The sequence below is a fragment of the Mus caroli genome, unplaced genomic scaffold (assembly GCF_978045245.1).
Source record: "Mus caroli unplaced genomic scaffold, Mus_caroli_1 scaffold_3, whole genome shotgun sequence".
NCBI lineage: Eukaryota > Metazoa > Chordata > Mammalia > Rodentia > Muridae > Mus > Mus caroli.
In genome coordinates, this window is record NW_028227258.1 from 125994466 (window position 1) to 126060609 (window position 66144).

Here is a 66144-nt window from a genome sequence, read left to right on the forward strand (position 1 = left end):
AATTTATTTATGTGTATGGGTGTTTTGTCTGCATGTATGTCTGTTCACAACATGCATGTCTGTTGTTCAGGCCAAATTAAGACATTGTTAGATCTCAGAAACCTTGGAGAAACAGCTAACTGAGGTGCCTAAAGCAGATACTGGTGGGCCTCCCAGCATCCCTCAGTACCTGTGGTTCCTCCCAGCTCTCCTCACTCTCCACTGCTATAAACCTCTCCCTCCCAGGGGCTGGGCTGCTGCTTCCCCTCCCCAAGATGGATCCCTGTATAACAGCCATTTTGACTATTCCAGTCTCTTGGCCTTTAGCCCTCAGGGTCACCTCACTTGATCAGCTGTTCCACTCTTGTTCTCTCTCCCACTCTCTCCTCTTATAGTCCTGTTCAGTCTGCCAACCATCTTCAGCCTGGACTTTTCCTCCTGCCTGATTCTTCCCATATATCTATAATAAAAATCTCCATACATTAGAATAATCATGTCTTCCTCTTGGAATTGGAATGGGAATTGTTAGCACCATATGGTTACTGGTAATGGAATCTAAATCCTCTGTTAGAGCAGGCAGTGCTTTTAACAACTGACCCATCTCTCCAACCCTTTGTATTAGTGTCTCTTGTTTGCCATTTTTAAGAGTTTAAGAATGTCTGGAATTAATTATTTAAGTATTTTATAGAAATCATTAGTAGAAACCTCAGATTCTGGGTTTTTCTTTAGTGGGAGATTATCGTTATTATTGTTGTTGTTATTAAATCATACTTGTTACTGATTAATTACTTTCTATACATGACTCATGTGGTAGGGCAAAGTTTCTTCCATCTTGTCTCTGCTAGAGCAATCTTTGGCTTGACTGGAAAAGACCTTCTCACCCCCATTTTCTACCCTGCCATGAAAAGTCCCATGGGAAAGTATGCAATCCTGTTCTAGAAATTCAGGGTCAGAATGCCTTAGCTAACTGCATATTGCTTTTGGCTTCTATTGAACTGTGTGCACGCTTAATTTCCCCCTGCAACTGCCAACCAGGATGTAATAGTCTTTCTGTGATTTTTGCCTTTAAAAGCTCCCTGTAAAATAATCAAGGCTGCTCCATGAAAAGTGTTTTACTCTAGGAAGTGGCTGCAGATTAATACAGACTCTCAAATTTATTTAGGTTATTCTGAGTGGTCTTTCTTTGGGTCTGTACACCACAATATTTGGACATTCCACCAAAATACTTTCAAAGTCCTCACCAGTTTGACCAACCCTACAATCTCCATGCAGGCCATGGACTTTGGCAGGGGCACTTCTTCCTAGGGGGTGTACAACCTGTGATATTCCAGGGCTCTAAGAAAGAAAGTGTCAACACTTGCAGCTATCCAGGCCCCTCTGTCACCCCTATCTAAATTTCCCTCAGTGAGAATTGCCTCATCTGTCACCTCTGGTTGTGGGCTATGGCATTGCCCTGTGACATACCTGTTCAAGTGGCCCACCTCTCTAAGAGCTGTGGTGGCTGCCACTATTGTAGTGAAAGAAGCAGACAAGTTAACTCTAGATCAAGATCTTATACTCAGAGCACCCCATGCAGTTGAGGCTCTCCTCTGAGGAACACCAGACCTCACTGGCTAACTAATACCCGTAAGGCTAAGTGCCAGGTCCTATTCCTGGACCACCTTCAAGTCCAGTTTTAGAAACTCAGCACCATCAATACTGCTACCATCTTACCAGATAATGACTCACAAGTGCTCATGCATGACTGTCCCAAGGAGATCATGGTGGTCCAGGAGACCCAGTGCTCTACACAGATGGGAGCAGCTTCATTAAAGATGGAACAAGGAATGAAGGGGCTGCAGTTTACTTAACTGGAAATATTTAGACCCAAGCCTTAGGGCGAGGAACCTCAGCCAAGACAGCAAAACTGATTGCTCTGACCCAGGCTCTGGGATGGAGAAAAGGAAACATTTTATATACATACATACATACATACATACATACATACATACATACACACATATACATATATGTGTATATGTATAATACACACACACACATAGATGAATGAAAAGTCACTATGCCTTTGCTACTGTACACATCTAGGGACAGTAGGGTCTAAGAGGAAATGGGCTTCTTACCACTTAAGGAAGGACATTATGAACAAAGAGGAAATGTTGGCTCTTCTAGAGGTGCTTTGGCTTCCCCTACAAGTTTCTATCCTCCAGTGCCAAGGACATTAAGAAGATGACTCTTCTGAGGGAAGAGGTAACTAGGCCACTGACCTGGCTGCCTGACAAGCTACACAACAGTGGAGACCTACTGATACTCTGATGACATACCCAGACCCTTTGTTTCTTGAGACTCCAATGGCACAACCAAGAGGAATTAGAGCAAGAAGAAGAAAAGAAAGACAGCACAAGCCCACACTTCATTGGAGGGAAATATAATCCTCCCAGAAACAACTGGCAGGACTCTGGTAGCACAGATCCTCACCAGGCTACTCATCTGGCCTCCACAAACTTTCTGAGTTTCTCAGACCAAGGGATGTTATACCTAAACTGGACAGCCTGGTATGAAATGTTTCGGCCAGATGCCAGGTTTCTACTTAAGTAAATTCAAAACAGACAGCCTTTACCCAGGAAGGAATTCAAATGACTGAAGGACAACACCCCAGCAAACTCTGAGAAACTGACTTCACTGAGATCTAGCATACCAGAGGAGGATACAAGTATTCAGTTGGAGACTCTGGCTCACTGCCTTGCATGGTCTGGTAAACTCCATTCCTCCCCTTTTCTCCTGTCCCACCCACTCAGAAAGCCTCTGAACAAAGAAAAGGAGACAAAAGCCTGTTCCACATTTCTGACAACTGTTACAACCTTCTCCCCTGATGTCACCAGCCACCCAAATCCCATCTAAGTGACCATACTTAGGTACAAGCCCAATTTGTGGCTAACACATCATTTTCCTTCGCCTACGATGGATAAAAAGTTTCTTGCCATAGCCTGGACATGACTTCTCTGGCCTCATCCTCTGAGACTGGTGAACTCACCTGGGAGTTGTTCCCAAATAAACTGGCTTTTATACTTTTAATTTGGCTCAAACTGGCTTATTACATTGGCAGTGAAATCTATTATCTTAGTGCCAAAACCCAGGAGGTGAGGAACCCTCAGCCCAGTGGGAACTGCACCTTTCCCCCTCTCTATCTTTTTCTCTACCTGATGAGGTCAACTTTTAACTGGAGGCAAGCCGCCCTTCCCATTTGCAGCCTAAGAAGTATTGGGTACTTCTTCCAGGTCCAGAACCTATCATGCTCCCTGCCAAGAGCTGTGCCTATGCCAGGGCAAGCATGCTCTGGAGACTGTCTCTGTTTGGGGAGCCCGATGGAATTGAGAGACATCTCCTCTCTCTCAAGGCTACCCTGGCACCCCCCCCACCCACACACACACTGTACAACCCCAGGCTATTGTGTGGGATGCTGCGTTCTAGTCTCTGGTCCTCAACGCAGCTGAAAAAATGGGCACCACCAAGTCTAAACCTGATCCTCAGATACCTGTGGGGTACCTGATTCAAAATTTATCCAAACTGATACTGTCTCACACCTTGGGCCCAAAATGCCTGATTTGTCTTTGTGCTTGTGTCCTGTGTCAGTACTCTCTAGATAATCAATCTAAATGGCCACCAGAGGGCACTCTAGACTTTAACATTCTTCCTTGATCTTGATATTTTCTGCCAACATGCAGACAAGTGGCCTGTACGACCTTATGCCCAGGTTTTTTTGTGCACACACCCTGTCTTAGTTATGGTTTTACTGCTATGAACAGACACCACAAACAACACAACTCTTAAAAGGACAATATTTAATTGGGGCTAGCTTACAGGTTCAGAGGTTTAGTCCATTATCATCAAGGTGGGAACATGGCAGCATCCAGACAGGCATGGTGCAGGAGGAGCTGAGAGTTCTACATCTTCATCTAAAGGCTGCTAGCAGAAAACTGACTTCCAGGCAGCTATGACTAGGATATAAAAAGCCCTTGCCCACAGGGACACACCTACTCCAACAAGCCCACACCAGTAGTGCCACTCCCTGGGCCAAGCATATACAAACCATCACATTCCACTCCCTGGCCCCCATCCACTTGCCCAAACATATGCGTCTATGGGGGGCATACCTAAACTTAGCATAATACAAAATATATTTAGTCCAACTTCAAAAGTCTCTATAGTCTATAGCAGTCTTCAGATCTTCAACTCCCTTTTCATCTTTGTTGACTACAACAAACTTCTTTCTCCTGGGCTGGTTCCACTCACTCTTAGCAACTTTCCTCAGCAGATACCCCACAGCTCTAGCACCTCAAACATCTGGGATCTCCAAGGCAACCTCAATGTTATAACTTCTTGTTTCAGTGTCTGGGATTCACACATGATCTTCTGGGCTCCTCCCAAGAGCTGGTGTCTCTTCTCCAGCTCTGCACTCGGTAGCACTTTAAGCTCAGGTTGATCCATTCCACTGCCATTGCTATTCCTGATGATCATTCCATGGTACTGGCATCTCCAATACACTGGGGACTTCTTCAACCAGGCTTCATCAATAGCCTACCATAGGTTCTCTTCATGGTGCCAAGCCTCAAATTCTTTGCATGACCCTTTCAGTTCTGGGCCATCAACTGCACCTGAGGCTGTACCTTCACCAATGGCCTTCTATGGCCTCTCACAGTGCCAAACTTCAGTTGCTCTTCATGACCCCTTCATGTCTTCAAAATCAGTACCACCTGGGTGACTCTTACATTACCAAGTACAGCTACAGCATGAGGTACATTGGCTATCTCTGGAACACAGTTTTTCTTTCTGCTCTCAGGAAACACTTCCCAGATTTCACCTTAATGATGCTAGTCTTTTTTTGATCACTGTTAATTTTTTTAGCTCCAGCTAGCCAGCATCAATTATCCCAGTAGTCTCCTTCTCCTCTTGACTCTAAAGTCAGAACCATGTGTCCATAGCTGCTGGGTTCTGCTGCTTGTAAAAGCTGCAACATGGCCTGCTTGTTCTATTACATTATCACTAGGTTCCTCTTTTCCAACTCCTTCACTGCCTAAGGTTGGTTGTCCTGGATCTTGCTCTGTAGATTGACCTTGAACTTAGAGATCTGTTTGGCTTTATCTCCAGGAAATAGAAGTGTGTATCACCATGCCTGGATCTAAATTTTGCTGGGTAGGATATTGCCCCCAAGTCCTACCCCCTTAATCTGCTTTCTTCTAGAACATAGGATTCAACTCCATTATACTTCCTGGTGCCCCTTTAATATTTAAACCACCTATATTATATTTTTCCTTTCTAAGCTTGCTACACTTGTTCAAAATGCTCTTCATGAGACTTAAGCAGAGAGCAAAGTCTCCACTAGGCGTTTCTGACACTTCCTTTGTCAAGGCAATTAATCTGAATCTCTTCACCTTCACCTCAGGCAGACTCTTCAGACAAGGGCAAAACATAGCCACATTCATCACCAAAATACCACAAAAATGGTCTCTAGGCCACATATTGAAATTCTCCACTGAAACCTCTTGGGATAGGTCCATACAATTCTCTTCTTTTCTTTTCTTTTTTTTTTCTTTTCTTTTCTTTTCTTTTCTTTTCTTTTCTTTTCTTTTCCTTCCTTTTCTTTTCTTTCTTCCTTTTTTCTCCTCCTCCTCCTCCTCCTCCTCCTCCTCCTCCTCCTCCTCCTTCTTCTTCTTCTTCTTCTTCTTCTTCTTCTTCTTCTTCTTCTTTTGTAGAAACATTGTTTTATTGGGGAAATATATGTAATTTACTTTCAGTTTTTAAGAAGACCTAACAAGCATCCAAAAAGAAAGCACACATAATTTCAAAGGATCGAGGACAGACACATATGTTGGTGGCCTCCTCAGGGACACTGCCACAAAAAGTAAGTAAAGTAGGTATCATAAATAAGACTTTCAGAGCGCCATCTTGGTTCCGGGACTCCTCCGAACTTAGGAACTTAGTCTGCACAGGTGAGAGTGTACACCACAGAGGCAGACAGCTTCTGGGACAGGCGGGAGCCACAGAGCCGCTGAGGCAGCACCCTTTTGGGGCCGCAGACATCCAGCCACCCTCCCAGCCAGAGGACAGTGGTCCGCCCTGCACGGGAGCCCTCTGCCTCAGGAGCAGGGAGCACCATCTTGGATCTGGGACTCCACCGAACTTAGGAACTTAGACTGCACAGGTGAGAGTGTGCACCACAGAAGCTGACAGCTTCTGTGACCTGCCAAAGCAACACAGCATCTGGGAAAGGTCCTGTTTTGGGCCTTCTTCTTCGGCCAGGAGGAGGTCCAAACACCAGATATTTGTGCACCTTCCCTGTAAGAGGAGAGCTTGCCAGCAGAGAGTGCTCTAACCACTGAAACTCAGAGGAGAGAGCCTGTCTCCCAGGTCTGCTGATAGATGTTAATCAGAATCACCAGAAGAACAATCTCTAAACAGAGACAACTATAACAACTAACTCCAGAGATTACCAGATGGCGAAAGGTAAACGTAAGAATCTTACTAACAGAAACCAAGACCACTCACCACCATCAGAACCCAGCACTCCCACTTCGCCCACTCCAGGGCACCCCAGGACACCTGAAAAGCTAGACCTGGATTTAAAAGCATATCTCATGATGATGGTAGAGGACATCAAGAAGGACTTTAATAACTCACTTAAAGAAATACAGGAGAACACTGCTAAACAAGTAGAAGACATTAAAGAGGAAGCACAAAAATCCCTTAAAGAACTGCAGGAAAACACAACCAAATAGGTGATGGAATTGAATAAAACCATCCAAGACCTAAAAAGGGAAGTAGACACAATAAAGAAAACCCAAAGTGAGGCAACGCTGGAGATAGAAACCCTAGGAAAGAAATCTGGAACCATAGATGCGAGCATCAACAACAGAATACAAGAGATGGAAGAGAGAATCTCAGGTGCAGAAGATTCCATAGAGAACATCGGCACAACAATCAAAGAAAATGGAAAATGCAAAAAGATCCTAACTCAAAACATCCAGGAAATCCAGGACACAATGAGAAGACCAAACCTACGGATAATAGGAGTGGATGAGAATGAAGATTTTCAACTCAAAGGACCAGCAAACATCTTCAACAAAATTATAGAAGAAAACTTCCCAAATCTAAAGAAAGAGATGCCCATGAACATACAAGAAGCCTACAGAACTCCAAATAGACTGAACCAGAAAAGAAATACCTCCTGACACATAATAATCAGAACAACAAATGCACTAAATAAAGATAGAATACTAAAAGCAGTAAGAGAAAAAGGCCAAGTAACATATAAAGGCAAGCCTATCAGAATTACACCAGATTTTTCACCAGAGACTATGAAAGCCAGAAGATCCTGGACAGATGTTATACAGACACTAAAAGAACACAAACTCCAGCCCAGGCTACTATACCCAGCCAAACTCTCAATTAACATAGATGGAGAAACCAAAGTATTCCACGACAAAACCAAATTCACACATTATCTTTCCACGAATCCAGCCCTTCAAAGGATAATAACAGAAAAAAAAAAAAAAAACAACAATACAAGGATGGGAACCACGCCCTAGAAAAAACAAGAAGGTAATCCCTCAAAAAACCCAAAAGAAGACAGCCACAAAAACAGAATGCCAACTTTAACAACAAAAATAACAGGAAGCAACAACTACTTTTCCTTAATATCTCTTAATATAAATGGACTCAACTCCCCTATAAAAAGACATAGACTAACAAACTGGGTACACAAACAAGACCCAACACTTTGCTGCTTAGAGGAAACTCATCTCAGAGAAAAAGATAGACACTACCTCAGAATGAAAGGCTGGAAAACAATTTTCCAAGCAAATGGTATGAAGAAACAAGCTGCAGTAGCCATTCTAATATCTGATAAGATTGACTTCCAACCCAAAGTCATCAAAAAAACAGGGAGGGGCACTTCATACTCATCAAAGGTAAAATCCTCCAAGAGGAACTATCAATTCTGAATATCTATGCTCCAAATACAAAGGCAGCCACATTCATTAAAGAAACTTTAGTAAATCTCAAAGCACACATTGCACCTCACACAATAATACTGGGAGACTTCAACACACCACTTTCACCAATGGACAGATCATAGAAACAGAAACTAAACAGGGACACAGTGAAACGAACAGAAGTTATGAATCAAATGGATCTGGCAGATATCTACAGAACATTCTATCCTAAAACAAAAGGATATACCTTCTTCTCAGCACCTCATGGTACCTTCTCCAAAATTGACCACATAATTGGTCACAAAACAGGCCTCAACAGATACAAAAATATTGAAATTGTCCCATGCATCCTATCAGATCACCATGAACTAAGGCTGATCTTCAATAACAAAATAAATAATAGAAAGCCAACATTCACGTAGAAACTGAACAACACTCTTCTCAATGATACCTTGGTCAAGGAAGGAATAAAGAAAGAAATTAAGGACTTTTTAGAGTTCAATGAAAATGAAGCCACAACATACCCAAACTTATGGGACGCAATGAAAGCATTTCTAGGAGGAAAACTCATAGCTCTGAGTGCCTCCAAAAAGAAACTAGAGAGAGCACACATTAGCAGCTTGACAACACACCTAAAAGCACTAGAACAAAAGGAATCAAATTCACCCAAGAGGAGTAGATTGCAGGAAATAATCAAACTCAGGGCGAAATCAACCAAGTGGAAACAAGAAGAACTATTCAAAGAATCAACCAATCAAGGAGCTGGTTCTTTGAGAAAATCAACAAGGTAGATAAACCCTTAGCGAGAATCACTAGAGGGCACAGGAAAAGCATTCTAATTAACACAATAAGAAATGAAAAAGGAGACATAACAACAGATCCTGAAGAAATCCAAAACACCATCAGATCCTTCTACAAAAGGCTATACTCAACAAAACTGGAGAACCTGGATGAAATGGAGATGTTTCTAGACAGATACCAGGTACCAAAGTTGAATCAAGATCAGGTTAATGATCTAAACAGCCCTATATCCCCCAAAGAAATAGAAGCAGTCATTAATAGTTTCCCAACCAGAAAAAGCCCAGGACCAGATGGGTTTAGTGCAGAGTTCTATCAGACCTTCAAAGAAGATCTAATCCCAGTTCTTCACAAACTATTCCACAAAATAGAAACAGAAGGTACTCTACCCAACTCATTCTATGAAGCCACAATTACTCTGATACCTAAACCACAAAAAGACCCAACAAAGATAGAAAACTTCAGACCAATATCCCTTATGAATATTGATGCAAAAATCCTCAATAAAGTTCTTGCTAACCGAATCCAAGAACACATCAAAACAATCATCCATCCTGACCAAGTAGGTTTCATCCCACGGATGCAGGGATGGTTCAATATATGGAAATCCATCAACATAATCCACTATATAAACAAACTCAAAGACAAATACCACATGATCATCTTGTTAGATGCGGAAAAAGTATTTGACAAGATCCAACACCCATTCATGATAAAAGTCTTGGAAAGATCAGGAATTCAAGGCCCATACCTAAACATGATAAAAGCAATCTACTGCAAACCAGTATCCAACATCAAAGTAAATGGTGAGAAGCTTGAAGCAATCCTTCAAAAATCAGGGACTAGACAAGGCTGTCCACTTTCTCCATACCTATTCAACATTGTACTTGAAGTCCTAGCCAGAGCAATTCGACAACAAAAGGAGATCAAAGGGATACAAATTGGAAAAGATGAAGTCAAAATATCACTTTTTGCAGATGATATGATAGTATATATAAGTGACCCTAAAAATTCCACCAGAAAACTCCTAAACCTGATAAACAGCTTCGGTGAAGTAGCTGGATATAAAATTAACTCAAACAAATCAATGGTCTTTCTCTACACAAAGAATAAACAGGCTGAGAAAGAAATTAGGGAAACAACACCTTTCTCAAGAGTCACAAATAATATAAAATATCTTGGCGTGACTCTAACTAAGGAAGTGAAAGATCTGTATAATAAAAACTTCAAGTCTCTGAAGAAAGAAATTATAGAAGATCTCAGAAGATGGAAAGATCTCCCATGCTCATGGATTGGCAGGATCAACATTGTAAAAATGGCTATCTTGCCAAAAGCAATCTACAGATTCAATGCAATCCCCATCAAAATTCCAACTTAATTCTTCAACGAATTAGAAAGTGCAATCTGCAAATTCATCTGGAATAACAAAAAACCTAGGATAGCAAAAACTCTTCTCAAGGATAAAAGAACCTCTGGTGGAATCACCATGCCGGACCTAAAGCTCTACTACAGAGCAATTGTGATAAAAACTGCATGGTACTGGTATAGTGACAGACAAATAGACCAATGGAATAGAATTGAAGACCCAGAAATGAACCCACACACCTATGGTCACTTGATCTTCGACAAGGGAGCTAAAACCATCCAGTGGAAGAAAGACAGCATTTTCAACAAATGGTGCTGGCACAACTGGTTGTTATCATGTAGAAGAATGTGAATCGATCCATTCCTATCTCCTTGTACTAAGGTCAAGTCTAAGTGGATCAAGGAACTTCACATAAAACCAGAGACACTGAAACCTATAGAGGAGAAAGTGAGGAAAAGCCTTGAAGATATGGGCACAGGGGAAAAATTCTTGAATAGAACAGCAATGGCTTGTGCTGTAAGATCAAGAATTGACAAGTGGGACCTCATGAAACTGCAAAGCTTCTGCAAGGCAAAAGACACCATCAATAAGATAAAAAAACCACCAACAGATTGGGAAAGGATCTTCACCTATCCTAAATCAGATAAGGGACTAATATCCAATATATATAAAGAACTCAAGAAGGTGGACTCCAGAAAGTCAAATAACCCCATTAAAAAATGAGGCTCAGAACTGAACAAAGAATTCTCACCTGAGGAATACCGAATGGCAGAGAAGCACCTGAAAAAATGTTCAACATCCTTAATCATCAGGGAAATGCAAATCAAAACAACCCTGAGATTCCACCTCACACCAGTCAGAATGGCTAAGATCAAAAATTCAGGTGACAGCAGATGCTGGCCAGGATGTGGAGAATGAGGAACACTCCTCCATTGTTGGTAGGATTGCAAGCTTGTACAACCACTCTGGAAATCAGTCTGGCGGTTCCTCAGAAAATTGGACATAGTACTACCGGAGGATCCAGCAATACCTCTCCTAGGCATATATCCAGATGTCCCAACTGGTAAGAAGGACACATGCTCCACTATGTTCATAGCATCCTTATTTGTAATAGCCAGAAGCTGGAAAGAACCCAGATGCCCCTCGACAGAGGAATGGATACAGAAAATATGGTACATTTACACAATGGAGTACTACTCAGCTATTAAAAAGAATGAATTTATGAAATTCCTAGCCAAATGGATGGACCTGGAGGGCATCATCTTGAGTGAGGTAACACAATCACAAAGGAACTCACACAATATGTATTCACTGATAAGTGGATATTAGCCCAAAACTTAGGATACCCAAGATATAAGATACAATTTGCTAAACACATGAAACTGAAGAAGAATGAAGACCAAAATGTGGACACTATGCCCCTTCTTAGAATTGGGAACAAAACACCCATGGAAGGCGTTACAGAGACAAAGTTTGGAGCTGTGATGAAAGGATGGACCATCTAGAGACTGCCATATCCAGGTATCCATCCCATAATCAGCTTCCAAACGCTGACATTGCATACACTAGCAAGATTTTGCTGAAAGGACCCAGATATAGCTGTCTCTTGTGAGACTAGGCCGGGGACTAGCAAACACAGAAGTGGATGCTCACAGTCAGCTATTGGATGGATCACAAGGCTCCCAATGGAGAAGCTAGAGAAAGTACCCAAGGAGCTAAAGGGACCTGCAACCCTATAGGTGGAACAACATGATGAACTAACCAGTACCCCGTAGCTCTTGTCTCTAGCTTCATATGTATCGAAAGATGGTCTAGTCGGCCATCACTGGAAAGAGAGGCCCATTGGACTTGCAAACTTTATATGTCCCAATACAGGGGAATGCCAGGGCCAAAAGAATGGGAATGGGTGGGTAGGGAAGTGGGGTGGGGGTATGGGGGACTTTTGGGATAGCATTGGAAATGTAATTGAGGAAAAATACGTAATAAAAAATATTTAAATAAATAAATAAATAAATAAATAAATAAATAAATAAATAAGACTTTCTGACTTTTTAAGAAGGAAGAATCAAGGTCCTGTTTCTGATGTGCATTAAATAAAAAATATAATATACTCTCTGACCCAGATGGGGGGGGGATCCTTCATCCAACACCTTAAGTGTCATGCAATAAAATCCAGAGGTCTGTTGAATCTGCCTTTTCAACTTACGTACTGCCTGCACTTGCTCTTCTGAGACACCTTGATGGCATATGCATTTACAGAGCTGACTACCTTCTTCCCTTTTGTGGAGTCAAAAGAGGCAAATTAATTTCATCATTAATTTCATCATTTCTATTTCTTCCTCCATTTTACCCTATGTGGTCTTCCCAGCCTTGAGCAGGCTGAGCAGACCTTGAGTGATTACCACAATGGACCTTATCAACCTTGGTGGAGTCATCTTCCATGGTTGCACCTACAAATTTAGAAGACTAGACTGTCAAGCTGACCTTGCTTTGCAACATACTCCAGCTAAAACAAAGGATGGGTCTGTGAGCTTTGCCTATATAAACACAGTGCTGAATATTAAACTTGGAACCTTGATCAGAACCTTGGCTTCATTCTTCTCTCACCCCCAACCCCCTCCCTGCCTCTTTTTCATTCCCAGTCCCCCTTTCAGGTAAACCCAGTTTGTCCTTGGCCGCCAGACAGCTACAGGTGGTTGCAGAATGAGGGGCCTGGAAACGGGGGACCTGATGAAAACTGCTGTCTTGGGTGGAGCTCCACAGAAAACAGAAGAAAAGTAAAAGTATCCACAAAGCATGGTAAGCAACATGCAGTATTAATGAATTCTTTTCTTATTTGGATGCTAGTGCTAGTCATAAATCTTATATTTTGGGGTATTGTATTAGGCTATTGTTGCAGGAGCTGCATTCGAGCAGATAATAGCTAGGCTGAAGAGATAAGGGCCCAACACTGATTTCACCTAGGGGTGACAGTGCAATGGGGCAGGGGTATACTAAACACGCATTTGCCCGCAACCTAAAAGATCTGCTTCAGACAAGATGAGCAGGGTTTTGAAAACAGACGTTAGAAAACATTTTAGTTCAGATAGATTCATGCAGTCCATGGTTTCCAGAAGAAAAAACTTTAGGTAAGGAAACCTAGGAAAAAGTTGGAGAAGTTCTGAGAATCACCCAGGTAGATCCTATCACCTTCTGCCTCTGGGTGCTTATAGAAGATGCTATTGATAATAAAAAAGATAAAGATAATACCTCACAGGCATTAGCTACTGTCCAGAAACAGCTTGAAGAACTTCAGGAAGAACACCTGTCAGAGAGGGTTTCCACAGAAAAAGGCTCTCTCAACTCTAAATCAGAGAAGTACAGACATTGTACACCTTTTAGAGCTCAGATAAAAAGAAATTGGAGATACTTCTGATGAATTAGATCCAGAGGAGGAAGTTGATTTAAAAGAAGAAGCTGCCAAATATTAAAATGAGGATTGGGCTCCTTATGCAGCTTCTGCTCTGCCTATGGCCCGTCCTGCAGGAGATGCTCCCCAGATGGACATGCAAGTATATAAATTAGAGTTGGAAATTAAGCTGCAGAAATTGACTAGTGAGCTTCAAGATTTAAAGGGTGTATCAAGTGCAGGAAAGAGTAATGATTCTGAGATATGCCAATTGCTGCTAGAAAGAGCTGTGAATCAGGCTTTCAAGGAGAGGCAAGATATATCTGATGTGTTAGTTTTCCCTGTAGTTGAGATAATTGACCATCAGGGCAATAGAGTCAGACAACATCAGACTTTCGGAGTTCAAAGTGAGAAAAGGATTAAAAACAACTGTAGCTCAGTATGGGCCTACAGATCCGTCCACACAAGCTTTGTTGGATACTGTGATGGAAGCAAATTTACCTCCCAAGATTGGAAAACTATGTGTAAGGATACTTTGTCAGGAGGTGATTACTTACTCTGGAGTTCTTAATGGTGTGAAGCAAGAGAGTTGCCATGATATTCATCAATTGGGATATTAACATGCTTCTAGGAGAAGGTCAATATGAAGGTAATCAGATTGGGCTACCTGCAGGAGTATATGCACAGATTGCAATGGCTGCCTGCCATGTTTGGAATAGATTACCAACTAAAGGGGATCTCAGTGGGAATTTATCTGATATCAAACAAGGTCCCAATGAACAGTTTTAGGAATTTGTGGATAGACTGCTAAAAGCAGCTGGTAGAATTTTTGGAGATTCTCAGGCAGGAGTTCCTTTTGTTACACAACTGGCTTATGAGGATGCTAATGCAGCCTGTCATGCTGCCATCCAGCCATACAAAGCAAAACAGACTTATCTGGATACATTCGTCTTTGTGAAGAAATTGGACCCTCATACAATCAGGGTCTGGCTACAGCTTCTGCCTTACAAGGGACCACTGTGCAAGGTGGTCTTCGCTCACCATCAAGGGATTAGTTATGCCAATAACCCAAAACAAAGTTCTAAACTTCTAACCAGGAGAGATGAGGAGGGAAATTCATGGAAAATTCAACCCTATATCATGCCACATTTGCCTATTACCCTTTGGGGAAGAGATCTTTTGTCACAAATGGGTCTTATGATATGCAGTGCTAATGAAGCAGTGACTAAGCAAATGCTAAGACAAGGAGTTTTGCCTGGTCAAGGGCTAGAAAAGGAAGGACAAGGCATCGAGACATTTGAAAGGCCTAAGCTTCACTCTAACACTAGAGGCTTGGGGTATTTTCTGTAATGGTCACTACTTACCTACATCTCATGCTGATAAAATCAAATGGCTTGATAATGTTCTAGTGTGGGTCGATCAGTGGCCTTTATCTAAAGAATAAAATAGAAGCCACCTCTTCCCTTGTGTAGGAACAAATAGAGGCAGGGTATATAATAGAATCTCAGTTGCCATTGAATACTCCCATATTTGATATCAACAAAAAAAATCTGGTAAATGTAGATTACTACAAGATCTAAGAAAGGTTAATGAAACCATGGCACCCATTGGGGCTCTACAACCTGGACTTCCATCTCCAGTAGCCATTCCTAAAGGATATTATAAAATTATAGCAGATTTGAAAGCTTGTTTCTTTACTATTCCTTTGCACCTCCAGGATTGCAAAAGATTTGCTTTCAATGTTCCTTCTATTAATTTTAAGGAACCTATGAAAAGATATCAATGGACAGTTCTTCCTCAGGGCATGGCTAATAGTCTTATGTTATGTCAAAATTTTGTGGCACAGGCTATTCAGTCTATAAGACAGCAATGGCCAAAGATATACATCATACATTACATGGATGATATCCTGTGAACAGGAAAAGATCCTCAGGACTTGCTTTTATGTTATAGAAATTTACAACAGGCATTAGCTGATAAAGGACTACAAATACTTCCAGAAAAAGTACAAACTCAGAATCCTTATAATTATTTAGGCTTCAGACTTACAGATCAAGCCATTTATCCCCAGAAGTTAATTATCTGTAGGGACAGTTAAAATACTTTAAATTATTTTCAAAAGCTGTTAGGTGATATCAATTGACTTCACCCCTATTTAAAGCTTACTACAAGAGAATTGAAACCCTTATTTGATATTCTTAAAGGGAGTGCTGATCCTACCTCCTCTCTTTAACCTCAGAAGGATTATTGGCCTTACAACAAGTAGAAAGAGCTAATGAAAAACAATTTGTTACTGATATAGATTATTCTTTGCCTTTACATTTGCTGATTTTTAATACAACTCATACACCTACAGGATTTTTGTGGCAAAAAAAGCTCCTCTTGTGTGGATACATTCAAGGATATTTCCTAAATGTAATATCTTGCCATATTTGAGGAAGTAGTCCATATGATTCTACTTGGAAGGAAACAGGCACTGATTTATTTTGGCAAAGAATCAGACATCATTATTCAGCCTTTTAATGTAGACTAAAATACTTGGTTACAGAATCATAGTGCAGTTGCTTGCTCAAATAGGATTTAAAGGCACTATCGATAATCATTACCCTCAAGATAGGTTGATAAAAAAAATTAAATGTACATAAGGTTATGTTTTCTAATATGACATCTTTACAGCCTCTACATAATGCTCTTTTGATTTTTACTGACAGCTCCTCCAAAAGATGAGCGGGATATCTCATAAACAATCAACAGGTAGTCATAGAGACTCCTGGGCTCTCAGCTCAGCTAGCAGAACTGACAGCAGTACTGAATGTTTCTCAGTCTGTAAATGATAGTTTTAATCTTTTTACTGGTAGTTTATATGTGGCTCAGTCTGTTCCTCTATTGGAAACTTGTAATACATTTCATTTCAATACACCTGCCAGATATCTGTTTCCCCAACTACAAAACATCATTCTTACCCCACGCCCCCCAAATCCCTTTTATATTGGTCATATGCAACCTCATTCTGATCTTCCTGGACCTTTAGCTGCAGACAATGATTGCATTGGCAGAGCTTTGATAGGAGAAGCCTTAGTTTCAGATCCTGTTGCATTGGTTAGACGTTATCATAATAAATTTCATCTCTCTAGTCACACACATTAGATCACTAAGGAGAAGGCTAGAATGATTGTAAAACAATGCCCTAACTGTCTTACATTATCTCCAGTTCCTCATTTAGGGGTTAATCCACAAGGCCTTAAGTCCAATCATATTTGGCAAATGGATGTAACTCATTATGCAGAATTTGGAAAATTGAAATATATACATGTCTGTATTGACACTTGTTCAGGATTCCTTTTTGCTTCTCTATGGGAAAAGCTTCTAGAAATATAATTGATCATTGCTTACAATGCCTTCAATGCTATGGGATTACCTAAAGTCATCAAGACAGATAATGGGCCAGCTTATACTGGAAACAACTTTACATCATTTTTAAAGGAATTTGGTATTGAACAGAAAACTAAAATTCCTTATAACCCAATGGGACAAGGGATTGTTGAACACGCCCATCGCACTCTGAAAAATTGGCTTTTAAAAACAAAAGAGGAGGAGTTATATCCCTCAAGGTCACCAGAAGCACACTTTGCTTTTGTCTTATTTGCTTTAAGGTTTTTTGTTTTGTTTTGTTTTGTTTTTTGTTTTTTGTTTTTTGTGTTTTTTTTTTTTTTTTTTTTTTTTTTTTGCAAACTGATGCTAAAGGTCAGTCTGCAGCAGATCGCCACTGGCATCCAGTCACTTCCAGCTCATATGCCATGGTTAACTGGCAGGATTCCCTAACTAATATATGGAATAATCCTGACCCTGTTTTAATATGGGGGCAAAGTTCTGTCTGTGTTTTATCACAAAAAGAAAATGGAGCCGGATGGTTGCCTGAAAAATTGGTTCAACAAGTGGACATGGATCCTGAGCCTTCTAATGATAATGATACCAATGATGAAGATGGCTCAAAATCCCTATCAACCGGCTGAGTTAACCTGGAGCATAGTCTCCCTCCTTCCTGGAGAGCAAATGTATTCTAACAGTTCTCAAAGCCACCCCCCATATACCTGGTGGCTAGATCTTGTGTTTGATCTTTGCCAGCTAGCATCTGGATTAGATAACTAGGACATTCCCACTGGCCTCTGGCATCTTGCTTAAGTCACTACCTATATACAAGAATATTTATAGGGCAAGATATGTAGATATAGGATGTGGACAACTCCTTCCTCGCTGTCGTCTTTTAAATAATGATTTTTATGTCTGCCTAAGGATCAAATTAATAGAGATAAACAATATCAATGTAGAGGAGTGCAGCATTTTTTCTGTTATTCTATGGCTAAAGTTCAAGAAGGAGTAATCAAAAGGAAAAAAGAAAAGGAGCAGAATCAGGGATGGTTTGAATCCTGGTTCTCCACTTCCCCATGGCTTACAACTTTAATTTCTACATTGCTTGGACCATTAATTATAATTTTGTTGCTTTTAACTTTTGGACTTTATACCTTAAACAGATTGGCTGCCTTCATACAGGATTGATTTCAGCAAGCTCAGCTATTCACCATGGCAGTTATTCCTCACTATGAAGAAGTGCATTAAGTGCATATTCATATGTCCTTTGTGGTTTTGGTTTGAATGGGAAAGAGTGTGCTATAGAAGGCCAATAGTCAGAGATGGGTAAGAGGGTTCTTGAGCTCCTATTGACCTAAGACATAGACAAGCATCAATACTATGTTTGATCTCCATGATGGGTAAGAAGGAGTAATATAGATATTGACCTAAGACAGGCACGGTCGCTTGACCACTCTTTACCCTAGATAGGATTATGGAAAACAAGTAAATCTTGTGCCCCACCCCCACCCCCTGCCAATCCAGCAACTGGTACTTCTCATTTTTAAAAACAAAAAATGGGGAATTGTGGTCTTCCCGGCCTTGAGCAGGTCTTTCCCAGCCTTGAGCAGGCTGAACAGACCTTGAGTGCTTACCATAACGGACCTTGTCAGCTTTGGTGGAGTCATCTGCCTTGGTTGCACTTTCAAATTCCCACAGAAACTTAGATTAGACTGCCAAGCTGACCTTGATTTGCAACATTCTCCAGCTGAAACAGGATGAGTTCGGTGGGCTTTCCCTATATAAACGCAGTGCTGAATATTATATTTGGAGTTTTGATCAGAACCTTGTCTTGGCTTCATTCTTTTCTCACCCCCAACCCCCTCCCTGCCTCTTCTTCATTCCCAGTCCCCTTTTCAGGTAAACCCAGTTTGTCCTTGGCAGCTGGACGGCTAAAACCCTCCAGATGGTCATCGGTGATCTGATGTTCTTTGTTTCTTGTTTTTTTAGTTTTTTTTTTTCTTTTCCTCATCTCTTCTTTCTTTCAGTCGAGAAGGGGAGGGAGGTGTGGCTCTATGTTGTCCTGGAGACCTGAAGCATCTTTGGTGTGGGGATCTTAAGCCACTCCTTCTGCAATCACTCTCTCTGAACCTGGACCTTTCTCATCTTCTTTCTGAATCCCAAGATGTGAACTGGGACCACCTTTGTTCCCTAGGCAGGGAGCGACTATGACTTTGACCCATTGGAGTCCTCCTCCTCCTGTGACCACCCTGGAAACAACCCCACAACTTTAGGTCTGTATAATTCAAATCACTTTGTCTTTCATATTCCTACTAGGATAGCCTATTAAGCTCCACGTAAAGCATTCCACTGCTTTCCAAATCCAAAGTCCCCAAATCCACATTCTTCCAAACAAAAGCATGGTTAGGCCTATCACAGCAATACCCTGGTCCCTGGTACCAACTTCTGTCTTAGTTAGGGATTTAATGCTATGAACAGACACCAAGACCAAGACAACTCTTATAAGAACAATATTTAATTAGGGCCATCTTACAGGTTCAGAGGTTCAGTCCATCATCATCAAGGAAGGAATGTGGCAGCACCAGGCAGGCATGGTGTGGGAGTAGCTGAGACTTGTACATCTTCAATTGAAGGCTGCTAGAGGATACTGGGTTTCCATTTCCAGCAGCCAGGATGAAGGACTTAAAGTCCACACCCATAGTGACACACCTACTCCAATAGGGCCACACCTTCTAATAGTGCCATTCCCTGGGCCAAGCATATTCAAACCATCACAGCACCTTTAAGAAAAATGAAAACAGTCATCTTCAAGTAGTTGTATTTACAGCAGAGGATCTCACCTTGACTTTATTGTGTAGACTAGACTGGTCGAGAATTCACAGAGACCTGTCTGTCACTGTCTCCTGTGTCTGCTGTGTTTTAGCTCAGATGTTATGTGACTCCTGGCTTTGTCCCCATCCTTTTGTTTACAGGGAGAGCATTTTGGTCTTCAGCCTGACTTTTTTGTAGCAGCCAACATAGACCTTCATTTCTGCATGGTATGGGTAGCTTGATTTTTCCCCACCTTTCACTTGGACATTTTTAGGCTGTCAGCTTGGGTTCTAAATACGGTAAACTGAGTGCCACTTGTAGAAGTTTGATCTGGTTCTTCCTCCCAGCCCTTGCTTCTAGAAATAAGACTCAGACTCAAAATATATTTACAAATACTTTGTCCATATAGCTAGGTAGGCTCTTCTCTAATCACATCATAACTTAAAATAACCCGTTCTTCCACGTGACTGGTTACCTGTGCTCAGGCATCATGTGGCTGTCTCCTCACATCTTCCAGGGTAAATCTCCCACACCTGGTTCTATTCCAGAATGCTTTCTGCCTCCTAGATGTCCCACCTTCTATTCAATCCTTTCCTATAGGCCATAGGTTTTTTTAATGGACAGGTGATGCATCCATACAATATGCAAGATATTCTCTCTACAGAGCAACTGCTTCCTCTGTACCCCTCTGGACTGCTCCCCTCCTCCCCAGCAGCTGTGCCTCTGTTTGCCCCTTTAAACATCAATCTGCCCTGTCACTTCACACATGTGCTAACCTCAATCTAGGTTGTCCCTGTCTTCTGGGGTCCTCGAGATGCCCTGATTTCCTTCTGCTACGCTGGTCCCCCTACCCTTCTGCACATCACCAAACCTCCATCAACACCAATCCCACTACAGCTGACCTCTTTTGGTGCATTGGAACTTTATTTAAAAATCTCTCATCTGAGTCTTATCTGAGCTCTCCACCTCTATGCCTCCAGTAACCTTGTTTCCCCAGATAACCCTATATGGACAGACAGACACCCAGTGGGGTTCATACAGACTTTGTTGCTTTCCTTCCGGTCATGGTAGGCATCTCTATCACAGTATCTCTCATATTGTCCACGGGTACTGGGTCACTGAAATAAAATATCTGTCTGAAAAACTTTGAAAGATTATGGATGACTGCAGAACCCCTGATGTCCCTCCAGTGACAGGTCGTCTCACTGGCCTTGGTTGCATTGCAGAAGAGCTGAGCATTAGATCTCCTTACTGCAGATGAAGGAGGCACCTGCTTGTTCCTGGGAGAAGAATGCCGTTACTATATCAAGTCCAGCCTAGTAGAGACCCAGATAGAATCTCTCCACATGCTGGGGAAGGAGTGCAGGAGATGAAACCTGGGCATCTACCCCACTTCCATTGGTTGTAGTCTGTAGGCTTAGATTTTTTTCAAATCCTACTCTTAATATGGGTTCTTAAATGCTTTAACCTCCCTTCTAGCCCACCACCCACCAGAGGTAGTGAAAAAGAAAAGTTATTAGAATACAAGGGAAGTGGACCTGTTTAGAGATTATTCTTTGGAGCAAATCCAGTCTTCATTGTCATGAAATCAGCAGCTCAGTTCATAGAAATCAGCAGCAGCAGCTTGATTCACTCACAAACACTTCACAAGAATACCAGCAGTCCACTTCAGTAGTGTCAGGATAGCAAACACGAATCAGTAGTGATGGCATGACCTAGCAGAAACAGCCAGGCCTCAGTGGAATTGGCACAAGTCAACAGGAGCAAACAGGACCACCAGGGATGCCAGAAGTTCCCATCCCAGGTGTGCTTCTCTCAGCAAAGACATGAGACCAACATGTGTTGCAAAGATAGCAAGCCCTCATCACTGTCCATTGAGTCCTATTTATACTCCCTCCAAACATCATGTGTCCTCCATGAGTCTGTATCATCTGACATCACTCGGCCAATTGGTTCAGGTCCACTGAAGTGGCAAGAAGCCACCAGATTACCACCAGAAGGTTTTTGGTGCATTTCTCTCTATGGAGTCACTACAAATGGAGCCGAGCTATATAATATAAGGCAAACCAAAATGTGTGTGTCATTAGTGAAGAATCCTTCATCACATATCCTTTCACATGCTTGCTTTAGCAAAACATCCTTTCACCTGTGTCCACTTCAGGAAAACACTCTTTCACATGTTTGCCCCAGCAAAACACCATCCAACACAACTGAATTTCTAAAGAAACCATAAGTTTCCACTTTAGCAGTCTTCCCTTTTTAATGGCTCGCCCTGATTAGGACTCCTCATTCTCCCTCATTCTCATTTGCTTATTTTTTTCTTTTTGCCCCTAGTATCATCAACTTTCTTCAGGAACAGATTAAAAAGGGTTCCCCAGTAATGGTCAGCCAGACACTTCTTCACCCATATCTCCCACTCAGTACAAACTCATCCTCCCTGTGTTATCCATCTTCAGCAGAAAGTAGCCAGACATGATCCAGCGCCTATATACCCAGAGGTACAGATGTTCTGTTGGAGTCTCTTACTACCCTTACCCCCGTCTCTCATACGCATCCTGCATGGTCGCCATAAACTCTGTCTCTCCTCCTCTCTCTAACTCCATCCATTCAGAATACCTCTGAATGAAAGAAAGGAGCCAAAAGCCCATTCCACAATCCTGACAGCTGTTGCAACCCCTTCTCTCCTGAAGTTTCTAGCCACCCTAATTTCTGCCTAATTGACCACACTTGGGCACAAGCCCAGCTTGTGGCTGATAAGTAATTCTCCTTCACCTACAATGGATAAAACTTCCCTGCCTAGCCTGGACATGATTTCTCTGGCCTCATTCTCTGAGACTGGTAAACTCACCTGGAAGCTGTTTCCAAATAACCCTGCCTTTATACTTTTTATTTGGCTTGAATTGGCTTATTACATTGGCAGAGAAACCTGTTAACAAGCACGTGCTAGTTTTTATAGATATATTTTCTGGGTAAATAGAAGCATTACACACCAGGACTAAAAGTGCTCAAATACTATCTAAAAGTTCTTCCAGGAACCAGTCCCTTGATTTGGCCTCTCCTTATGATGGGGTCCAAAAATAGCCTAGCTTTCACATCCCAAACCTCTCAACTAATAGCTAAAGCTTTAAGCATTGATTGAAAACTCCACTGTGCATAGAGACCTCAGAGTTTTGGGCAGGAAGAGTGAACAGGTTGTTAAAAGAAACACTAAAAAACTCTCATTAGAGTCTGGCAAAGGGTGAATAGGCCTATTTTCCTTTGCTTTGCTCCAGGCCTACTGCACCTCATATAGGGAGGGATTTACCACTCTGAGATTATGTTTGGAAGGCCTCCCTTACTGTTTCCCCAGCTCAGAGACCAGCAGTTGGCAGAACTCTCTGCCATTCCTTTCCCAAGTCACTACAGGCCCTCCAGTTCTGTATAAAGGTTATTCATTGGATTATCCCAAATTCCCAACTGGCCTGCAAGTCCACCATCAATTTCCCCTTGTTTTAGCCCAGTGGTGCCACATAGGTTAAGCAGGTAGCCAAAGAGGTACTGGAACCAACTTGGAAAGAACCCCACATGGTGATAATCTCCACCCCTATGGTCATAAAGGTAGCTGGCATTACACCATGGATCCACCATGTCCAGGCCAAGAAAGTGGAGGCAACAGAAGATGATGCCAAGTGGACTGTTTCCCAGACTATGGACCCATTAAAATTAAGGTTTCACTACTTCCATACTCTTCTACTCCCTACCTCTCTACCTCCTACTGAGTCTTGTATTTTATCCCATAGTTATAGGTATGAGTAGATACTGTGGGTAGCCTTGGGACTAATTAGATTGATGTTAATTCTGTTCTCTGCAAACAAGGAATGAGTCAGTACTCAGGTGATTTCCTGTAAACCTGTTTCCCACCTTAATTTGTAAAATAAAGGAGAGCTGATGATTGGGCAGATAAAAGGGAAGGAGGAGCAGAAGGTGGAGAGAGAGAAGAGAAAATGGAAGCGAGAAAGGACACAGAGGAGGAGGAAGAAGGAAAGCTGAGCAGAAGCACATGGTCTGGAGAAACTGCAAGTTCTAAGGGGTCTCATAATATGTGGAAGATGGTAGTGTAGTGGTAGATCTGCCCAATCTAGGCGCACAGCATGTATTCATATTAACTGAGTTGTGTTTTCATTGCTGGGGCATATTTGGGTTGGAGATTTACCGAAACAAGTAGAGGGTAATGGTCCAATCTCACTGCCTTCAGGCCTGACATGGAAACTGAGGAAGATAAACAAGGGGATGTTGGCTGTAGATTAGTAACCCACACTCTATCTACCTTGACTTTCACTCACAGATACTCACATTAAGTGCCTGGTTAAATTGGAGAAAGAAAAGATTCAGGGGTTTATCTTTTGAGACAGGAATACAGAGTTTGTACTTCTATGTATGCCTTGTGGCTGGGTCATTATTTTCCAAGAACAAGAGAGTTTCCATGGCAAAGAATGAGGTTGTGAAATAAGTGTTTCTCCTTGAAACACACGAATATCACACACACACATGCACATACTCAAGGAATGCACAATAGAAAAATGTAATACAATGGCAATAAAATTAAAGATCTTAAATTTCTTAAGAAAGATTCTGGCCTCTGGAAAACAAGGAGAACCTGGGGAATCAGACTCTATGTTACAGGAAGGGACCCTGGGGATAGTGAAGTAGGAATTTCTGGTTTAGTTGGAGACTCAGGTATGTCATGTGTGTGATGTTTTTTCTGGAAACTGTCTTATGAGAGGATGTTTTGCTGAGAACAGACACGGGGTGTTATTTGGTACCTGGTGAAAGAGTATGTGATGTTTTGCTCGAGCAGACGCTTTAGAGATGCATGATATTTGGAAAGAGTTTTAGTATAACCCAACAGACGGTGGATGACCCTATTGTATTGGTTTTCCTTGCACCTCTTTGCTGGGCTTCGTTGGCCTTTATTGAGGCTAGTCTTCACTAATGACACTCTTACATTGGTTTGCCTTGCTTTCTTCAATGATCATCGCTTGTCGTGACTTCGTAGAAATGCACTAAAGAGGCTGGCGCCAAGGGCGGAGAGCGGAAGGTGGAGGGCGGTGCGGCCTCAGTGGGCTCCGCGGTCCACCTGCTCCAGCTGCTGCCCCTGCTCAGGCTCTGGGTTCCTCGTCCCGAACACCTCTCGGACCACTAGCCTCACTTCTGGACACCTGCGCCAGAGCTTGTAGAGCCGGCATGAGCGGAGCCCAAGCTGCTCCCCTGCCTGCACTCCTTCTGCCTGCGCAGTCTGCCGGAGCCGGAGCCGGAGCCGGAGCCGGAGCCGGAGCCGGAGCCGGAGCCGGAGCCGGAGCCGGAGCCGGAGCCGGAGCCGGAGCCGGAGCCGGAGCCGGAGCCGGAGCCGGAGCCGGAGCCGGAGCCGGAGCCGGAGCCGGAGCCAGAGTGCCAGCTCAGCATGCCCATCTCTGGGGGCAGCAACGGTGATGTCCAGCAAGTTGGTGTAATACGGTGTCCAGTATGTCATCAAGAATGTAGACAGAGCCGGGCGTGGTGGCGCACGCCTTTAATCCCAGCACTCGGGAGGCAGAGGCGGGCGGATTTCTGAGTTCGAGGCCAGCCTGGTCTACAAAGTGAATTCCAGGACAGCCAGAGCTATACAGAGAAACCCTGTCTCGAAAAACCAAAAAAAAAAAAAAAAAAAAAAAAAAAAAAAAAAAAAAAAAAACCCCAAAAAAAAAAAAAAAAGAATGTAGACAGATCTTGTGGCTAATTATTTTGTGAAAGACACATCTGAAGCTCCTAGCAGTTCTGATGAGAAATCAGAACAGGTATGTACTAGTTGTGAAGATAATGCAAGTGCAGTTGGGTTTTGTGTAGAATGTGGAGAGTGGCTGTGTAAGACATGCATTGAAGCACATCAAAGAGTAAAATTCACTAAACACCACCTGATCAGGAAAAAAGATGTCTCAGAGTCTGTTGGAGCATCTGGTCAACGCCCAGTGTTTTGTCCTGTACATAAACAAGAACAGTTGAAATTATTCTGTGAAACGTGTGATAGACTGACATGTAGAGACTGTCAACTTTCGGGGCACAAAGAACATAGGCATCTGTTTTTAGAAGAGGCTTTTCAAAATCAGAAAGGTGCAATTGAAAATCTGTTGGCCAAGCTTCTTGAAAAGAATTATGCAGGCCTCATCCGGCCGGATCAGCACCGGGGTAGCTGGAGCGCAGAGTTGCCTGACACCCGCCAGCTACCCATGACCCCCGCCACAGGATTTTGGGTCTGCTGGTGAGTGGAACACAGCTTCTGCTCCAGTCCAATCACGCGGGACCTGAGACTGCTCTGGTTGGGGAGAGAGAAATCCGGCCTACATAGGGCCACAAGCCTCTTCCGGTCAGAAAAGCACCGGGGCAGCTGGGGCGCAGGGTCGGCTGACACTCGCCAGCTACCCACAACACCCGCCACAGGATCTTAAGACTTCTGGTGAGTGGAACACAGCTTCTGCTCCAATCCAATTGCACGCGGGACCAGAGACCGCATTAGTTAGGGAAGCAGAAAACCGGCCTGAGTAGGACCACAGGCCTCTTCCGGCTGGACCAGCACCGGGGTACTGCCAGCTACCCACGACCCCTGCCACAGGATTTTGAGACTGCTGGTGAGTGGAACACAGCTTCTGCTCCAATCTTTAAACAGTGACAACGACAACAACTAACCCCAGAGATTACCAGATGGCGAAAGGTAAACGTAATAACCTTACTAACAGAAACCAAGACCACTCACCATCATCAGAATCCAGCACTCCCACGTCGCCCAGTCCAGGGCACCCCAACACACCGGAAAAGCTAGACACGGATCTAAAAGCATATCTCCTGATGATGGTAGAGGACTACAAGAAGGACTTTAATAACACACTTAAAGAAATACAAAGGAACACTGGTAAACAGGTAGAAGACAATAAAGAGGAAACACAAAAATCCCTTAAAGAATTGCAGGAGAACACTGCTAAAGAGTTACAAATCCTTAAAGAAAAACAGGATAACCTAATCAAACAGGTAGAAGTCCTTAATGAAAAACAGGAAAACACATCCAAACAGATGATGGAAATGAACAAAACCATACTAGACCTAAAAAGGGAAGTAGACACAATAAAGAAAACCCAAAATGAGGCAACACTGGAGAGAGAAACCCTAGGAAAGAAATCTGGAACCATAGATACCAGCATCAGCAACAGAATACAAGAGATGGAAGAGAGAATCTCAGGTGCAGAAGATTCCATAGAGAACATCGGCACAACAATCAAGGAAAATGTAAAATGCAAAAAGATCCTAACTCAAAACATCCAAGAAATACAGGACACAATGAGAAGACCAAACCTACGGATAATAGGAGTGGATGAGAATGAAGATTTTCAACTCAAAGGACCAGCAAACATCTTCAACAAAATTATAGAAAACTTCCCAAATCTAAAGAAAGAGATGCCCATGAACATACAAGAAGCCTACAGAACTCCAAATAGACTAGACCAGAAAAGAAATACCTCCCGACACATAATAATCAGAACAACAAATGCTCTAAATAAAGATAGAATACTAAAAGCAGTAAGAGAAAAAGGCCAAGTAACATATAAAGGCAAGCCTATCAGAATTACACCAGATTTTTCACCAGATACTATGAAAGCCAGAGGATCCTGGACGGATGTTATACAGACACTAAAAGAACACAAATTCCAGCCCAGGCTACTATACCCAGCCAAACTCTCAATTAACATAGATGGAGAAACCAAAGTATTCCACGACAAAACCAAATTCACACATTATCTCTCCACGAATCCAGCCCTTCAAAGGATAATAACAGAAAAAAACCAATACAAGGACAGGAACCACGCCCTAGAAACAACAAGAAGGTAATCCCTCAACAAACCTAAAAGAAGACAGCCACAAGAACAAAATGCCAACTTTAACAACAAAAATAACAGGAAACAACAATTACTTTTCCTTAATATCTCTTAATATCAATGGACTCAACTCCCCGATAAAAAGACATAGACTAACAAACTGGCTACACAAACAAGACCCAACATTTTGCTGCTTACAGGAAACTCATCTCAGAGAAAAGGATAGACATTACCTCAGAATGAAAGGCTGGAAAACAATTTTCCAAGCAAATGGCATGAAGAAACAAGCTGGAGTAGCCATTCTAATATCTGATAAGATTGACTTCCAACCCAAAGTCATTAAAAAAGACAGGGAGGGACACTTCATACTCATCAAAGGTAAAATCCTCCAAGAGGAACTATCAATCCTGAATATCTATGCTCCAAATACAAAGGCAGCCACATTCATTAAAGAAACTTTAGTAAATCTCAAAGCACACATTGCACCTCATACAATAATAGTGGGAGACTTCAACACACCACTTTCACCAATGGACAGATCATGGAAACAGAAACTAAACAGGGACACAGAGAAACTAAGAGAAATTATGAATCAAATGGATCTGGCAGATATCTACAGAACATTCTATCCTAAAACAAAAGGATATACCTTCTTCTCAGCACCTCATGGTACCTTCTCCAAAATTGACCACATAATTGGTCACAAAACAGGCCTCAACAGATACAAAAATATTGAAATTGTCCCATGCATCCTATTAGATCACCATGGACTAAGGCTGATCTTCAATAACAAAATAAATAATAGAAAGCCAACATTCACGTGGAAACTGAACAACACTCTTCTCAATGATACCTTGGTCAAGGAAGGAATAAAGAAAGAAATTAAGGACTTTTTAGAGTTCAATGAAAATGAAGCCACAACATACCCAAACTTATGGGACACAATGAAAGCATTTCTAAGAGGAAAACTCATAGCTCTGAGTGCCTCCAAAAGGAAACTAGACAGAGCACACATTAGCAGCTTGACAACACACCTAAAAGCACTAGAACAAAAGGAAGCAAATTCACCCAAGAGGAGTAGACGGCAGGAAATAATCAAACTCAGGGGCGAAATCAACCAAGTGGAAACAAGAAAAACTATTCAAAGAATCAACCAATCAAGGAGCTGGTTCTTTGAGAAAATCAACAAGATAGATAAACCCTTAGCCAGACTCACTAGAGGGCACAGGGAAAGCATCCTAATTAACAAAATCAGAAATGAAAAAGGAGACATAACAACAGATCCTGAAGACATCCAAAACACCATCAGATCCTTCTACCAAAGGCTATACTCAACAAAACTGGAGAACCTGGATGAAATGGAGAAGTTCCTAGACAGATACCAGGTACCAAAGTTGAATCAAGATCAGGTTAATGATCTAAACAGCCCTATATCCCCCAAAGAAATAGAAGCAGTCATTAATAGTCTCCCAACTAAAAAAAGCCCAGGACCAGATGGGTTTAGTGCAGAGTTCTATCAGACCTTCAAAGAAGATCTAATCCCAGTTCTTCACAAACTATTCCACAAAATAGAAACAGAAGGTACTCTACCCAACTCATTCTATGAAGCCACAATTACTCTGATACCTAAACCACAAAAAGACCCAACAAAGATAGAAAACTTCAGACCAATATCCCTTATGAATATTGATGCAAAAATCCTCAATAAAGTTCTTGCTAACCGAATCCAAGAACACATCAAAACAATCATCCATCCTGACCAAGTAGGTTTCATCCCAGGGATGCAGGGATGGTTCAATATACGGAAATCCATCAACGTAATCCAGTATATAAACAAACTCAAAGACAAAAACCACATGGTCATCTCGTTAGATGCAGAAAAAGCATTTGACAAGATCCAACACCCATTCATGATAAAAGTCTTGGAAAGATCAGGAATTCAAGGCCCATACCTAAACATGATAAAAGCAATCTACAGCAAACCAGTAGCCAACATCAAAGTAAATGGTCAGAAGCTTGAAGCAATCCCTCTAAAATCAGGGACTAGACAAGGCTGTCCACTTTCTCCATACCTATTCAACATTGTACTTGAAGTCCTAGCCAGAGCAATTCGACAACAAAAGGAGATCAAAGGGATACAAATTGGAAAAGATGAAGTCAAAATATCACTTTTTGCAGATGATATGATAGTATATATAAGTGACCCTAAAAATTCCACCAGAGAACTCCTAAGCCTGATAAACAGCTTCGGTGAAGTAGCTGGATATAAAATTAACTCAAACAAATCAATGGCATTTCTCTACACAAAGAATAAACAGGCTGAGAACGAAATTAGGGAAACAACACCCTTCTCAATAGTCACAAATAATATAAAATATCTTGGCGTGACTCTAACTAAGGAAGTGAAAGATCTGTATAATAAAAACTTCAAGTCTGTGAAGAAAGAAATTATAGAAGATCTCAGAAGATGGAAAGATCTCCCATGCTCATGGATTGGCAGGATCAACATTGTAAAAATGGCTATCTTGCCAAAAGCAATCTACAGATTCAATGCAATCCCCATCAAAATTCCAAATCAATTCTTCAACAAATTAGAAAGTGCAATCTGCAAATTCATCTGGAATAACAAAAAACCTAGGATAGCAAAAACTCTTCTCAAGGATAAAAGAACCTCTGGTGGAATCACCATGCCGGACCTAAAGCTCTACTACAGAGCAATTGTGATAAAACTGCATGGTACTGGTATAGTGACAGACAAATAGACCAATGGAATAGAATTGAAGACCCAGAAATGAACCCACACACCTATGGTCACTTGATCTTCGACAGGGAGCTAAAAACATCCAGTGGAAGAAAGACAGCATTTTCAACAAATGGTGCTGGCACAACTGGTTGTTAACATGTAGAAGAATGCGAATCGATCCATTCCTATCTCCTTGTACTAAGGTCAAGTCTAAGTGGATCAAGGAACTTCACATAAAACCAGAGACACTGAAACTTATAGAGGAGAAAGTGGGGAAAAGCCTTGAAGATATGGGCACAGGGGAAAAATTCCTGAATAGAACAGTAATGGCTTGTGCTGTAAGATCGAGAATTGACATGTGGGACCTCATGAAACTACAAAGCTTCTGCAAGGCTAAAAACACCATCAATAAGACAAAAAAACCACCAACAGATTGGGAAAGGATCTTCACCTACCCTAAATCAGATAAGGGACTAATATCCAATATATATAAAGAACTCAAGAAGGTGGACTCCAGAAAGTCAAATAACCCCATTAAAAAATGGGGCTCAGAACTGAACAAAGAATTCTCACCTGAGGAATACCGAATGGCAGAGAAACACCTGAAAAAATGTTCAACATCCTTAATCATCAGGGAAATGCAAATCAAAACAACCCTGAGATTCCACCTCACACCAGTCAGAATGGCTAAGATCAAAAATTCAGGTGACAGCAGATGCTGGCGAGGATGTGGAGAAAGAGGAACACTCCTCCATTGTTGGTGGGATTGCAAGCTTGTACAACCACTCTGGAAATCAGTCTGGCGGTTCCTCAGAAAATTGGACATAGTACTACCGGAGGATCCAGCAATACCTCTTCTGGGCATATATCCAGAAGATGTCCCAACCGGTAAAAAGGACACATGCTCCACTATGTTCATAGCAGCCCTATTTATAATAGCTAGAAGCTGGAAAGAACCCAGATGTCCCTCAACAGAGGAATGGATACAGAAATTATGGTACATTTACACAATGGAGTACTACTCAGCTATTAAAAAGAATGAATTTATGAAATTCCTAGCCAAATGGATGGACCTGGAGGGCATCATCTTGAGTGAAGTAACACAATCACAAAAGAACTCACACAATATGTATTCACTGATAAGTGGATATTAGCCCAAAACTTAGGATACCCAAGATATAAGATACAATTTGATAAACGCATGAAACTCAAGAAGAATGAAGACCAAAGTGTGGACACTGTGCACCTTCTTAGAATTGGGAACAAAACACCCAGGGAAGGAGTTACAGAGACAAAGTTCGTAGCTGTGATGAAAGGATGGACCATTTAGAGACTGCCGTATCCAGGGATCCATCCCATAATCAGCTTCTAAACGCTGACACCATTGCATACACTAGCAAGATTTTGCTGAAAGGACCCAAATATAGCTGTCTCTTGTGAGACGATGCCGGGGCCTAGCAAACACAGGAGTGGATGTTCACAGTCAGCTATTGGATGTATCACAGGGCTCCCAATGGAGAAGCTAGAGAAAGTACCCAAGGAGCTAAAGGGATCTGCAACCCTACTGTTGGAACAACATGATGTACTAACCAGAACCCCGGAGCTCTTGTCTCTAGCTGCATTTGTATCGAAAGATGGCCTAGTCGGCCATCAATGGAAAGAGAGGCCCATTGGACTTGCAAACTTTACATGCCCCAATATAGGGGAATGCCAGGGCCAAAAGAATGGGAATGGGTGGGTAGGGAAGTGGGGGGCGCTATGGGGGACTTTTGGGATAGCATTGGAAATGTAATTGAGGAAAATATGTAATAAAAATATTAAAAATCAAAAAAAAAAAAGAACACTGACCATTAAAGGTTAACCTGCTCTTGGAAATATGCCACTAGCCTTGGATGACTGCCCCACTGAATACATCCTTTTAGAATTGTTAATTTTGATGATTTATGTTAATAATGATGTTACCTGTTCTGTTTTGCTTGTTTCACTGGATACAGTTTCTAAGAGATATTTTTGTGCTTTATTGTGCCAAATGATTTTTGTTGGTATTTGTGATTGTTTCACTGAATACAGTTTCTAAGAGATGTAATGTTTGGTTTTTAATATATAAAATCCCCTGCTTGAGAGCTGCAAAATACACTCAGATTTAAACTGTCTCTGTGTTTGTTTCTGTTTGTCACCACCAAATTCTAACCCACCTGGCCTTGAGAACCCACATCCCAGTGACCCCCCCATACCCTGCTGGGCTGGTCTGTGGCAGAGTTTCCCCCTGCTTCAGCACAAACAATTTAATAACATGCTATAGCTCCTGTTTTTGAAATGTTAAAAAAATCAAGCTTTCAATTTGTATACTGATAGCTCATGGTTTAAAATTGCTTGAAACTGTTCCTCTTTAGATACTGCTAATCCTCAAATTTTGCAATTATTTATGCAAATACAACTTAATGTAAGAGAATGCGCTCTTCCTTACTTTATAGGACATTAAAGAGCTCATACTGGATTTCCAGGACCCCTTAGTGAGGGCAATGCCACAGCAGATTTGCATACCAGGCATATTATAGGTTTTACACAGGAACAATTAGCCAAACAACCTCATTCTTTACATCATCAAAATAGCAATAGCTTGAAACAATATTTTGGTATTTCTAGAGAATGTACACATCACATTGTAAAGACTTGTCCTCAGTATCCTCTATTTATTTCTTTATCACATAATAGTGTTAATCCTCAAGGACTCATGCCTAATCAATTATGACAAATGGATTTTATTCATATTTCTGATTTGGGAAATTTAAAATATGTACATGTGACTATTGTCACCTTCTCAGGCTTTCTTGTAATTGCTTTAACAGGGGAATCAACTAAATATGTAATTACTCATTGCCTACCTTGTTTCTCTATGCTGGGTGTTCCAAATCAGATTAAAACAGATAATGGAACTGCCTATTGCAGTTAAGCACTTGACAATTTAATATTACCCATATTACTAGGATTCATTATAATCCTCAAAGACAAGGTATCATGGAACAGGCTCATGGAACTTTAAAACAATTCTTCATATAATAAAAAGGGAGAATTATATCCCTGTACACCACAAATTTGTTTAAATCATGCACTTTTTATTTTAAAATTTAAAAAATAAAATAAAATTTGGATGCCCAGGAACTCTCTTCTGAATGTTTATGACACTCTACAACTTGGCATACTTATGCCTAGGTGAAATGGAAGGCTCCACTTACTGGCATATGGCATAGTCCCAATCAGGCAGGTATCAATATGGGGAAGAGGGCATGTTTTTGGTTTTTTCCCTCAGGATACTGCAGGAGCATAGTAGCTACCAGAGCAATTGGTGAGACATGCTGGCACTGGGACAATGAATGTTGCTGACCGTGATCTTGGTGAGTGCCCTGACAATGGTGACAGGGAAACTGTATTAGGCATCTGTTCCTGTCCCACCTTTGCTTGCCTATATCCCAGACAGGACAAGCTGCCTTGCCTCAGGCTTTTAGACCTTGTGGGACAGAGAACATGGAGACCGTGGAAACTGCCTTCAAAAAACCTAATCAAATAGAGAAGTTGTTATAATGACCCTTCTCTTTCCTTTACTGTGACCAGTTATTGAAGAAAAAGACAGTAGGCATTTGAAGGGCTGGTTATGGACATTTGAATATATACAACTGCCTTATATAAAGTTACATTTGCAGTGGATAAAATTGGGATAGGATCTGGATTTAGAACAAAGACAGGATCTCAATTTCAAACAAATGTTAGTGCATGTGTTAAGGCTCCTAATCTTTTATTAACTGATCATGTTAAAATTACTTTTGTGTCTTCTACAGTATTTAATATAAGTTATGTTGATTGTACAGTTTCTAATTGTGTTAGTGTATTGAGACCTGACATGTCTGTTATAGTGGTCTATCGGCCAGTTTTCATTTTATTGCCTCTGAGTATGACAGGACCTTAGTATTATGGAAAAAGATTGCAGATACTGGAAGAAATGAATCAGGCTTTAATCAGAAGCAAGAGGATAGTAGACTTGACTAGCACCACTGCTTTTGCAATTGCTTTGACACAAGAAGTTAGGACAGCTACTTTTGTTAATCATTTAGCAAAAACTGTTCCTAGTGCTCTGAGTATTCAAGAGGATTTAGACAGGCATTTGGAACAATGGACTGATGCTCTTTATACTATTCAAATTATTAGAGCGGAGGTTCAAAGTTTCAGAAGAAGCCATCTCAAGTGTCATGCTAAGTATCAATGGATTTGTGTTACTTCTAAAAGTTACAATGACAGCACTATAATTGGGAGAAATTTTAAAGATATTGTAGGGTATTTGGCATAATTCTAACACCTCTCTGGATATTTTAACTTTGCATAATGAGATTATGAACTTAAAGAATGCTGCTCCGATGAATTTTAATGCTGCAGGTACTGCGAATAAAATTATTCATGACTGAAGGTCAGTATTTCCATCTTGGTCAAGCTTCAAGAATGGCATATATAGCTTGATCATGCTAGCTAGCCCTTCTTGTCCTGGAAAAGCTTTTATTCCTGCTATTGTAATAAAACTTGCCTTTAACAACATCAACATGTTGGTGGCCAAAATACTTGGTTTGAAACTAAAACTGGATCCCCAGACAGAGTCGTTAATTTAACTGGCTGGCAGTCAAAGACAGGTAAGATTCTGCACAGAGCCTTACCAACCTAAGACAAAAATGCATTGCTTTTGATAATGAATAGAAAGCATGACTAAGACAGGTATAAAAGCAGACCGGGGAAAAAAATAAACCCACTTCAGCCTCAGCACTGGCTGGAGTCAGGTTATAGTGTGGCCTAAATGGCCTTTCTTTTTTCAATCCTCACTCCCTCCCTTGACACCCTGCTGACTGACTGAGCTGACTTAGTTATCCACCCCCAGTGACCCACTTCAGACACTTCCTCCAACAAGGCCACAGCCCCTAACAGTGCCACTCCCTGATGACTAAGCATTCAGACACAAGTCTGTGGAGGGCATTCTTATTCAAACCACCACAGCTTTCACATATGTTGGGCTTCCAGGACCAGAACTCTAAAAAACATGAAGACTGAATAGACTAACGTTTTCCATTCTCCCCTCACCATCCTGGAGCCAGAGGGAACTTCACCTTTCAATTCAGTGCAGCCGTGCCAGCAATTCATTTTATAAGTATTCTTTTTTTTTTTTTTAACTTTTATTTTCTGAGACAGATGGGTTGGTCTCAGACTCAGAAATCCACCTGCATCTGCCTCCCAGGTGCTGGGATTAAAGGTGTGTGCCAACATACCTGGGGACCATAAATCATGTGTGTGGCTGTGCACATGGGTACAGACGCCTGTGAAGACCAGAGGTATTGGATTCCTTAGAGTGTCAGGTAGTTGTTAGCTGCCTGACGCGAGTGCTGGGAACTGAACTTGGGTCCTCTGCAAGCATATTATGTGCTCTTAGCCACTGAGCTATCCCTCCAGCTCCACTTCGTAATTATAACCCTCCACAGCTTCAAGCATCTATATTATCTGTGGGTCCTAAAGGTATTCCAATGTTTTCCCCCTAGTTACTTTACCTGCTTCAATTGCTTTTTTCTTTTCAAAGTGGATCTCATATTTAGTTATTATTCTTTCTCTTTTATTTTTAACTATGTGAATATGTGCTATGGGTACATGCATGAGGATACAGGTGTCCAAGGAAGCTAGAGAATGCTTTCTGGATCTGGAGTTAGTAGTGAGCCACCTGACAAACATGCTGAGAACTGAACTGTGGTCCTCTCCAAAAGCAATACATACTCTTAACCCCGAGCTCTTTTCAGACCCTTAACCTTTATTCTGATCCACTCTGCTCCCCTTCCACTTCTAATCTTAGTAAAATCTGAGTACACACCACTCTATACTTGATTGTGTATTCTCTCACAACTACTGAAATCAAAGGGGCCACTATTACTGGATAGCATGACAGTTACATAGTGGTAACATCAAACTGCTGTGGTTGATTCTGCAGTTAAAACTACACAGAGCTTACACAGAGAGCTTGTACCAGGCACTTTGAGCTCAGGTCTGAGGTATTATTTTCTAAACTACACAATGCTACCACACTGAAGTCTCACTCAAACACGGCAAATACTTCAACTGAAAGGACACATCTAATAGAAGTGGAGGAGGCACTACAATTTGAAGTTTAAAACTCTCAAGAAGAGATTTTATTATTATGGCCCCTCACGGTCATGGACTGAAGAACATAAAGTCTAGGTGGATATAAACTTTATATACTTTGTTAAATGATTCCGTACATAGATTGGAAACAGTCTCGGTGAGTGGTATAGACTCATTTTCTCAGGAATTTCTTTACACATGGTTTAGAAGGAATAGCTGCCCAAACCTTAGTTTACTGTGAGCCTTGTGTCTTAAAGGTGGGCCCATGTCCACTGAGATGTATCACTGCAGTCACACACAGGAGCCATCCGCAATTTGGTTCTTCCTTTTTCGTTCTTTCTTCAACAATTTGGCTGGTACTTCCTTCCTTCCAGGAGATGGGATCCCTCTAGATACAGGGCCTATAGACCAAAACCTAACTATTGCTTTTGCTCAGAGAAGAAAGTGTTTTTAGTGTATGCAGATAACATACAGTCCACACAGATGACCCCAAGGTCTGTCTTCTGAATTATGTTAACCCGGGCTAGGTAGGTGCATGGTTTCAGCCTCAGGATGTTCTGTCCAGCGGGTGGGCACAGATATAGGCTCGCTTCTCAAGGATCTGCTGAGACACTTTCTTAATCTGCTCATCCAGGTTTTCTGGAGCGACTATAAGAGGAGAAAGGTGATCTCTTTTGCGATATGGTAGTACAAACAGGTCTGGGAAGTATGTTTTTACCCAGGTCACTTTTCCACAGGGACACTGTACCCAAGGACACTCTCCTTTAGGCCCTCAGGTCTTATGTGGGAAGGCCCTTCTTGGTAAGTGGTTCATAGAAAGACTATTTCACTACTTTCTACCATGCAGGGCAGCAGGGCCGCTGGGCTAGGCTCTATAGTTACAGGCTATTGTTATATCTCCACTAAGGGTTTTAATGGCCCTCTCCACAATAACTGGCAACAGGGCCAAGGCTCTTCAGACTTCCATTTTAAGGAGAATCCATCTATATTTCAAAATGTGGACAAGCAGTTAGGACAGAGAAAAAACATTTCAGATTGACAAGCTGGCCATGTTTTTCAGGGCCTAGGCTTTTAGAGAAGCCATTTCATCGCCTGTACAACATACTGCAGCTCTGTAACCCATTTTAGCTAGAGTCTGCGGCTAAAGAGACAGGTATAATGACTGTCTCCTGCTTTGGGGACATCACTTGAACAGACACCAGCATACCCACTTTGTGAGCAGCAGCTCTGGGAGGGAACAGAGCACCAACTGCCCACTATCAACATGACTGTACCTGGTGCTCTATTTCCCACGTGCCCTCTCACTTACACTTGTCCAGCTGAGACAGGCTGAAGAGATTCTGGAAATAAGCTTCCACACAGAACATGTTGGCCAACAGAACCTAGAGAACCAAAGTCAGAAAGGATGGCAACTGAGAACTCTGAAGTTGACTCTGAACGCTAAGATACACAGCCTACTACCACAATCACATCTTGGGCAAAAGAGCCTGGCCCAGAAGTTACACAGTTCCCTGTAAATGCATGCTGACCAGGAGCAAGCTACTCAGGATCTCTCAGACAGCTCCTTTTTCTGTCAAGTGGGCATCCACAGGCTATTTTGGAAGGACATGTGTCAAGCACCTGATAAACAGGAGTTGTTAGTGACTAATCTACTTCCTCCTGCAGGGTGAGAAAAGTGAAGTGCAGGTAATGAATGAGGGTGGACTGGTCTGTCTTCTGTAGGAACCTAAAGGCACTAGTCACACCCCAGAGCAGCACCAACATGGCCGCACCACGGCCAACTCATCCACCCATCTCTGCAACTACCATTTGGTGCTGGAGACCCTGACTCACTGTCTCTCTTGTGCAGGACTCTCCAACAGGCCCCACCACCCAACTGCTCCCTTCCTCAGTTCCAGGCTTCATTATAGCACAGTGGGATTAAGGGATCTTCCAGTAGCCACGATCCCGACACCAGTTCATTGTGGCTGTTCAGTATTTCCTGTGTAGGGTCATGCAAGGCTTACCTCATGATCATGATTCCTGAGCCCAATTCTGATGGAGCGGCTGGCTCTCGACAGCACAGCAGTCATGCCATACAAGTTGATGAGGATGTTGGCTACCCGCTTTAACACCAGCTGCTCCTCTACAATGTTCTGACGACAGAGGTTCAGAGTGGTGACAATGATGCTTCTCCCTTCTCTATACTCAGGCACATGTCATACTTTATATTTAAACAGGTCTCAGAAACCTGTCTGACACCAGAGCTGAGGCTTACTGTGCTCAGAGTCACTCAAGCAAGATTCTGCACGGAGATTAACTCCTTGCATTCGGACCCAGGTAGGTGGCCCATCCAGGTACTCCAAAAGCCACTGTGTGGTTGGAGAGTGCTGAGAACACTATGAACAATCCACCCAGTAGGGCCCCTCCATGGGCTGTACTGACTAGCAGTTCCAGCCTCATGGAGATCAAGATTTCTGTTCTAAGCCTGGTCTCATAGGTGAGCAATGGGCCCAAAGTAGTCCCATGGCTGCTGATCCTGGGAGAGTGTGGGTAAACGGAAGTAGTGCCCCAAACCTGGCCAGACCCACTTACCTTTCCAAAACGGAGTAACAGGGTCTCAACAGTCCGGCCAAAGTAATGGACATTTTCCTCAAGCTTGTTGGCACTGTCCTATCAGTGAAGGAGACACACTTAGCATCTCTTCTCACTTGACCCACAGAATATTCAGTCTGGAATTCCAGGGAGACAGGGCAGGGACAGGATGCAGCATCTGAGTGTTCCCAACTTTCTGGAGGACCCTCGATGCCAGGCACACCCTTCTGGATTGGGAATGCATTGCAGCAGGGTACCAAATGTGGGAAGGATGACTGCTGGGCATACTTACTCCAAGGCTGGGGTGGACAACACCAAGATCGCCTGTTAGCCCCAGGTCCACAGTTCGGCCCAGAGAATCCCGAAGTTTCCGACCAATCGTCTCCATGACTGTGGTCACATTGCCACTTTTAAGCTCTCTGCAGGAAGTTCATAGTTTTGTGACTTGAGACCCTACAGCTGGCTCCCACTGACAGCAATATGGTACCGTAGCATTCTGTGCTCTCCAGTGGCTGAGCATATGGGCTCCATGCACAGGGGCTTTCTCCTCCTGGCAGAGGGAAGCCAGTTGTATGGCTAGCTTCCAAAGAGTTAAAGAGTCTGCAAAATCCTATTAGCAGCCTTTACATGGGCTCCAGCAGGGCTATGACTGCTCTGCCCTGGAATGAGGGCAGAGTGGATAAAGAGGGGCAGAGAAGAGAACCTAGTCTCAGACTGTCCCTGGTTAATGGGACACCTCATTTCCTAGCTTCTGGATGTCTCTAGCTAAAGTAGTAAACATTTCCAAGAGCCAGTGGGAGAGATCAAAGTTAGCAGGGGACAGGAAGATAGAACCTAAGTGTGCCCAGAGGACAATGTGACTCTAAAGGCACTGAGGACAACCTGGTGGGTTGTCCTTCCTGCTGCTTCCACATGAAGGGCAAGCTAGAGGTGTGGGTTTCCAGACCTTGTCACCACAACACAAATGCCACTGTCCCTCCTTGTGCCAGCTTTGCAGTGAGCCTTTGTGCAGCTACTCCCCACCCACTGCCCCAAACCAGGCAGCCTTCTCCTCTGGCCCCCCAGACAGGCAGGGACCGAGAAAGAGATGGGAAAGCAGCACATACTTGATCCTCGAGGTCAGGATGCGTCCCGCATGCTGCAGGCCTGTCAGGGCAATGAACAACCGAAGAATCTCATTGGTTCCCTGTGGCCAGAAGTGTGAAGGTCAAAAGCAGTCCAGCAGTGCAGCCTGTGTCCCAGCCACTACGCACAGGCCGTGGCCAGGTGTCAGGGACCACACAGGGAAGGAGAACAAGGTTGACCAGATGGTATGGCCTCCATTCCCCTGGGGTTTTTACCTCTCACAGCCTGTTCTGCATGGTCTACCTTTCTCTAGGTCCCAGAATACTCATTAAAACAAAACCAGATTCCCCTGGGTGATAGAGAGATATGATGCCCAGGACACAGAAAGTACGGAACAGATAACCCATGGCTCTCTTAGACCAGAATCCCCAGCAAGCTATAGAGCTGAGCAGCAATAGCTGGAGACTCCTCAGGGGGACACCCCCCCCAACACACACACACACACACACACACACACTGCTTCTCAATGTAAGAGCAGTACCCAACGGGACTCCTAGACTTCTAATACAATTTTACTACAGAACAAGGAGCTGTAGGCCACTGGCCTAGGCTTGACAGGCAGAACCATCCTGTAGTTGAACTGGTACCAAGGAGATTTGAGATTTGCCTCTGCAGAAAAGCTGGGTACGGGGGTTCTTGTGGTATTGCCCCCAGCTCTGAACAAAGTGTTCATAACTTTCCCAACCTTCTGGGAATTATAGCCCCGAGAGCAGACCCTGCTTGACCACACCACCTTGTCAGAGTCTAGAGAAATCTGGGTTTCCCTCTGCAGGAAGGACCAATAGAGGGCAGCCCCAGACAAAATGGCTTAGACATGGCTCACTCTAGAAAAAGCTAACCTTTCTGTTATTAGGTTGTGGCTGACTGAAAAGGCAGATACTGGCTGGGACCAAAAGACCAAGGAGACCTTCCATTGGTGCTGACAAGAGTTTAAGGATTCTCCTCATTGCCAGACCACACTGCAGCTCAAATCCCCTTCCTAAGTGTCAAACTCTCATGGTCCTGTGCACTGTGAATACCCATCCATCCATCTTGCTTGTCCCTTCCTCCTGGTGGGAGCACTGCGCAACCACGTTAATTCCTGATCAAAAATTTCCTATGGCTTCCAAAACCCATGTACTGGACAAGATCATCCACGGTCCAGCTCCTTTTCTGTCTTTCCCATTCAACCTCCATGGTCAAACTCCCTGTCATATCTCACTACCTTATCCAGATGATAAGAAGGGTGACTGATGTGTCCACAAATACTTCCTTACTCCTCGATTACCTAGTGCTAACCAGAAAGTCCTGTCCATTTGCCTACCTGCCACACAAACTGCCCTGCCCCAAGGCAATTCTTCTGCCAAGGGCCATCAAGTTCATCATGAGAGATGAGCTCCCTTTGGGGGATACTCCCATCTTTTATGCTACCCATGCCTCCATGTGTCCTCCAGGCAGTCAGGTCCTACATGGCATCCCAAGGATACCAGTCCCAATCCCTCCATATGTGGTATACTTCAACTCAACTGACCCCTGCAAGATTAGACATTTATGGAAGGCAATAACTAGAAAATGAGTCAGGGGTGAGTGAGTCTTCCGTGGACACTATTGAACCACTTCAGCTCACTGACAGTGAAGTTATAACCTAGAGAGTATGAGATGGGAGCAGAGCAGGAGCTGGGACTAAACGCTGGGTCTCCCCAGATGGGTCCAAGCCTGCCCAGCCAGAATTAACTTGGCAAAAGTACAGCAGTCACTGTGAATCCCAGGGCTCAGTGAAAAGGGCCTTTGGGAGTGTGACCTGAGAGGACTGTTTGGTCTCTCCAGTCTAAACACCCTCTACAAAACGAGGGAGGGTGGAGGCACTGATAGATTATTAAGAGGGTCCAACCAGAGGACACAGCCTGCTCTACATCACTACAGGCCATTTCTGGACACTCAGCAGCCTCTCTTGGGACTAGGAAGGCTGGGGGGTGGTGTGTGTACGGGGGGTGTAGGGACATCACTAAGGGGGTGTACAGGGAGTACAGAGACATTACAAAGGGAGTATATATGGGGTACATGGACATCACATGGGGTATACAGGGATGTAACTGAGAAGGTATACATGGGGGTGTACAGGAACATCACTGAGGGAGTGTACAGGGGGTACAGGGACATCACTGGGAGGGTATACAGGGGGTATGGGGCATCACTGAGGGGGTATACAGGGATATCATCACTGAGGGGGTGTACAGAGACATTATCACTGAGGGAGCATACAGGAGATACAGGGACATCACTGAGGTGTACAGGGGGTACAGCCAGCAGGGACACTCACCTCAAAGATTAGGAGAATGCGGGCATCACGCAGCATGCGCTCATAGGGGTAGTCCTTCATGTAGCCTGAGCCCCCAAGGATCTGCAGAGCCTCGCTCACACACTGCCAGGCAGCCTCAGAGCTAAACACCTGCCACAGACCCAGACAAGGTTAAACCCTGGTGGGAGCACTCCACAACCCTGTCACTCACTCCTAGGACAAGACCTAAGCTATGGGGAGCAGCTGCCCAGGATGCAGTTGGAGAATGTGTGGAGAACCTGGCCTTGGGAATGAGTGGTTCCAGAGGAACTTTCCAGGTAAGCCCAGGCAGGATAAGATACACCAGCCTGTGTGCTCTATCCCAACATGACTTGTCACACCTCTCACGCAGACTTCCCCTTCTTAGGAAGTGTGCCCACTCTTGCCATTCTCATGTGTCTGCCACCTTGCTCTTGTGACCACTGTCTACTGAGCATCCTTTGGATAATGACACTCAGATCTAGGGCTAGCATGTGTGAAGAAGGTCACTCTTGGGCCTCAGTCAGTGGCTGGAAGGTACTAGAACATGAGAATGAAATGAGCCTCGCCCAGCACACAGCTGCCCCTCCCTCATCCTAAACTTAAGCAGAGCCCTCGTGGATTCTCCACTGCCCGTCACTATAGGCTGTCAGAGCTTCCAGCATTTCTCTTAAGAGTTCAAGTCTAGAGGTTAAAGTGGGGTTTCGGCTATTACAGCTTAAAAAACAAAAGCCCTTTCTTAGCCCTACCTCCTAGCCTATTCATTCCTTTAAGTCGGCCACCAATTCCACACAGGACCAGAACTCAGCGGCACTCAGTACCAGGCATCCTACAGCCTAGAGATCCTAAGATCCAGAGAGGGCAAAAGAAACTAAGGCATGGAACACCTACCCACCAAAGACAAGGCCAGAGATGGCAATACCACAGTCACTTCAGTACTAAGTACAGATGCCTAGACACCTGAGCAAAAGGCAAACATTATCATCAGCCGAAACAACGTGTCTCCAGCAGAGCCGTATCCTTACGGCAGGAGACCCTGAGAAATTCTATTACAGCTGAAGCATTAGGCAAGGACTTTAAGGACGATACAAATAAACCCCTTAAAACTGCTCAGGACATGAAAGGAAATCAGCAAAGTGAAATAAAACTGGAAACGAATAATTTAGAAAGTCAATCAAAAACCTCAGAGTTAGCCCTGCCAACCGAGTACCAGACGTGGAGGCCAGACTCTCAGGTGTTGAAGGCAAGGGAGAAGACAAGGATACTTCAGTTAAAGAAAATGTTAAATCTAAAAAATCCAGACACAAAACATTCAGAAATCTGGGACACCATGAAAATACCAAATTTACTAATAACAGGAATAGAGGAAGGAGAAGAAACCCGGGTTTAAGACACAGAAGATATTTTCAAAAAACAGAAGAAAATTTCTCCAACCTCAAAAAAGGACCCCAAGCAAAAGCAGCAGGTAATGGATCTATATACACAGATTTTTGACTGTTTATTTTATAGAAATTGTACTTTTTGTTCTGACCATGCTTTGCTATTTTAAAACCAGCATGTGCTATGTTCAGTACCCTGAGCTGTTCATTACATATATATATCCGTCAGCTTCCACAATTCTGTGTTGGGGCTTTCATTACCTCCACTTTAGAGATAACCTGGAAGCTAAGAGATCTAAGTGACCTGTTCTGGGAGACAGTTAGGAAATGGCCACTGCAGAATGAACCCTGCCTCCAGAGCTTACTGCTGCTGCTCTGATGTGACGGCCGACATGTGCTTCTCCCAGGTCTGCCCTGACTCCAACCCGTAAGCAGCCATATCCTTGGGCTCGTTCCGGCTTTAGGCAACCCAAGATGACTGATTTCTGGCCTCTGAGATTCAGCTTTCCATGGCCAGCTCTTTAGTAAATAAACCACGATTGATTGCCTCCATACTGTGTAATACACAGTTCACTGATTGTTAGTAGGAAGGGGAGTTGCTGGACAATGTGAAGGAAGTAAGAGACTTTGAGTACTCAGCCCTCAACAGCCCTACTTTACCACAGCCCTACTCAGGGCTCAGGGAAGAATGCAGGAGTGGTGGAAAGACTGTAGGGCCAGAGGCGGTACATGCCGTCAAGGAAAGTTTCCCGTCACAAAAGAAGTGAGACACATACAGACTCCCAGAGACTATGAGAGCATGCATGAGACCTGCACAAGTTCAAGCCAGACAAAATCCCAGCATGGAGAAAGGGAAGTGGGCACCAAGCATCACCCCTAGCTAAGAAGTAGTTGATTGCTGCTGGGAAGGAAAAATCCGTTTTCTTTAATGGAATGACACTGGGCACACTACCCACACTCCAGGGCAAGCCTGATCTAACTGACCGTGATGACCCAGGGAACGCGTCTGGCAGAAAGGTGGCTGTGAGGGAAAACAACGAGTGGAAAGCAGCCAACGCCACAGAGGTGAAGGAGGTAACTGCTCTGTGCTGTGGGTCACTTGTTTAACCCGTAGGCATCCCTGTGAGACATCGTCACTATTACCCTCTTCTGTTATAGCTCAGAGGTGAACCTAGGAGAATCACTGCAGCACAGTGTCAGCCACCTTGAGAAGGGACAGTCTGAGGAAGCCCAGGGACAGGGATATAAACTTGGGACTGTTCTAGACTCAAAGGTTGTTTTAGAACATTTCCTACTTGCAATATTTCTAGAACCCTTTAAGGTAGAACAGCAACACACACGTAACTCAGGACAAGGCCTAGAAGTCAGCTTAGCCCTTTTACAGACCAGAGAGCTCAGAACCTTGCAACCAGTGGCGTCTTTTACCTCATTAAACATGTTCTAAAAGAAAGCTCTGACCAAGAAGAAAGACCATCTACCATCTACTCTGGAAAAAAAAATGGCATTCCTTCCCAGGAAAGCCCAGCTAATTTACATGGATATAAAGTTTTGATGTCTGTGTTTTCTGTGTGTCCCTGTTGTATACAGTAGGATCAACCAGAAAAACAAACAACCAAACTGGGCATAATCCATAGGGAAGTAGGGAGCTGTCCTGTAGACTCACACTCAATGAGCACCATTCTGAATCCCTTCTCCTGGCTTCACCCTAGGGCCCTGCTGGCCCAGAGAGCTGCACAGGTGCATATCACAAGGTCAAGGGCCATCGACTCACGAAAGGAAGGTGGCTGACAATGCCATGGGTCGCCCCAGAAAGGATGATCTCCCTCCAGTGCTCCAGTTGCTGGGATTACCTTCACCATGGCTGCCTCGATAGAGCAGTCGGGAAATCCTGGTTGGTCTAGCATCCCTGAAGTGAGGTAAGTCATACTCTCCATTACATATGCCTTCTGAGCCATGAGCGCAAACTTTTCCTGAAATGTTTAGAAAAACAAAATCAAGAAGTGATCTGCATGTGCATAGACTTAAATAAATCTCCTAATCTCTCTTCTCCTGAAAAAGCCAATTATGTCAGAGCCTTGCTGTCCGAGCACCGATAATGCCTGGTGCAGTTGTCTTCCCATTCCCCTGCCCACGGGCACAGCACAGAGACAGAACTGAAAGCCTCTCCTCACCCACAGCAAAGCAAGGTCTACAGTACCTGAATCAACCCAAATTCGCTGAGATTCCTGTTGAACTGCTTCCTCGTACAGGCATACTCAGCAGTCAGTTCTAAAGAAGAACAGAGTTGTCACGACAAACAAACAAACTGGATTTAGGTTATTGGAAAACTGTTTCCTATGGGCAACATGATGACTCTTCAGCACCCAGAAGGAAATATGAGAGAGCTCTGTCTCTGAAAATAGAAGCCCTGAAGCCAGAGGCCCCACTTTCTGGTAGCTGGTTGGAGGTGGAATTCTCAGGCCTCATGGGCCCACAGGCAGCAGGAAGAAGGTTAAGAAGACAGAATGCTGAGTCAGTTGTGAGGGTATGGAAGGAAACACGCTGCCTCCCTTCACAGTGCCCACCTCACAGCAATGCTGGGAAAGTAAAGGGAGTAGAAGGCTGGAGGCACCTAGCACAAAACTAGGTGCACAGGGCACCCAAGGAAGCCGTGGGAGTGGGCCCCCAGGTCCTCAAGCACAGCGCAAGGGTTGTCTTCATGCCAAAGCCCTGGCTGGGGCCTCACATTAGTGCTGGGTTCTAAGTGCCCCAGAGGGACATCCAGCTGTCCACCCTGGCACAGTACCTCCAACTCTGCCTGTAACTTGTTTCTCAAGTACTTCTTCTGGTGTGATCCAGCTGCTGCTGGTCTCCCTTTGTTCCTATGCCCCCATGTTTCTAGACAGTGAGAACCCTCACAGATGAGAGCCACAGATCGTGATGAAAGGAGCTTGCACCTAGCAGGCAGGTTTACCTTTAGGTCATGATGCATAGGCTTGTGTAAACCACCGCCCGCTCTGAACCCAAATGCACGCCTACACTGTAGTAAACGCCAATAGCCATAGAATTTACAGGGCTGTTTTTGCTTCCAGCACTTCATAACCCACAGCTCTGTCCAAGGAGCCCTGGGACTCTGTGAGATTAGATCTAAGGCTTTCTTTTGCTCATGGAACAAAGCTCATTAAACAGTCATATTTGTCATGGGCTAGTTTGTCTATAAAGCAGAGAGATGTTGAAATACACAGCCTCTGGGGAAGAAGTACATTTGGTCCAAATCAAAGGCCAGATGCTAACTTAAGCTGTTTCTCCAAGTGGTGTAGCTCATACTTTCCCACCCAGCGGGAATGGCACAGACATTCTGGGTATGCAGTAGGTGCTGCCGAGGGCTCCTGCTCCTGATTCCCGACTGTGGAGGTTCATCTACAGTGTCAACCTGAATGGCTTTAGAATCACAAATCGATACAAGGAGACACATCAGGGCATGGAGTTCCCAGAGATGTTTAACTGAGGAGGGAAGAGCCACCCTGAGTATAGGCTGTGTCAGCCCATAAACTGAGGTGCCAGAGTGAATAAAAGAGGAGAAAGCCATGGGAAGCCAACATTCACTCTTTCTGCTTCCTGACTACACACACAACATGCCTCATACCCTAGAAGCCAGAGCTAGATGCTTTCTATCTGCACCTTGCCAAGAGGGTCCATGGACTCAAACTGGGAGCCAGAATAAACCCTCCTTCCTAACACTGCATTTGGAAAGTATTCTGTCAGAGCTATGAGTTAGGGAACTATCACATACCGATCAGTTTCTTCAGCATCCCGGCCACAGCACTGCCCATGCTGAATCGCCCACTGTTAAGGATGTTCATGGCTACCTGTAGGGAGGGTGGAAAAGGTGGAGAAGCAATGAAGGAGGCTGAGGAAGCCAGCCATACCAGTTTCCACGAAAGCAACGGCAAGTGGCACAAATTCCACACCAGTACGAAGGCCGAGTTAATGCCCTGCCAGTTTTCAGGCCAGAAGCAAGCAGTTCTAACCCATGAACTGGGTGGCCTGGGCACTGTTGTGCATTTGCATCAACATCACTGGCCTCTGACTGCAAGTCACTGATCGTAGTCTAAATGCACCTGCCAGCACTCCCTGTCCAGTGAAGGAAGAGAACCTCAGATGGAGCTACATGTCCTGTAAGCAGCAAGAACACTAGCTGGACTTCAGGATCAGGCTGTTCAGATGCAGCTGCTGTGGATCAGTGCGGTGTCATGACTTTTTCCAGACTACAGCCAGCACATTCATGGCAGGCAAGCTTGTGTACAGAGGTGGCCCTAGTAACTACTGCCAGGTGCCTGCGACAGTGGCTCTGCTGGCCCCTGCCTCTTTCCTCACCCGGTATTCTGACCCAGTACAGTGAACACTGAGAGCCACACAGGAACACAGCTCCAGTTCCAAGCTATGCTACCTCATCCAGAGTCACAGGGGCTCTCCTCACCTCCAGAGAGCCCAACTAAAGAAACCGAGGGAAGCCTCAGGCGTAATTTTAAACACAGACAGCTTCCAAGTGTTAGTGAAGATGTAGAACTTCATACACTATAACCACTGTGGAAAAAGTTCTTCAAGAAAGTGCCATTCTATTACAGGCTAGCAATTCTATTACTACATTTACACTCAAAGGGATTGAGAACATATTTTTCGAACAAAAATCTGAGGATGGAAGTCCACAACTCTGTTACTGACACTAGCCCCAAAGTAACAATTTAGCCTAATGAGTACGTGGTTTACCCGCGCAGGCGAACATCATCTACCCATTCAAAAGAATGAAATACTGAGTGACAGAGAAGATGTGTTTAAGTTAAATGTCATGTAAACTATTTCTCCATAACATATAAAGATGGGGCTGGAAAGATGGCTCAGCGGTTACGGCCACTTGCGCTCTTGCAGAGCACTTGGGCTGTTCCTCGCACCCACAGTGGTCACAAACAGCCTGTAACTCCAGCTCCAGAGGATGAGATGCCTTCTTCTGGCTGTGCGGGTACCAGGCACACATGCAATTCACATACATAAATTGAGACACCAATGCATATACGTAAAGCAGAAAGAAATGAATTTGTCTGAATAGGGTGGCACATGCACTTAATCCCAGGCCTGGGGGGGGTGGGGGGTGCAGGTGAGTCTCTGGCCAGTGTGGTCTACATAGTGAGTGCTAGGCTCATCAGAACTACTTAGTGAGACTCTATCCTGCTCAGAAAAGTGAATCTTTAAAATATAAAGCTGACTATAGGGGAAAAGCTTCGGGCAGAGACTTACGTTAAGGGTTCTTGGAACCTGAACTTCTCAAGCCCACTCGCCTGTTTTTCACACTTGCTAGAGAGAGGAACCCCATTCCTCGCTCAAGATGAAGGAGATCTCCAAAGGGAATAAAGACTCCTCATCCTAACCAGACTCCCTCCTCTAAGAGAAAGCCATTTTTTCAGCCTCTGTGTTGCTGAATTCCTATGCCCAAGAGCTACACAAGGCCACAGGCTAGCCTGCTAGGAAAAAGGACAGGGCAGAACATGAGACTCTTGTGAAACAGCATAGCACTTACATGGGGCTGCCTGCAACTTACCTTAAAGCCCCCTCCAACTTCTCCAAGGACATTTTCCACAGGCACTCTGGTATTTTCAAAATGGACCTCACATGCTAAAACAACAGGAATTGAAAGAACGTGACAAATCCAAACTGCTCTGCTCTTGACCACAGGCCCGTGGCTGACTGGCTAATGCACTCATTTAGCATCCTAAGGAACAGTGAAGACAGACCACGTTCCTGCCACCACAGACACAAGGACATGGCAGCATGGTCAGTGCTCTGATGAAATACCAGCTCAGTACAGAGAAGGATGGAGCTGAAGGGGGCTGCCATCTTTGGAAAGTCCATGACAGACTCTTCTAAGGTAACATGTAACAGTAGCTGAAAGGAACAAAATAGCCAAAAAAACAGGAAAGCAAGGGAGAGCACCAGCAGTGCCTCAGCTCTTAGAATCAATGGGATTCTTATTAACAGAGCCACACTCATGTTCCGTAGAGCAGCATCTTCCCAGATTAGGGTAGGGAGTTAACAGACGGAATGTAGACAACCCGACGTGTACAGACATACAACCTAACCCAATTCACCAACATCCTTCAGACTGAAGCAGGCATCCCCAAACCATAAGAAATAAAATTCTACTGCTGCAAGCTAAATCCTACTGCGTCCGACTGACAGGGACACTGTAGCCAGAGACCACCAGCAATCCTGTAAGAAAGGCTGACTCTATTTGTCACTGTGCATTAAACAATGAGAAAGCAAAGTGCCTAGGACTAGGTAGGGGCTGAACAGTTCCCTTAGCACAGCATTCCCTCTAGCACTGCCTGGATGTTCTAATGCACAAACAATGCAAGTCCTGGCATGCTGAATCAGAGACACCCAAGATAAGGAAGGTTAGGGTTCAAGAGACACTAGGGCCAAGTGTGATACCTGTCGGGGTGGAATGCCATGAAACATGATCTGTCTGCTGGTCATATTTAAGGGTTGGGCATGTGGGCTAGAGGACCCGGTCACTCTTTCAAAGAGTACTGGGTATGGGGCACACCTGCCTTCCTCTTTGACTTCATCTCATATTCATGAACCATCTTTTGGGGTCCTGCATGCTGCTGGGACTCCATCCTCCCAGTTGTCAGCAGGTAAATGACACTGCTGAATGAGCTGCAAAGACACAAGGTGCATAGCTGTGGGCCCTGACACGCCACTTTATACCAAGAGACTTGTTAGTATAAGAACACTATGGCCGGCCAGATGGGTGAGCTGAGGAAACAAACAGGACACCAGCTTCCACTGAAGCAAGGGCTGACCAAGGAATGAAAGGTGGATCTGGACAGTAGGAAGAAAGGAAAGGGATTCCAGGAAAGAAAGATGTGGTGGCCTGCCACAGGATGTGTGCCCAAGACAGCTGCGGTTGTGTGATATGCATGCCTGCCCCTACTGAGGCTGGGATTTCAGCTGCCCTCACTCACCCGGGGTCAACAGTGCCAACTGTACCAAGCAACACAGGTTGTGGCTGCACTCTTAATTTGATGTTGCTAATTGCTAAACTAAACCCATGAGCAATGAAGTGCCCTTTCACCTTCGTCGGTCATAGTGACAGGGCCTGTCTTTCAAGTCTCTGCCACATTCATGCAGAAGCGCATCTGCCACACGACTTACTGTTGGAGCCTCGAATGCCTAATTTATCTTCAGGTTTCCCATTAGTGATTCCGCCGAAGTCTCTTTCTACTATGAATGCAGTCATTTTGTCTGTTTTCGAACCATCAGAATCAACCACCTCGGTTTTTGCAAACACAGTAAAAATATTGGCCAGTCCTCCATTGGTGATCCAAACCTGAAGAAAAGCAACGATCCTTGGAGACCCCTCAGCTCTATCCAACACTGAGTTTCAGGTCACCAGACACACAGACTTCATATACTGTACTTATCAACTGAACAAGTGAAAATGGGAGATGAGGAAAAAGAGAGGGTGCTCAAAAATCACAATGGATGGGAATTATTTACTTTTGATTCAAGCAAAACAAAGTGATCAAGGGCAGAGGGTAGGCGGTGAGCAGGGAAAGCTGAAGGCTAACTAGATAAGGAGCTATTACTATCCTCTGTCCCATTTGCTAATGGTGCTCTATCTTTAAGCAATCCTTGATTAAATCTCAGATACCAGGCAGAGGTGGTGAGGACAACAGAAACACGACCAGCGTAAGCCATGCAAGTGCACTGCACTATACTTTGCCTCTTTGAAATCTTGTGGACTAGAAATTGAAAATAAGCACACAGAGGCAGCTGTGTGCAGAGCCGAGGAGACGGGGTAAGACCACCTTGCTCCAATACTGCCTTTGCCACTTGAGGGACTTGGGTAGCCACTCTGCTCTGCCTCAGGCTGTTCTGAGAAAGACGTGCCACACCCCCGGGGTGACGTGCAGATCTCTTGGTGTCTGGTGTGCAGAAGGAAGACACAGAGGCGGGGAAGACTGACAGGGCAAGGAGGGCATGGCTGTACCTTGGAGCCATTGAGGATGAAATACTTCTTATCTTCACTTAACGTAGCTCTGGTCTGGATGGACGCAGCATCACTCCCACTGCAAAGATGGAAAGACCGGATTGAGGGAGAACAGTACTGGAGAAGGCTTAGAATGGGTCTGAGGGCTTGGACAGAAGATAGCCCTTAAATACCAAGTCAGACAAAAACAGGTCTGTTCATTTCAACTCTGATGCTCAAATTAGGAAGTGGTCTGATTCTGGAAGCAGCCGGGCACATCCAGTAAAACGAGTAAGATAGGAGCTCCCTACAGCTTATCAAGCAATTCTGGGTGTGATTAGGCCTGTTCCAGAATTACAAACACAGAGAAGCAAGATTAAACAAGGTGGCAGTTGGACTTGCATCAGACTCTGAGTCTTGTCCAGGCCTGCCTCGCCCTTGCCGTGTGACTGTGAACTGAGTACACTTCATGGCACCTCAGCTCCTAATCTGAAAACGTGGACTCAGCACCCAGCCACTGTGCTCTGGAAGACTGGCAGAAGTTTGAATGCATCCCTGGGTGTCAGGAGGCTTGTGAAGCACAGACACTGACTTAGCAGCTGCTATAGGACTGTCGTCTGGAAGTCTCAACGGGTCAGAGCTAAGATAATTATCCTTTCCATAGGTGTGAACTCTCTGTACTCCACACAAGCTCCATGTCCAGGCAGCCTGAAAGGTTCTGAGTATACACACGACATTTTGAGCAGACAGACCTGGCTGGCTCTGTTAGGCAGAAGGCTGCGATGTGTTCCCCAGACGACAGTTTGGGCAGATACTTGGCCTTCTGTTCCTCATTGCCGACCAAGATAATCCCCTAAATGAAACACACAATGAAACACACAGACCAACTGAAGATGAGAGTGAGATGTATTTATGAGGCAGTCCCTTCTGTCAACAATTATTTACTTCATTCAAGAGAAGGCAGGGTGAATTCAGAGCCAGCAGCCTCAGACAGAACTTAGGAGGCCAACCTGCTGAGGGAAGGCCCACCACCTTACACCATGAGCAGACACAGCGGCAACTTGGAGTCTACATCTAGGATTGCCATGCCTGGCTATTCCAGTGCAGTCCTGCGTGACCTTGGGTCAGATATGATTCTTCTCTGAGTCTCCAACTCATTATTCATAAATGGAGGACCTCTTGCTTATAGACAAGATGGTTTGGATGAAGGAATGTGAATACGTGGGGGGGTACTAGAGCTATCCCCAGTACAGGCATGCACGTATACTTCCGTGCTGTGCTCCTCAACCCCAGCTCTGTTGCTGTGTACCTACAGGCTGCATACATACTCACAGGCTGCAAAGCTGGACAAGGAACCCACTTAACTGTCTTTCCCCTGTATACAGCAGAGATGTATACATCTAATGTAAAAACCTTGAGGACTGTGTGCCTTTGAAGCTGCCCCACCATGCTTTCAGTTGAGGGAGCAAGTAAGGTCTATGTAAAGACAGGACAGCTCTGGAAAGGATTCATTTCCAAAGATAGCACTAATCTTTGTCTCAACTCCAACCGCAGCTGGGCTTCTCTTCTAGAGCCTGAGCTATAAAGTCCCCTCGTGTCACAGAAACAGTCCCCTGTCTCCTCCTTCCGACAACTGACCTTGAGGCCGATAGCCTGGTGTGCTGCCAGGGTCACCGTGATAGAGGCATCCAGGCTGATGATCTCCCCGAGCCGAGCATACATGGTGTTGGAGAGGCCCAGGCCACCTAAGACAGACAGACAGACAGGGCTAGCTGCTTCTCTAAACTCAGGAAAAGGGATTCCTTTTATTTTTCTAATTTCAAAGCAACAGGTTTTTGTTTTGTTTTGTTTTTTTATTTAAAAACATTAACACTACACAGAATGGCACAATGAAACTGTCACCTATAATCTTATTCTGAGCATTTCTGTGCATATCTTCCAGATTCCTATGAGGCAAGGAGACATACGAAGCTGAATGGTTAACACAGACATCTATGCAAAGAGTAGGTCACTGAGTACGCTGCCCATCCCTTGTACTAGAAAGATGTTTGCCATCCTGGCAGCAGCAGGCTTGGCTCTTCTGCTGTGGCACTGCAGCAGTTGGGGTAGAGTGTTCATTTCCGGCTGTGTGAGCCGCCCTGTGCACTGCAGTGTGGTTTTCACCTATGTCTCAGCTTGGACCAGCTCCAGATCTGGTTCTACTATGGACTTATTCTTTATACTTGAGGGCCCACCATCTGCTGTAGAAGGGAGGCTATACTTTAGTATCTGGAGACACAAATAGGTCAGGAACCAAAAGACCAAGAAAATCTCCCATTTGCTACAGTAATGGCATCATTTTTGAGTGTGGCAGGAAAATGTCCCAAACAGCGCATCTGGAAGACTGCATTTAAAGACCACTGCTCCTAAACAAGAAGCCCTTTATGCACACACGGGAAGCACTTGCTGAAGAGCTAGACCAACAGGTGAGTGGCCGCTGTTCTAACTTACCGTATTCTTCTGGGACCTGTATGCCAAAAAGTCCCAGGCTCTTCAACTTCTCTAAGGTGTCAACTGGGATTTTTCCCTCCCGGTCAATTTTTCGAGAGTCCACTGCCAAAAACAAGTTATCTTGATTAAACAAGTAAAAACAAATCAGATATGTTCATAAATAAAAGTATACAGAATGGTTTTGTATAGTCTACTAGTATCACTGGCAGAAAATGTCTAAAACCTGAAGTTGTTTGGTCAGGATCACTTGGCATGTTGTTGATTTTATGTAATTAAGAATTTAAGAACTGCATTTGTAAGGGACTGGTGCTAAGGAAGTCTTTCTCCTGATGTAGGGCCAGTCGCCAGGGTCAAGCCGCAGTGTATCATGTACTCCTGTGATACAGATTGTTGGAGGCATGCTGTCTCTGAGAGTGCGTGCTGTCAACTGAATTTGGAATGACTTAGGATCAAGCCTTTGTGTGTGCCTTTGAGAGAGTTTCCAGAGATGTTTGTTTTAACCGAGAAGGGAAGACCCTTCCCGAATGTGGGCAGCACCTTCATGGGCTGCAGTCCCGGGTTCCATGAGAAGGGGAGAGGGTGAGCTGAGCACAGCTCACACAGCTCAGAACCATCTGTTCTCCTGCTTCTGTCTGGGTGAAAGACGTGAGGAGTCAGAGCCAGGATCTGCTTCTGTCACTAAATGTTCCCCTCAATGAACTGTGGTCTTAAAACAAGAGCCAGAAGAGCCCTTCCTTCCTCAGCAGCAACTCACGGGCAGATGTCGTCACAGTGTGGAAGAAGGAGGTAATGCGCACACTCCACTGGATCCTTAAAATCCCTGCTACCTCCTCAGCCAGTACTTACTGACTGTTGATTGCAACAGTAGTCAACTTACACCAGACAGTAAGTACAGAGCTCTCAGAATTGTAATGGGAGGTCTGGATAAACAGTACTAAGCAGACTGTGTCTGGGCCCAGTTAAATCCAGCATTCAGACGCCTCACTGCCTACACAATACTCCAAAATTCTGAAAACAGCATACTCTGTATAACACTAAGTCAGTCACTGAATCAACACTCGTCCTAGGCCTTTTGAGTTGGCTCAGTAGGTAAAGGTGCTTTCTGTAGGGCTTACAACCTGAGTGTGATGCCTCAGGCCTACATAGTCGGAGAGAGCTGACTTTTACAAGGTATTTTGTGAGCTCTACAAACGCGCTGTGGCACACATATATGAACATACGAGCACACACACTAAAAGCAATATGAAAACCCCTTATACAAAGGAAAAGTGAGGTTCTGGCTGAGCATGGTGGCACATGCCTTTAACCCCAGCATTTAGGAGGCAAAGGCAGGCAGAGCCCTATGAGCTCAAAGCCATCTGGTCTACATAGTGAGTTCCAGAACAGCCAGGGTTATGTAGCAAGATCCTGTCTCAAAAAACCAAATGGCAAGGCAATGCAGGGCAGGGCATGGCAGGGAAAGGCAGGCAGGGCAGGGCCAGGATGGGCCAGACAGGCCAGAAAAATGAGATCTGTCTCCCAAACCAAACACCTCCTCCCTCTAACACCACCCCTATTCTTGAAATGGCAAAATTATAACATGCTTCAAGGAGTCACAGAAGTTACATAAAATCTGATCATTAAAAAGATAGCATGAGAATCCTCACTATATCACTGTATCTGAGTCTTCATGACTGTTCACACACAACAGCAATGTATGAGAACACAGACACATATGTACCAGTACAGGTTAAACTTTGTGAACTGCGTGAAATCAGCTGGCTTGTACTGATAGCAATGTCCTGTTTGTGATGTCACGAGAGTTATCCAAGAGGTCATCACTGTAACAAACCAGAAGGGCAGACAGTCCCCGAGAAAATGCTGGGCCACAGGTTGTGAATGGTTCCTAAAGCACCCAGTACAAAGAGCCAGATGGAGCCCTTAGAAATATGCATGTCATCTCATACAGTCTTCGCCACGGTGTGCGGTTAACAAGTGTGAACCACCTGGCCTTAGCCACTTTCATTTATTCTAGTTACCCACTTTATCAAGTTTTAGCCTGCTGCAATATAGAAACATTTAAAATAGTTGTTTACTACAGAGACCTAGAGGAGCACCAAATTATGTCTTTTAACTAAGCAGAAATTGATCCCTGAAGGTTCTATTATGAGCAGAAACTATGTGTAACTTAATAATGACACTAAGAGCTTTCTCTGTCTAGAGTGCTTCCAATGAACGCAATCTAATTAATCTTTTAAATGAAGAGAGCAATGAAGAGAAAACCATACATACCTTCTTCAGTAAAGAATTTTTCCAATGGTCCCACAAACTGATTGATTTCACTAAGTTCATGTTGACTGACCTCTGGAAATGGGAAAACTCCTTTCTAAAAATGAAAACCACGCATGACAAATTTAATTTTCAGCAACTTCTCATTGTAATATTTATCAAAAGGGAAAGGGGGTATGTGTTACATGCTTCATCTGGTCCCAGGAAGGAGGCAGAAAGATGACTTCACACAATACCTCAGGTCTGGGTCTTATGTCTAAACTGCTATCTATACCCATATTCCTTCCCATGCAGGTGGGTTGAATCCTAATCCCCAACAGTTTCCTTATCAAGGAAACAAGTGGTGGAGTGGGTCCCATAAGCAAGGAGCCTAGGACTACATTTGGATCTCCTGACAATGTGCAGGCCATATCTCCTCAAGGTCCTTTTGAGACTTGTAGGAGACAGTAGATATGAGGACTCCTCATTAAAATGGACATCAGTCTTTATGTGAACTCAAATGTTCCCAATGTAAGGACATAGCCTGTTCATCCTGTGTGTCCCTCTTTGAGCACCTGTTTCTTGCCTTGTGAATACTGGCTTTCTGTGCTTAGCATGTGAGGTAGCAGGGTCACAGGACAAGATTCAACCTGAGTCTAGCTGCTCTTTACATGTGTGACTGGCTTTGAGCAACGTATATGTCCTGTATTGGCTTCTCCTATATGATCCTGTTCATCAGAGAAAGGGGCTGTGAGGGTCAGGCAGGACATACTTGGGTCCTGAAACATGAAGTAAACATGCCTGTGTCCTGGAGAATGATGTGGCTTCTAATCACTAGTGGCCAACTTGCCAGGATTCCCTGCGGGCCTTTGAAATGATCCCATATGGCTTGAAGACCGGTGGCCCGCCGAGCTCTAGCTACTCCTCCAGTTGCTTGGGACAGGGTGTGTATCTGGACCCACAGCTGCTGAACACAGACACATCACAAGTTTCCAGGCTCAGGAGCTCCCCTGTCTCCTTGGTTCCTCTCACCAAGGGGAGCACTCAAGTCCCTACCCTGTCTTAGTACCCATGTTCCTGATGTCTCCACATTAGCAGCGTTCCAGAATCTATTTGCTCCTCTCTGGCCCAAGGACAAGCGGTCCATGGGTCTCTCTCTCTATCCAAGAGACAAGTGACTTAAAGAATATGCTGCCATCCACCAGCAGTCACTCCACTGCTGAGGCAGACTAACAGGGAGCATAGTTCCTGTTGGCCCTCTGAGCCTCTTAGAACAAGGCTGCCCACTCACTCAGGCCACTCCCACTCCATCACCTTCACAGCCTTGCCAGTCACCTAGTCTGGGTCAAAGGGCTGTGTGGGAGAAAAGTGATATCGATCCCAGTGGGCCAAACAGACAACCTGGCAAATACCTGGTATTCAGACATACTTAAAAGGGTAAAGACTTCAGGAACCCAGGCACAGTGAGGCACACCTTTAATCCCAGCACTTGGAAGGCAGAGGCCAGTGGACTCCTGTGAGTTCAAGCCAGCCTGGTCTACATAGCACGTTCCATGCCAGCCAAGACTACACATCACGACCCAGTCTCAAAAACAACAACTCAAATACAATCTTCCAAAACAGAACAAAACCCAAAAACTTAAAACAAAAAATATCAGGAGGGATACTGGAAGCTAGAAGGAAAATATCCTCTAGTTAAAAGTGACAAAAACTGAATGAGGCACCGCGTGGGTGAGGAGTGAAATAACAATTAGCATCTTTTAAGCTGATAAAGCAAAAGAACCTGTTATTCAGGTAATCCTATTGCAGACGCCAATTGTATAAGCCAAGGGGCTGTAACTAAGTCTGCCAGTGCCACACAAACCTCCCCCATTCATCCTCCCACTTGCCCCTGGGGCAGACTCGGGTCCAAATAAGTGTATATGTCAGCCACTGGCATGGATAACTCGGCTGCTCTCTACCCTCAGACGCTTAAGTACTACTGCCATTGTCCTAGTCAAGGCCCAGAAATGCTCCGAGAGCTGGTGTTTGCTCAATCCATGAAGTAGCAGTGCAGTTAGAAGTGGTCAGATCTGAATGTAACTTGAAGATAGACAAAGATTTACTTACTATAGGATTCAATGAGAATAAGACTAATCAAAGGAATCACTGGAGAATGTATTGAAAAAGTTGAATCACAGAGTAGCCATTATCTACTGTAAACAGGCTGTTGGGAGAAGCAGAACTGGGTGGGATCCAGGAGAGGTTATCATATACGCTTATTAAAGATGCTTATTAGACATCTAAGAGGAGATATAGAGCAGAAAGGTAGCCTAAGTCTGGAGTTAGGGGAAGAACTCAAGTTGAAAAAATAAATCTGAGTCATAAGAATAGAGCTGTCATTTAAAGCTAGGGCACTGAATTAGGTCATCAAGGCTGACCATAATAAAAAGAGAGGCCCACAGGCTTGAACTTTAGAAAAATTCAGCATTGCTAGGTGTGACATACATTTTCAATCTAGCTCTCATGAAGGAAGGCAGAGGCAGAAAGACCCAGTGAGACTGTCTCAAAAACAAGCAATCAATACACCTGCCACCTCCACATTAAAAAGAACAAAACAACACAAACAACAACGACACTGCCTCTGACTTCAACTGGGCTACCAGAGACACTGGCCAAGGTCTACAGGTTGAGAAGCCAAGGAACTAACAAAAGAGATAAAAGGAAAAAATTAATTTTTTTTTCAGAAACCTGAGGACTAAAGTGCATTCAGAACAAACATTAAGTACATATCTGCATTAGTTACTAATGGTGCGTGGGGTAGGAATGTGAATGAGAAGTGAGCAATGTGGACAAAACTACTGGCCACTGGGCCAAAGCCTGAGGGCACAGGTCCAAGATGCAGAATTATCCTTGAATAGTGAGAAAGTTGAGTTCTAATCACCAGGTCAGCCTTTGCTAGGGGTAGACAGCTCACAACAGTATAGAAAGTAGATACCATCTGGAGGAGAGCTGACCACTGGGATTCTCGCTAAGTACAGAAATGTAAAACTGGCAGCAAAGCTCACGGGTGATGAAGGGTAGATTTAAAGACTGAAGGGGATAAATGATGGCTGCGCTCTTCCTCCTGCCTTGGAAAAGCACAAGAATCCAAGCCCCTCAGACCCTCTGCGCTAGAATGTGGGCAAAAGAGTTCCCACACTTCAAAGTTCTAGCTTTGAACTTTGCAGCAGGGCAGCCACTCTTAGCCCAAGTCTTGACTTCTACTTTAATAAAATCAGTCAGACAATACGAGGAAACTGTCCTAAAGAGAACATACAGAAAGAGTCAAATTTGTTGAAAAGCCTTCTCACTTTTAATGTGATAGGTGCACTATGGCCTCGAGGTTGCTCCGAGGTGGGTTGTGGATCTCTGAAAAGGGAACGGAACCTTGGAGTGAGTCTGGAGCTGAAGAGAGGACGGTGAAGCGGCATAGGATGAGCTGTTTCGAAATCATAATGTGAATAAAAAGATAAATAATGGAAAGGAAATAATCATATTTCCTTGCGAGAACTGAGGGATGTCTTCATCATGACCTCTTCAATGATTCCCCAAACTTCCAAGACAAGAAACAGCTGGAAAGGCAACTCTGTGGAGACCGAGGCAGGAGGACCACGTATCCAAGGCACGCCTAGCTACAGAGCGAGTCCAGAGACAGCCTGGGCTACTACTTAATGAGACCCTGCCCCAAAACAAAAACCACTGTGACACGACTTAAGCCACATCGCCGAGCCCAGCCTCTCGGATGCTTGGCTTTTAAGGGCTCGGATAACGTTCCAGGCAACTCTGGCCAGAATGAAAGGTGGGAGCAGAGGACACGGGCAGTCCGGGCTCGCCTCCTACCTGCTCGATGTTGCCCAGGAAGAGCTCCTTAGCGAACGAGCAGCTCTGCAGGCTGGTGTGCAGCGGGCGGTGCCTCGCCGTGAATTCCCTCAGCACCCGGGAAGCTCGCGCCGCAGCCGCCACCGCAGTCGCCCCACGCGAGAGCAGCACATAGCCAGACATGCTGCTGCTCCTGACTTCAGACTTCAAGTTGCAGGAAGACCCGCCGCTCCTCCCAATGACGCCAATCACCCGCGTCCGGGCATCCAAAGTCTCACCCTGCGCCGCTGCAGCCGGAAGCTAGCTCGCACTTCCTGATGACGCAAGGGCTGCGCCGCCTTGAGCGAGGCTATTGGACAGGTCGTTCCAGAATATGTTTAATAAATGTCTCCTAAGCCAAGCATTGCTGTATGTAATGTCTGAGTATGTAATTTAGCAATTGTACTTTTATAAATTCATCTGAACAGGCTAGGAAGTAAGTGTGTGTGTGTGTTCTTTCTTGTTATACTTTTGCCAGTAAGAAAACGAAAATACTCAGAAGTCAAGCTGCAAAACTACCACCCAGGCTCCCAAACACAGCTCTTGTGCCTGTGTGCTATTCTCAGCACATCCCCTAAAGAGCAGATTAGATTTCATCAAATAAACCTAGAAGTACTTTTGTTATTCTCGTCTCATTTAATGTAGGACTTAGAATATTGCTAAATGGGTATAACAAAATGACAAGGGACCTATTTTACTAACCCACTTCTGCCTACTTCTCTTAAATATGTGAGTGGCGTGGTATCATTTTGTATGGGAGATTGCATGAAGCACTAAGAGCATGCAGTTTCATCCTTTCCTGAATCTGCCACTCCCTGTGTTGTGCACCCCCTAATCTGGCCCCTATTGGCCACAGTCTTCAGACACTTGCTTTCTTCACCACTCCCAGGGCAAGGCATTTCCCTTGGCTCGGTGATCTTCCCTATGAAACTATAAACACCATGTTTGTTTGTTTGTTTGTTTGTTTTTATGATTTATTTATGTATGTGAGTACACCGTTGCTGTCTACAGACACACCAGAAGAGGGCAATGAATCCCATTACAGATGGTTGTGAGCCACCATGTGGTTGCTGAGAATTGAACTCAAAACCTCTGGAAGAGCAGTCAATGCGCTTAACCGCTGAGCCATCTTTCCAGCCCTTGTTTGTTTTTTTAAAATGAATCTTATGTTGAGGAAGTAAGTCAAGGCAGGGCCTGGTCCAACTGGTCCAGCTCTTACATCAGGGTTTATTCATATGTCTGTTGTCTTTATTTCTAGGCAGGTTGTCCTGAGGGAACCAGTGTGGCATCAACTATAGCAAGCTGACTCCTTCAGAAAGCACATGCAGTTTTAACACCAATAGAAAGCATTTATGCCCCACTGGGGACTGCACAAGGAACTTCCCAAACTATGTAGCCCAGAGCCTCCCTATTCTTTTCCTTTTATGCACAAAAAGCAAGTAAGAACAGTTAGCAAGAAGTGAAACTACAGAAGCCAAAAAGCAAGGTTAATATGTTTAGGGACTTTCCCAGGTCCTGGCACTACAGACTAGGTCTTTGATGAATTAGGTCTTTGTTCCCATTTTGGCAGGCTGGTACCTATGTACTGAGTTCTAAGGTCAAAATGGTGCCTCTAACATGGCATCAGTTGAGTCAGTGTCTCACAGGCTACTGAGGCCACCTTTTAGTCATGGGAGCCAAGTAACTACTGAGTGTGGGAATGGGTGGGTCTCTCATTCTTGTGCCTTCCCTTGGACTCTTCTCCTTATGTTGGGTTGCCTTGTCCAATTTTGAGGTGATAGTCTTTGTTTTATCTTACTATATTTTATTTTCTTATGTTTTGTTACTATCTCTTAGAAGCACAAGACAAGGATGCCCACTCTCTCCATATCAATTCAATATAGTACTCAAAGTGTTAGCTAGAACAATAAGACAACAAAAGAGATCAAGAGGATACAAACTGGTAAAGAAGAAATAAAGGTGTCACTATTTGCAGATATTCTGATAGCATACATAAGTGACCCCAAAAATTCTACCAGAGAACTTCTCCAGCTGATAAAAAACTTCAGCAAGGTGGCCGAATATAAAATTAATTCAAATAAATCAGTAGCCTTCCTTTATACAAATGATAAACAGGCTGAGAAAGAAAGTAGGGAAACAGCACCCTTCACAATAGCCACAATTAGCATAAAATATCTTGGGGTAACTCTAACCAAACAAGTGAAAGACCTTTATGACAATAACTTCAAGTATCTCAAGAAAGAAATCAAAGAAGATCTCAGGAAATGGAGAGATCTCTCTTACTCATGGGTTGGCAGAATTAATATAGTAAAAAAGGCCATCCTACCAAAGACAACCCATAGATTCAATGAAATCCCCATCAAAATCCCAGCACAATCCTTCAAAGACATGGAAAGAGCAATTCTCAAATTCATCTGGAAAGGAAAAAAAAAAAACAAAATAATGAAAACAATTCTTAACAATAAAAGAACAGCTGGGGGAATCACCATCTGTGACCTCAAGCTTTACTACAGAGCAATAATGATTTTTTAAAAACTGCATGGTATTGGTACAGAGACAGACATGTTGATCAATGGCATAGAATTGAAGACCCAAAAATAAAACCACACACTTCCTGTCACTTGATCTTTGACAAAGACACCAAAAATATACAATGGAAAAAAGAATGCATCTTCAATAAATGGTGCTGATCTAACTGGCTGTCTGTATGTAGAAGAATGAAAATAGACTCATATTTGTCACTTTGTACAAAGCTCAAGTTCAAGTGGATCAAGGACCTCAACATAAAACCAGATACACTGAATCTAATAGAAGAGAAAGTGAGAAAGAGCCTTGAACTCATTGGTACAGGGAGAAATTTCCTAAACAGAACTCCAATGGCTCATGCTCTAAAGTCATTGATAAATGGGACCTCATGAAACTGGAATGTTTCTATAAGGAAAGCTTCTTATGGTCGATAAGACAAATCAGCACCTACAGATTGGGAAAAAATTTTTCACTAACCCCACATCTGATAGAGGGCTAATATCCAAAATATATAAATAATTCAAGAAGTTAATCACCAAAAGAAAAAAAAACCAAACAAACAATTGAATCAAAAAATGGGGTATAAAAGCCTCTTCTTTTTAATGAAAGATGGAAATGGGGTGGATTCAAATGGGAGGAGGAAGAGAGGAGTGGAGGGAGGGGAGATTAATTAAAGTATATTTTATGAGAAAATAATTTATTTTCAATAAAAGGGAAATCTTTTTGTTTTATTGTGTGGGTGTATTGCCTACAGGTATGTATGTCCATCATGTGTGTCCTGGGCTTGGAGAGGCCAGACAAGGATGCTGGACTTCCTGGAACTGGGGTTGGGGAGCTTCCATATGGGTGCTGGGAATGGAATCAGATTGAACACAAGAGTAGCCAATGTCCGTGCGACAGCTGAGCCACCTCTCCAGTTCCTTCCATGACTTAAGGCACGGTTTATTCTTTAGTACTTGTGCAATTGAACTTCTGGGTGTTCAATAGCCATACTTTGACTCCTGTACCAATGTGGTCAGAGGGACAAAAAAAGAGGACAGTCAAACATGTTTCCCTCCGTGATCATCCAGCTCCCATGGGACTATGTGTTGGTTGGTAGGCTTGTTTTATCAAAATGTCTTGTATGTCTGGTAAGTCACCTGTCCTATTGTTCAGAGAGCCAAGGAGACCCCATTCTGTGGATTCTAACCAATCTGCATTTGCAAAGAAAAGGGTCAGTACACAGGTGAAGTCATGGTCAAGCTAGACCTTTGACTCATTCTCAACATATGAAATTACTGATATAGAAATGAAAAAGAATAAAAGATAGAGGGACTCCTTCTAAATCCAAGTGACCCTTAAGGACCAGCCTGCTAACTGACCGTAATGGGTCAGGGTTGGGATGGGGTACATTTTGGCAGTCTGCATTGTCATAAGTAATCCTAAATTAAAATGATTGACATACCACAAAACTAAAGTAGATTTTAAAGGAAACAGACAAAAATCCAGCCTTAAACATGATTTACCATTAAATCCTGTGTATGAGCTGCTGACATACTTGCTAAAATATCAGAGCCACTGCAGCTATAATTTTAAAAAAAAAACCCACTCTATTTAGATAGTTTATCTGAATCTATCATTAACTATAGCCTCACTTCAACCCTGGTTTTCTTATAAGATTGTCTTTCTTTTATTATATCTCTTCACCAAATTCCCTTTTTAAATTATTATTTTTATCGAGTTGTGTTATTTTATTTTATTTTCTGTGCATAAGTGTTTTTGCCTGAATGTATGTCTATGCACCATGTGCATGCCTGATGCCCACTCAAGACAGAAGAAAGCATCAAAGCCCCAAGAACTGGAGTTACAGACAGTTGAGAGACACCATGTGTGTGCTGGGAATCGAACTTGAGTCCTCTGCAAGAGAAGCCAGTCTTCCTAATTATTGAATCCTTTCTTCAGCACCTTTAAGCCACATTCTTAATATATCGCACCCAGTTTGATTCTAAAAAGAACACTGTCCAAGTGATTGTACCCACGAGGGATGATTCTTCTAAAATAAGCAAGGCCATGGCTTTCCTCACTCTCATCCTTTCTGTGGTCACTGAGTGACACAAAAATATTACTCTTGCTTAAACCTTGCGTTTTAATCTTGTAAGATTCATGTCTTCTTGGAGATCTAACGGTTTCAAACTCCCCAGTGACACAGGAATTCCAGCTAACTCCCATAACTGGAAATATGAAGCTTCCTCTTCATTCAATGGATGAAATAGGAAATTCTGTGGACCTTCTTAAACGGAGCCTATACCCACAATCAGTACAGAAGCAATTACAGGTTATTGATCATCACTTTCTTAGTGGATTTCTGTTGCTGTGACAAAACACTGATAAAAATGTAACATGAGGGCAAAGGACTTATTTGTTATATGGTCTTAATCACTGTCTATCACCGAGTGAAGCCAAGGCAGGAACTTCAGCAGACCATGGTGGCACCTTTCCCAGTGGGCTGGAAGTTCTGCGCCCATCATTAATAAGGCTCCCCCACAGACTTGTCTACAGGCCAGTCTGATGGAGGGATTTTCTCTACTGAAGTTACCTCTTCCAAAGTGATCCTGGGTTGTGTCAAGTTGGCAAACTAGCAAGAATTAATTGACTCCTTCTCAACTTAATACAAGCATATCATTATCAAACTATAACTTCTTTTAATTCCAAAATCTCATGTTAATATTACAATGCATCGGTTAACCTACTAAAGATAACCACAGAGAAGGCACCAAAATGTGTCAGATGCTTTAACGAATATAAATTAAGTGACTTTCTGTTTGGATTAGTTTGACAAAAAGTGAAACTAAATTTAAATTCTCCACTTCTCTCCCCGTGTCTGTCTGTGTTACTGTCTTGTCTGCGGTCTGTCTGTTGTGTGTGTCTGATCAGATCTGTCTCTATTTCCTGTGTCTGTTTTGTGTTTCTGTATGTGTGTGAATCTACCTGTCCCTAAAAAAGTGATTTGCTCTGCATTTATTGAGCAACACATAAAACAGCCTGGGAAGAGAATGACGGATCCTTTACAGAAATCCTCAACAGAGTTTTTGGTTTTGTTTGTTTTTAGACAGCCTCACAATGTAGCCCTGGCTGGCTTGTGACTCGCTGTGTAGAC

At 43.7% G+C, this 66144-nt stretch overlaps 1 protein-coding gene across 1 annotated transcript; it reads right to left on the reverse strand.

Annotated features, from left to right (window-relative positions):
* Nucleotides 1–36501: 36501 nt before the first annotated feature.
* Acad9 (acyl-CoA dehydrogenase family member 9) lies at nucleotides 36502–60744 on the reverse strand. The gene is made up of 18 exons (XM_021158179.3): nucleotides 60465–60744; nucleotides 56628–56721; nucleotides 54357–54458; nucleotides 53505–53611; nucleotides 52619–52719; nucleotides 51888–51966; nucleotides 51050–51224; nucleotides 49434–49507; nucleotides 47631–47706; nucleotides 46056–46126; nucleotides 45709–45828; nucleotides 42483–42611; nucleotides 40165–40244; nucleotides 39351–39477; nucleotides 39059–39136; nucleotides 38491–38619; nucleotides 37794–37866; nucleotides 36502–37132 (listed from the first exon to the last, which is right to left on the reverse strand). Exons 1-18 carry the CDS (start codon nucleotides 60624–60626, stop codon nucleotides 37032–37034), a joined length of 1878 nt encoding a protein of 625 aa, XP_021013838.1. The 5' UTR covers nucleotides 60627–60744; the 3' UTR covers nucleotides 36502–37031.
* Between the last annotated feature and the right edge of the window lie 5400 nt (nucleotides 60745–66144).

What these genes read in the sequence shown, in the direction of transcription:
- Acad9 (XM_021158179.3), bottom strand. Translation starts at nt 60,626, where the DNA reads ATGTCTGGCTATGTGCTGCTCTCGCGTGGGGCGACTGCGGTGGCGGCT. An exon ending in GATGCTGAAGAAACTGATCG is followed by an intron (nt 46,127 to 47,630) that starts GTATGTGATAGT and finishes GTTCTTCTTTAG; the next exon opens with AACTGACTGCTGAGTATGCC. An exon ending in GCATTCTCCTAATCTTTGAG is followed by an intron (nt 40,245 to 42,482) that starts GTGAGTGTCCCT and finishes TTCTGGCCACAG; the next exon opens with GGAACCAATGAGATTCTTCG.